This window comes from Zalophus californianus, chromosome 13, assembly GCF_009762305.2.
Source record: "Zalophus californianus isolate mZalCal1 chromosome 13, mZalCal1.pri.v2, whole genome shotgun sequence".
In the NCBI taxonomy this organism is placed as follows: Eukaryota; Metazoa; Chordata; class Mammalia; order Carnivora; family Otariidae; genus Zalophus; species Zalophus californianus.
In genome coordinates, this window is record NC_045607.1 from 85,315,461 (window position 1) to 85,387,101 (window position 71,641).

The following is a 71,641-nucleotide window of genomic DNA, read 5'->3' on the forward strand; positions in this document are numbered from 1 at the left end:
TCAAAGGCTCCTGGCCTGATGAAAAGCAGCTTCTAGGAGCCCTGAGTTTTCACTCCTATCATGTTCCTTCCACCTGTCTAAGGATTGTTCCCTGAAGTAGGGGCTGAAACCAGATCCCCACCTTGAGGTTACTGACACTTTGTTCCTCGAGCCAACGCGCCATCTTGTGGAAGTATGACGCTAACACACCGGTTTGCCACTGGTCCCGGGTTTTGCATCAACTCTGATTTACCATGTTCCCAAGAGCCTCTGGGTTTTTTTTTTTTTTTTTTTTTTAAATTTATCATTATTATTTTTACAGCATCCTCTTGTCTTTCACACTTAGTAGACAAAGTACAGATCTAGGTGCCTGGGCTTCATCAGCTTTGGAGATGTGACAACATTGTTCACCGTTTCTCTCTGGCTCTGCGGTATTCCCGTGCCTCTCACTGTGTAATGGGGCGGGGCGCTACACGGGTTATGCCGTTTCTATTCGTGTGGCCCTATTTATGCTTGGGAGAAGTGAGGCCAAATACCAGGCACCCAGTAAAAAACAGTGCAAGTCTGTTCTGAAGTAGGATTTGAGGAGATGCTTTTACCTCTTACATGTCCTTCAAACCCTAAGAATTTGTGAATTTCCAGGGTCTGTAATTGGGACTCACTGCCACACAAGTGTGGAGCACCTTCGAGGAAAGTACAGTCCACATCCATGCCCGTGTCCCGCTTCAGGCAGGGCGTCTGCCCCACTCAGGGGATGGCACGAGGCCACTGGGCCGGTCTGTGGACGTGAGAGATCGAGAGTACCCAGGCAAGAGTGTTAGCAAGATAATTCTGGAACCTTGCTACAAGGTGTGGTCTAGGATCCAGAGCAATTGCAGAAGCCACACTGGGAGCGAGTTAGTAATGCAGACTCTAGCGTGAACGCCCTGGACCTGCAGAGCCAGAATCTAAAGTTTAACTAGACCTTGGGGGGAAGGGGTGTCAGGATGCACATTAACATTTGAAAAGCACTGAGCTACAGCGCTGCTTCTTGACTTTCACTGCACATTAGAATAACCTGGGGAGCTTTTAAAGCTCCTGATACCCACGCCTCAGCCCAGACTGGTTCCAATGGGATCTCTGGGGGTGGGCCACACATTTAGAAAGAGGTTTGATCATTTAGGACAGAACCATACAGTTACCCAGAGCTAGACTTCACCATGATGATGGTTTAGGGAAACTGGACCACAGACCCTTCCTTCCTGAAGACCTCACAAAAGGAACAAAAACAAAGGGTCGAAGCCAGGAAAAAAACAAAGAGGTACAAATTCTTGCTAGAATTTTTAAAACGTGGTGGCCAAGAAAATAAACAGAAGGGTCTCCTGTGGAACTGAGAAGTACCTACCTACTCCAACTTACCCACCAGAAGATGTTTCAAAGAAAGAAAGTTGGTGACAAAATCTTGAGAATTCTCACTATTATCTACCATTATGGGGGGGGGGGCGACTCCTAGAGAGTAAATAGGCAGGGTAAAGGAAAAGTTGTGTGTGTTGTGAGTTCTTGAGACCTGAGCAGAGGCAAGAAAGAAAAACAACAAATCTGGCTGGCTGTTTCCCGGTGATGCATCAGAATTGGGTGAATGTCCCTGAGAAAATCCTCTCATGGCCATGCGATTCCTCTCCCTGTACAGCACATGTATAAAACCTTGTGTTGACCAGGGAGCCCAGGACCTTCTGCAAGGATCTGCACTGTCCCAGCAGAGCCTCTATGCCTGTAGCCTGGGAAAAGTGGGTCACACTGCACTGTGCAGCCTTCCAATAGAAGTTTGGACTGTGGACAACCAGGTCTCAGGTGGTCAAGGAAAATTCAGATCAAATAGATCACAGGTTTTATCACCATAACTACCTACAAGGACCAGGCAGGTGCTGTAAGTAAGTGAATGCGGGTTAGGTATGAGACAACAGGGAGTGGTGTAGTAACTAGAAGGCAAAAGCGTCATCTCAAGCAATGGTTCTTAAAATGTGGTCCTCAGATCAGCAGCAGTATCACCTGGGAACTCATTAGAAACGCATATTTGTTAAAGACACTGTGGAGGTGGAGCCTAGGAAAAATGATTTTAACGTCCCCGACCCCAGATGGTCCCGATACTCACTGAAGTTTAAGAACTGCCAGTGCAAAAAGTCTTTAGCTGATTGTTGCTATCAGAGAATGTTGTCATGTTTTCTGATGGTTTTCAAGAGAATATGTAAGTGCAATTTCATGTGGAACCTCCCAATTTTTAAATGTTGGTAACAAATCTGCATTTTTCAGAAAATGCTGGGTGGACCAAACAAAATACATGTTTGTTTCACGGGATGCAGGTTTGTTTGCTATGGAATGTCTGGATGAATTGCCCAAGTTAAACATGAAAAAGATGAAATGACACAGCAAATGTACAAAATATTACAGAAAAGAAAAGGAATAAAAGAGACAGAGCATGCAAAGACAGATGAACAATACAGTCTAAAAGGAAAAAAATACCCGTAAGTACCCAAAAGAAAAATACTCAAAAATGGGTTGACAAAATGGCGAGAAAATGGTGCCACTACACTTTAAAGAGCCTGGAGACATACAGGTTTGCTCTGCTTTCAGAAAGTAACTTTACTTACCTCTATTAGGACCTGTTTTCCTCAACGTAAGAAATTTGAGGATTTTCACTAATATAAAGAAAGCTCTGATCATATTAATGAAGGTCTTCCACGAAAGCAAAGTGGTGGAAGGTGAACTTTTGGAGAGCAAGGTACACCTGCATCCCTGGTTTAAAACCCTGCCAACACTGAATATAATAAAATAATAATAATAAAACAAACAACAACAAAAAAAGCCCCTGCCAACAAATCAACAGCACTGGAATTCAGAGAACATACTTTTGCAAGCCAACCAATCAGGGCCAGCCTCCTCGCTCTGAACGTCAGCCAATCAGGAAGGGACTCACTGCATTAAACACGCCTCTGACTGCCAACCAATCAACAACAGCCTCATCAGATGACGTCATGTTAGTTCTCTCTTCCCCTAAGCTGCCGCTGATGTTAGTAGTTTCCTCTGATGGAGAGACGCTAAGGAAGCCGTTAACTCCAGGTTTGTCTTTTTATTTCAGATACTGAATGGTGGTCGCATCGTTTGACGAATGCAGTAATGAAAAAGGTGCCGTAAAATAAAGAGATTGTGGTAAGTGACCAATACAAACCAGAACTAAGAATAAAATAACCATGAGGTTGTGATGATTGAACAGGATGTTCCAAGATGACAAAGTAAAGTAAAACTAATGAGAACAAAACAACAACAACAAGCAAGGTTGGGGAAGGGGATTGGGAAGAAGTTTAAGAGGTTTGATTTCCTGATTTTTTTTTTTACCTGGCATCATTTAGCAATATCTAAAATTCAGTACGTTAAAAATGATTCTAATACATGAGTACTCGCCTAATATTTTCTTAAATTATTTTTATTGTAATATAATTATGTACCAACATGACCAGATATCATCCTCAAATCCTTGTAGTTCTGATACAAAGTAAATATGCACAAAACTAGTAAAAATCAGCTTAGTGACAACAATTTATTTTAAGTGAGTTGTATGCCTGACCTGAGGCTTGAGCTCATGAACCGGATATCAAGAATCACATGCTCTACTGACTGAGCCAGTCAGACCCCCTCAGCAACAGTTTAAAAATAAATTTTGAGTATCACATAGGTATGGAAAAGAGCACAAATCATTACATAGCAAGGTGAATTTTCACAAGATGACCTCACATGCATGCAGTCAGCACCTGGATCAAGATTTAAAATATTACCAGTATCCCAGAGCCACCTCTTGTTCTTTCTGCCACTCATCTTCTCCCCCAACAAAGGTAACCCCAAGTCTGATTCCTGACACTAGATTCATGTTGCCTTTTTTTGAACTTTATAAAAATGGAATCATACAGGTGCACCTGGGTGGCTCAGTCAGCTGAGTGACCAACTCCTGGTTTCGGCTCAGGTCATGATCTCCGGGGTCATTGGACTTAGCCCCCGGACGCGCTCCACACTCAGTGGGGAGCCTGCTTGGGATTCTTTCTCTCCTTCTCCCTCCGCCCCTCCCCCCCAATTAAATAAATAAATAGATAGATCTTTAAAAAAATGGGATCCTACAATGCGCTCTCTTTTGTGACTGGCCGCTTTCACTCAGCTTCCACCTGTGACATTGATCCACATTGTTGCATGTGGTTGTTGTTCATTTTCACTTTGCATTGCATACTATTGTGTGAATACACCACAATTATCCATTCTACCGATAATGGGCATTTGAACTATTTCTGGGTTTCGGCTCCTACTCATAGTGCTTCCGTGAACATTCTTACCCATCTGTGTCTTTTGGTGAACATATATACATATATCTATTATGTCTATTGGTAGGAGTGGAGTTGCTCAGGCAGAGTATACATATGTTCAGCTTAAGCAGATGCTGCCAAACAGTTACTCAAAAGAGTTGTAGCAATTTCTATTTCCACCAGCACTGCGTGAAAGTTGCAGATGTTCCATATTCTTGCCAACAGTTGGTACTGTCAGTCTTTTTAATTTTAGCCATTCTGGTGAGTGTTCAGTGATTATCTCATTGTAATATTATGTGCATTTCCCTGACAACTAATGATGTTGAGCATTTTTTTTCAAATGTTTATTAACCATTTGGGTATTCTCTTTTATGTAGTGTCCACTCACATTTTTAAAATTAAAAATAGGATTATCTGTCTTTTTAAGTTGATTTGGAGAAGTTTTTATATGTTATGAGTCTAAGCCTATTATTTGATGTAGTTATAACAGAAGTTCTTAATTTTAATGAAGGCCAGGGTTATAAAGGTATCCTGTGTTTTCATCTAGGAGCTTGGTTGTTTTACATTTAATATTTAGATTTGCAATCCATCTGGAATTGATTTTTGTGTATAGGGTGAGGTAGGGGTCAAGATTCATTTTTTTCCCCATAGAGATTTCCAGTTGACCCAACACCACTTACTGAAAAGACCATCCTTCCTCCCCTGCCTTGCAATTCCATCATAAATCAAATGACTACCTAAAAAGTTTGTTTCTGGACTATTTTTAGGTCCATTGGTTGATCTGTCTATCCCTTTGCCAATAAGATTGTCTTAATTACTGTAGCTTTGTAATCAGTCTTGATACCTTACCATGTAAGTCCTTTAGTTTTGTTCTTTAAGATTTTAGTGACGTTTCTTGGTCATTTTATTTCCATATAAATTTTAGATTTAGATTGTCAATTTCTTCAGGGGGAAAAAAGCCTGTTGGGGTTTTGACTGGGAATAATTTGAATCTATATATAAGTTGGGGAGAACTAATATCTTTCCGACTCAGGAGGTATCCCCCTGTTTTTTTAAGTTTTCTCTAATTATACTGAATAATATTTTGTAGTTTTCTGAATGGAGGTCTTGCCTATCCTTTGATGGATTTATTCCCAGACATTTGATTTTTTATGCTATTATAAATGGTAGTTATAAATATTTTGTACCTTGTTAAATTCAATTATTGATTCTAATAGTTGATCTGTTGTTTCATCTTTTTTTTCAACTTTTAAAATCATATCATCTGATTCTGGTGGACTAGGGGCAGACTACTTTATCCAATCTAGATTTGAGGTCATTCGAGGCTCCACTTCTGTATTTATGAGAGTTGGCTTATTTCCATTGTCCTAAATCCTAGAGTGGAGGATTTTAGGGGTCCTAACAAAGCCTGAGGTGTTTCACAGGGCCTTTCCTCCTAAACCCCGATTTTGTCTCCCTAGATTTAAAAACTCTGTTTAGCTTCTAGCTTCTTGGTCCCTAGTTATGTATTGGAAAATGCTGGAGGAGAAAAGTAGAGCTGAATGTCAGGCCCTCCTCCATGCCGCTCTTCCTTCTGGAATCTTGGCTCCAGAAATCTCTACTTGCTTTCCGTTGTTATTTAAAAAATTATAGCCGCCTGAGTGGATGTGAAGTTGTGCCTCCTTGTAACTTTGATTTCCATTTATTTAAATGGTTATCAATATTGAACATCTTTTCATGTGCTTATTTGGCCATTTGTATATCTTTTTTGGAGAAAAGTCTTTTCAGATCCTTTGTCTATTTTAAAATTGTGTTATTTGCCTGTTTTTATTGTTGAGCTGTGTGAGTTCTTTATATATTTTGGATACCAGTCTTTTATCAGACATAATTTGCAAATATCTTCTCCCATTCTGTGAACTGTCTTTTTACTTTCTTGACGGTATTGAGTGCAGCCAAAAGTTTTAAATTTTGATGAAGTCCAATTTCTTTCTTTTTCCCTTTGTTGCTTGTGCTTTTGGTGTTGTACCTAAGAAGGCTTTGCCTGATGTCAGGTCACATAACTTTCCTCCTGTGTTTTCTCAGGAGCTTCATGGTTTAAGCTCTTACATTGAGCTGTACATTTAGGTCTGTACTCTGTTGTGAGTTAACTTTTGTGTATGGTGTGAGGACGGGGCCCTTCATTCTTTTGCACGCAGGTATCCCGTTGTCTGAGGGCTCTTTGCCCCACATCTTTTGAATAATCCCTTCGTCGGGTGCCTGGGTGGCTCAGTTGGTTAAGCGACTGCCTTTGGCTCAGGTAATGATCCCGGGGTCCTGGGATCGAGTCCCACATCAGGCTCCCTGCTCAGCAGGGAGTCTGTTTCTCCCTCTGACTCTACCCCCTCTTGGGCTCTCTCACTCTCTCTCTCAAATAAGTAAATACAGTCTTAAAAAAAAAAGGATAATCCCTTCATCACATTCCCCACAATGACTCTGGGACCCGTACTCCTACATGGCCTCATGCTTGCCCACAGACTGGTGATTCCTGGGACATTTCCCTCTTGATGCAATTAGTTCTTATGCATTTCTTCCCCAGGACCTAGAGTAAATTCTAGATTGGTTCAGTCAAGAATTTTAGCTTTGCCATCTTCATGACTTAGTACAGAGCAAGGAATATATGTAATTTCATGGGAGAGTCTTGGTCAGACTACTAGGTTATAAAAGAGACCCATCCCACAGGCCCCCCCAGTTTCCTTTGGTGGAAGAAAACACATGGTCTGGCAGTCAGAGCCTGCTCTGCTCCAACACCTGCCACTCTGCTCTTTCTACCAAACTGGCATCCAAGCCCATTTCCTCATTGTAGGTTCTGATGGGGTGCTAACTCTTCCCACTAAGGGCATTAAAGCAAAATGACTTGTTCTTTTCCCCAAAGGAACCCCATGAATACAACCAAGTGCCTGAAGATTTCCTGGGTGTCTAAAGCCCATCCACCAAGAGGTCTGCTTTTTGATACTCTTCAGAAATTTCCACATAACTTTGAGCATGCCACTTCTTTTTTTTTTTAAGATTTTATTTATTTATTTGACAGAGAGAGACAGCGAGAGAGGGAACACAAGCAGGGGGAGTGGGAGAGGGAGAAGCAGGCTTCCTGCCTAGCAGGGAGCCCGATGCAGGGCTCGATCCCAGGACCCTGGGATCATGACCTGAGCCGAAGGCAGACACTCAACGACTGAGCCACCCAGGTGCCCCGAGCATGCCACTTCTATTTCTGTTTCTGAAAAGTGGGAGTTTAAAGTCTCTGCCTTTAAACATAAAGACAAAAATAATGCTACCCTCCTCAAATTTGGGATAGAATCTTTGAATCTGAATACTGTTCATGAAATATATAGAGACATCTGGATGATAGCTTGATGCAGATGAAGTACTGCGTTCCTGCAGTTTCTTTCCTGGCCCCATGTTCAACTGTCACTTACCATTTGTAAATAGCTTTTCCTCTGGAAGATTTAGAGACTCCTCATGATTAGGAAGGACCTCATCTTCCTTCCTACTATAATGTCCCTGTGTTAAAAAAAAAAAAAAAAAAAAAAAAGCAGAAAGCAGAATCAGCGCTAGGAGGGAGTGTTTAGCCACCAGAGGGAAGACTTACCCTCTGGGCCAGGGTCTTTGATATTCTGAAGGCTCCAAGCCTCAGCAGACAGGGAGGGGAGCAGTGGGGTCTCTGTCCCTTGCTGCTATGTCTCGGGGGTATACAAAAGGAAAAACGACAAACTGAGATAAATCTTGTGTATCAAGTTGAGGAAATGTGGATGAACTGAACCATTCACTGAGTTATTGTGTACCTAGCCCCGTACCTTGTGGTGAAGTTCCAGTAAAGTTTCATTTTCATTAGGTTCTTAATTCAATCAACAAATATTTATTGCGCACCCACTGCATGCCAGGCTTGGTGCTTGAGATAGCAAGGGCCAAAGAGCTCAGCTGCCATGGGGCTTATGGTCCAGTGGGGAAATCTGGAAATAGATATCAATCTGGAAACAAATATAACCCTAAATACAGATAAACTACAAACATAACTATGAAGAAAAAATTAAAGGGGTTCAATAAGATACACGAGCAAAGAGCCTAATTAATTCGGGGAAGGCTTTCTGAGTGTGTTGGCTACTTGTTTTAATCAGTTGTTTTATTGGGGTGTAGTTGATGCACCATGTTACATTAGTTTCAGGCGCTCAGCATAGTGATCCAACAAGCCGTGATGGTTAATTTTATGCGTTTGTGTAACTGGGCTAAGGGATGCCAAGAGAAAGCTGGTAGAGTGTTATTTCCGGGTGTGTTGGGAGGGTGTTTCTGGAAGGAGTTAACATTTGAATTGGTGAGTTGAGGAAAGCAGAGGGCCCTCCCCAACGTGGGTGAGCATCACCCAACCCCCTGAGGGCCTGAATAGATCAAAAAGGCAGAGGAAGGGTGAATGCGTGCTCTCTCTGATTCATCTGAAAAATGTGTCTTCTCCTGCCCTTCTGCCCTCAGACTGGGGTGCTTGTGGTTCTCAGGCTTACACCATCAGTCCTTTGAACTCAAAACTGAATAATACCACTGGCTCACCTGGGTCTCTAGCTTGCAGATGGCAGATTGTGGGACTTCTCAGCCTGTAGATGCATAAGCCAATTCCTATAATCGATCTCTTCTTATGTATGTATGTATCCGATTGATTGTTATTCTAGAGAATTCTGATTAATATACAGAGCACACAACAGACTAGAAATAAAGGAGGCACACTGGGAGGAAGAAGGTTCTAGGGAGAGGGAACGGCGGGTGCCAAGGGCCTGGGGTCAGAATGAGCTTGGTTCCTGTGAGGAATTGAGGAAGCCAGTGTGCCTGGGTGAACCTGCAGAGAGCAAGGAGATGAGACCAAAAGACAGCAGGGATGTGCTACATGTTTTGACTTTCTATCCTAAGTACAGCGGGAAATAATTCTAGGGTTTTCAGTAGGGAAGTGATATGGTCAGATTTTATATGCACATCTTGCAGGTCTCCATGAGGACAGTAAACTCTTTAAAGCAGGGCCAGAGTCTTATGTTTCTTTATATGCTTCGCAGAGCCAGCATCGTGCTGTGGGCATCCCAGGGGCCTGGCGGGGTGTGTTGTGATGATGATTCATGTAGGAATTCTCTTCACTTTAGGTTCAAAAGTTGTTTTTTTTTTTTTTTTTGCACTTGATAAAAATAGAATATCCGTGTTCCCTTTAACACAATTTAGGAAAACTAGGGTTATTTTAGTGTACCGCAAGGATAAATGGCTTTCTCTTCACGTACACAGAGGTATGTCTGTATGCACACACATCACACACTATGCGTGTGCACACACTTCAAGTGAGACCATTTCTTACCACTGGCAATCCATACATGATTTATGACTTTTCCTAACCCCTCTCTGTATCTAGCTGAAGACTCTTTCTTTTTTCAATTCGCCTAAAATATTGTCCAGCTAATAAATAGGTTCAAAGACAGACAAAAGGAGCTTCCACAAGTTATGAGAAAATGTCGGGCTCTTGAAAGACCTCCACAGATACAAAAACATAAATCTCACAAAGCTCTTTTGAAATGTCATTCACCTTCCTTTCTCATAGGAAATCAGGGCCCGGAGAGAAATTAACTAACGTTACAGTTCATCTGGACCTTGTTACTCAACCCAGGATAAGGATGGTCGAGGAGGACGGACCCAGTAGAAGCAGACCCGTTCGGAGTTTTATAGTTTCCCATTAAGAAAAAAAAAAAAAAAAAACCCTCCTGAGCTTTCTAGTAAGACAAATGTATTTATCCAACATTCGGCACCTGGAAGATATTATTCACTGATGACAATCCAAAGAGTTATCTGTTCGCTAGGGTTGGGATTGCAAACTAGCAATGCAGAAACAGGAGTCATCACTTGGTTCTGAAGCAATGGGGCTTCTTTCTAGAAGCCACATAAAGCCATCAGGGATGTTTTAAGGTCCTGAAGCCTGAGGCCTTAGCCGGCTGGGGAAGTGTGCTTTTTTTTTTTTTTTTCCTTTAAGTTTTTTTATTGTTGTGTTAATCACCATAGATTAGGAAGTGTGCTTCTTAATATCACTTCTGGTTACTAGCATTCATGTTTTAGGAAAATACAGCTTCGTTCACTTATTCACACATTCCCCCCTCTTACCTCTCTTCCTCCCTCTTCCTTTCTGTGCATCAGATATAGTTCCATTGCTCATGTATAATAGATGCAGAAGCGGATGCACAGAACTTTAGGCACGGTCCCTGGCTTCCTAGAATTTTCATTCTAGTGGGAAATAAAAGATATGCAATGCGCGCAAGAGGGAACCTGAAAAGTACTCTGAGATTGTAAAAACGTGTCCCGAGCAGGGATGCCGGCTCGGGCTGGTGAGGAGGCTGTTAAGGATGATGAGGTAGTCGGGAGTCAGGATTTAGGAAACAGAGGCTCCAAGGAGGTCCTCCTCTTATCAGTTTGCTCTGGGAAGGAGCTGATTCATCCTCACGCGGGGCTTGAGTGGCAAAATTTCCACTGTCAGGTGATGTTTTTGGATATAGTGCTGCTGATGCCTGGCGCCAAGGCTGGCCTCCCCTTATCCCTGCCCCGAGGGATTAGCCTGAGCAAAGCTTTGTATGCTCCTGTAGAAGTGGGCGTTGAGAATTTATTTTCTCTTCTTCCCTCTTAGTCCCCTCTGCTCCTGAAGGAGAGGAGCTGTCAGATGCCACCTCCCTGTGTTTTCTTCATCGTGGGGACCTGGTGGACGCTTCCTTTCTCACTGTTTTCCCTCGAGTGTGTTTTTATACCCCTTCTTGGATTAACCACCTTGGGACTCCGTATGTTGGCCTCGGTGCGTGTCTACTTTACCCAGCACACAAATACATCGTCTTATACCCTCCAGCAGAGGCAAGGGATGGGGAGGGACTTTCAGATGTCGTTCGAATCCAGTCTGCTGCCTCCAGAAAAAAATGGCCTGTGTTCCGAGATGCCCATGCCCTCTCAGAAAATAGGAAAACCTATTTATCCCTGGTGGGATGTGCCCCCTGTGCCATCTGGGGCTATTCTTAGTGATGCTTCAAGGAGATCCTTTTTGAAGTCTTTGGGGCCAAAATAGTACCCGCTCCAAGAGGCAGTATTAGCAATGTGGCTAAGGAAGCCGATTCCTGCAGACGTGCTGTCTGCATCCAAATCCTGGTTCAGCCATTTACCAGCGGAGACACCTGCTACCCGAGGCATCTGCTTTCTACCTCCACCGGGAGGTGCCTGCCGGTACGTACCTCCCACGCTCCCGGGAGGATTTTATCCCTGCAGTGTCTAGGAGGGGCCCTGGCACAGAATAACTATCATACATGTTTTCTCTATGACCATGCCACCTTGGATCATAGGGAAAATCCATTCTTAGGCTAAATTCTCATTAGCAGCTTCTTTCTGTGTCTTACCTGGTAAGAGGTGTTTTGCTAAGGAAGACTGGTAACTTGTTCCTGCGGCTAAAGAGAGACCTAGATTGGGGATCACTGACTTTCTTCCGTCCCTTCCCAGGCAGTGTCCCCAGCCCCAGCCCCAGGTAACTGCTGTCCTGCTTTCTGTCTCCACGCATTAGGTTCGTCTTTCCTAGAGTGTCATGTAAATGGAAACCTACGGTGTGTAGTCTTCTGTGTCTGACTTGGTTTGCTCAGCATGATGTTTTCCAGGTTCACCTGTCTTGGTGTGGATATCAGTTCCTTTCGTTTTCTTGCTGAGTACTCTTGGATAGGGCAGGGACATGGTCACATCACAATTGTGTATCCATTCGCCTGCTGGTGGACATTTGTTTTATTTCCAGTTTGGAATATTCGAAATAAGGGTGCTCTGAGCATTCTTGCACATATCTTTATATAGACATATGTTTTCCTTTTTCTCGAGTGAATACTGAGGTGTGGGATTTGGGGGTCATGTGGGGCCAGTGCCTGTTTTACTGTTCAAGCAATTTCCAGAACGTTTTCCAAAATAGTGGCACTGGTTTCATTCTCACCAGTAAGTATGAGAGTTCCGGTTGCTTCATATCACTAACACTTGGCATTGTCCAAATTTAAACATTTTCTAGCTATCCTAATAGTGCTGTTCCCCTATGGTTTTAATTTGCATTTCACTGGTGACTAATCATGTTAAGCATCTTTTCGTGCGCTTATTAAGAGTGGGCTTGTCTTCATTGGCAAAGCGTCTGTTGAAATCTTTTACCCATGTTTCTTTAGGTTGCATTGTTTGCCTTTTGTTTATAAGAGTTCTTTATATAATGTAGTTACAACTCCCTTGTCAACTAGATGTATTATGGCTATTTTCTTCCAATCTAGTTTTAAAAGCTTTTGCCCCTCCCATGCAATATTGGGTGTTGATCAGGAGTTAACTCACCCACAAGTAGCTCTGAACCAGGGGATCCTTAAAGAAACACCAAGTCATTGCTCACCCCTGCAACCTGCTATTTCTTCTACTCTTGGAGCTAAATGTTTACGTTTAGAGTTGAAAAGACACCCTGTGTGAGCATAGAAACAGTATTCCATCTAGTGCTGTCAGAAAGAAACAGCTCTTAGACCCAGCATCCCCAAATCTGCAAGATGGAACAAACAGATGTTTTGTCCATCACAGAAGGGGGTCTATCACATTTCTGAAAAGTTGTCTCTTTCTCTGCAGCGTCCTGGCTTTTATTAGTGGCAGTCTGACCAGATGGGCCGTCCCTGGCCTCTTTGATTCTCTTCCAGCAAAGAGTGAAGTTATCCAAGACCTGCAAGGTAGGTCCTGTCTACTCCTGTAGGCTTAGAGGATGGGCAGTGGAGGCCACTCTAGCCTTACGGAGTAGAACCCAGAAGGCATTTATCAGATCAGGAGAGTAAACCTCTTGACCAGAAGCAGCTAAAGGAGAAAGTGGTGGTGGAGGCAGTCAGGAAATTTCTACTTTCCATTCTTGTCTAACACATAGTAAAGTAATAAACATACTGTTGAATGTTCCTCGAGCACGTACTAGTTGCCAGGCACTGTGATGAACAGCTAACACAGATCTCGTTGAATCTTCATAAGAACCCAAATAGGAAGGCACTTTTATTATTGTCATCTCAGAGAAGGGAATGGAATCTTAGAGCAATTATATAACCGCTGATGGCCGAGCTGGGACATTGACTCATGTCTGACACCAAACCTGTGTTTGAGATATTTCCGAAACCTTCCCCCTTACGGAGACGGACTGAGCCTTTGTTGTCAGCTTACACTTTCTTTTGTCTTTCTCACTCCCTTTTCTCTGCTAATCCTACAACTTCCCAGAGGAAACGATGGGGCCCAATTCTTTTCTGACTCCTTTGCTTAGAACAGAATTCCTGATTCCCCGGGCAGGAGGGGAAGAGGTGCTGTCTCTGCATCATTGACGCGCTGATTTACTGACTGATCAATGCAGATTGTACTGTGAACACAGCTCACGGAACCAAATCCTTATCCTCACTCATGCTAAGGATGTATTTCCTGATTTCTTTATGACCGTGAGAGAGAAGGCTGACCCAGGACATTCTGCAGACACATTCCAGGACCTTCACAAGAGCCCCATTTCTATCAGTATCTTTCCTTCTTCCATAAAATGCATTCTAGGTTTTGAGAAGAGAGCCACACAGCTGAGCTGAGATGTACTCACCGGGTGCTCAGTGAGGCTCACTTACTATGATGAAGGAGCTCACTTCCACATGAGCCAGGCGCTGAGACCGATTCAACGTTTTGCCCCAGAGAGATCGCTCGTGTCCACATGTCCTGATCTTCAAGTTTGCTTGCGTTGGAACGGTGAGTGTTGAAACTAGGAATGCCAAGTGTCCACACTACTTAATCCAAGATGGCCCTTGATTTCTCTGTGAGGTAACTTTGTCTGTATCCTGGGATAGTAAATGAAAGAAGGAATTAGGAAGTGTCCTTTCAGAAGTAAAAGAGGGAAATGAATACCCAAGTCCATAATGGAAACTGAGGCTTAGGAAGGCCTTACCTGCGTCACTAGGTCCCTCTCAGCAGAACCCCGGGGAGGATGTGCTGCTCAGCGGTGGGAGTCATGGAGGAGGCAGGAGGGAGATAAACCGGAGAAGGAAAGAGCACGTGTCGTGCTCGCAGGTTCCTGCAGGAGCTTGTTTGGTGGGTAGAAGGTGGAGTGTGTTTCTACACACTCATGAGCGCGGGGAGGGAGGCGGCCTGTGTGTGTGTGTGTGTGTGTGTGTGGCCCCTGAAGATGACACACATCAGTCCTAGCTATGCTCTGTGCCCTGGCCTGGTCCCTGGCATGACTGAAGGGCTTTTAAATGTGAGGAAACCCACTTCGGGAGCCCTCCTCGGTAGCCTGCACTTGTGGGAATCTGCCGGGCCCTCGGGTAACTCAGCTTGAGGCTTTTGATCAGTGCCCACACCAAGAGCTGTTAACACGGTCCTTTACTGGCCTGAAGCAATGCAGAGAAGTTTTGTTTTGGTTTAGGTTAGCTTGGTGGTTATAAGGCTTTTTTTTTTTTTTTTTTTTTTTTTTTGGGCGGTGGGGGGGGTGACGGGGAGAATAAAAGCACATTTATTTCCTTTTTTATTTTATTTTTGAATTTTTATTTTATTATTTTTTATTTATTTTATTTTTTTATTAGTTTCATAGGGAGAGTTTAGTGATTCATCAGTTGCATTACAACACCCAGTGCTCATTCTAGCACATGTCCTCCTTAATGCCCATCACCCAGTTACCACATCCCCCCCACCGACCTCCTGTCCAGCAACCCTCAGTTTGTTCCCTAGAGTTTAGTGTTTCTTATGGTTTGCCTCCCTCTCAGTTTTCATCTTATTTTATTTTCCCTTAGAATGAAATCTGGCCATTTGCAATGACGTGGATGGAACTAGAGGGTATTACACTAAGTGAAATAAGTCAGAGGAAGACAAATACCATAGGATGTCACTCGTATGTGCAATTTAAGAAACAAAACAGATGACATTTATTTCCCCCCCCTTTTTTTTTGAATCAGTGAGTACTTAGATTAGTGCCTGCTCTTTTTTTATTTTGAAGAAGAAGAGGAGGGGGAATTTGGAGTTTGATTCTGGGAAAGAATAGCCCAGACCTAGTTTAGGTAGAACCGAGAGGTGAGTAAAATGTATTGCCTGAGCCTGGATCCTCATCACCACCCCCACATCCTCATCTGTCAGGCATTACTTTCTCCTCCAGCTTTTGGGAAGGCCTCTGCCTATCAGCCATTTACCCGTAGTATAAATTTTGGTAATCAGTCTCTTTCTAAGGGGGCAGGGTGGTATAGTGGTCCATGGAGCCAGCCTGCCTGAGTCTCTTAATAAATGAATGCCTTTACTTAGCTGTTCTCTGCTTGTTACTCTCTTTAGATTGCTTCCAACATTTCCGCATGTTACCTAATAGCACCGCAAATGTATTTATATAGAGAGATTTCATTCCTGTGGGCTGATTTACTCCCAGCAGTGGGATTGCTGGGTTTAAAGGCATCCCGCTTGTGTGTGAACCTGGCAAGTTACTCTAAGCTCACCTTTCCTCATGTGTAAAGTGGGATCGGAAGTAATAGTACTTTCCTCACGGGCTTGTTATAAGTAGTAAGTGAATCACGCATGCAAAACACTTAGAATAGCTGGCACATAGTAGTTATTACACTCGATGCTTTATTTGTTAATTATTATGATGTCAGTTTTAAGCCTTGTCTCCAATTGTGAAATGAAGGATTAGCCTTTATTGGAAAACATCTTTGGTGTTAGGGAGTGGTGGGAAAGTTGTTCCTTTATTTTATTTTTTTAAAGGACTTTTTATTTATTCATTTGAAAGAGAAGAGCAAGAGCACAAGCAAGGGGGAGCATCAGAGGGAGAGGGAGAAGTGGACTCCCCGCTGAGCAGGGAGCCCAACGAGGGGCTCGACCCCAGGACTCCGGGATCACAACCTGAGCCGAATGCAGACACTTAACTGACTGAGCCACCCAGAAAAGTGGTTCCTTTAGAGGGAGGCATTTTAGCTGATGCTTGGAGGCAGGTGTCTAATGGTAGTGTCAGGGACATGGGTCTGCCGTCAGAGGCAAGTGGCAACTGGGGCAGCCCGAGGAGCTCTCTTTGCTCTGGCCAACCCCAGCAGCCCAGGGTCTGAAGCAAGTCAGCTCCCTTGACTACAAGCTTGCTCCCCTCCTACCATGCTCCACAGAGCTGGAGGGACAGTGAAGAGCACATCAGAAGGGCTGAGAGATTACGTTTGAGAAAAGGAGCCCCATTGAGGAACAATGCCGTTTCATCACCTGCTTCTGCCTGTCACCTCTGCTGCCCCCAGAACCCAGGCATCGCGTAAATGTTTACAGGGCTCTTTGAAGGCCAGTGGTTGCTGAGGCCCTGGGGCTCCAGTGCCTTTAAGTTCAAGCCCTTAAAGCAGTGGACTGTGAATTCTGGGCCCCTGGGAGCCTGGCACCGCTGTCTCACGTGATTTCCCCAAAGCTCACATCAAATGCTTTTAAATAGTCAGGTGAGCCTCAAGACAAGTGCCATCATGACTTCCTCGATATTAATACTGAGCATTTTTTTTTAAATTTATTTTCCCCAGATTTATTGAGATATAATTGACATATAACTTGTACATTTAAAGTGTACAACCTGTTGATTTGATATACTTACATATTGCAAGATGATTACTGCCATAGGGTTAGCTCACACCTCTGTCGCATCACACAATTACCGTTTCTCTTCTGTAGTGAGAACATTGAAGATCTACTCTCTTGGCAACTTTCAAGCATGTAATACAGTATTATTACGTATAATCACCATGCTGTACATTGCATCATCAGAACTTATTCATCTTATAACTGAAACTTTATGCCCTTTGACCAGGATCTCCCCATTCCCCCCACCCCCCAGCCCATGGCAACCACCATTCTAGTCTCACTTTCTGTGAGTTTGGCTTTTTTAGATTCCACATATAAGTGATCTCATAAGGTACTCATCTTTGTCTGACTTATCTCACCTAGCATAATGCCCTCAGGGTTGCTCCATGTTGTAGCAAATGGCAGGATTTCCTTCTTTCTCATGGCCGAGTAATATTTCATTGGATGTACATGCCCCAATTTCTTGATTTGTTCATTCACTGATGGAGCTTTAGGTTCTTTCCATATCCTGGCTGTTGTGAATAATGCCGCAACGAACACGAGAGTGCAGATATCTTTTCCAGGTCCTGCTTTCATTTCCTTGGGATAAATATCCAGAAGTGGGATTACTGGATCATATGGGAGTTTCTATTTTTAATTTTTTGAGGAACCTCCATATTGTTTTCCACAGTGGCTGCACCAATTTACATTCCCACCAACAGCGCCCAAGAGTTCCTTTTTCTCCTATACTTATTATCTCTTATCTTTTTGATGATAACCATTCTTACAGTATACTGGCCATTTTATGCCCTGATGATTTGGATGTACTATACATACCAATGGTCTATTGAAGGCTGACATTTCTTGATTTAAAGGGAAATCATCTCAATGTATTTTTTTTATCTTCCTTATCTGTTATTTATTTTTTTAAAGATTTTACTTATTTATTTGACAGAGAGAGAGAGAGACACAGCCAGAGAGGGAACATAAGCATGGAGAATGGGAGAGGGAGAAGCAGGCTTCCCGCTGAACAGGGAGCCCAATGCGGGGCTCGATCCCAGGACCCCGGGATCATGACCTGAGCTGAAGGCAGATGCTTAACAACTGAGCCACCCAGGAGCCCTTCTTCCTTATCTGTTATTGATTACTCTTAGACTTCGACAGTGAGGAAGGAGGGACTAGTACATGGGGGATGACTAATAAATGTTTGTTGAATAAAGGGGGCGCCTGGGTGGCTCAGTCATTTAAGTGTCCAACTCTTGATTTCAGCTCAGGTCATGATCTCAGGGTTCTGGGATCAAGCCCCGAGTTGGGCTCCATGCTCAGCAGGGAGTCTGCTTGAGGATTCGCTCTCCTTCCCTCCCTCTGCCTCCCCCTCCACTCACACAGAGGCTCTCTATCCAAGATAAAAATAAATAAATCTTTTTGAAAAATTAAAAAGATGTTTGTTGAATAAATGAATGGATGGATGTACCATAGTTTACTTAGTTGTTCTATATTGCTGGGTTTTTGGGTTTCTTCCATTTAAAAAAATTATAAATAATGTTACCTTCAATATATTTGTGTATGTAGCTTTTTCTTTTATGTTATTTCCTTTCAGAAGTTGGATTTCTGGGTCAAAGTGTATGAACAATGTTATGGCATTTGATAGGTTTCTAAGCTTCTTTGCTCAAGGGTTGTACCAATTTTGGATGCTCCCAGCAATGTTTTGGGGCCAGTTCACACCATGGCTTTGGGAGTTAACATCACATTTTTTGCTACTTTATTAGGTAAATACTGGTATCTTGATATTTAAAATTTTGCATTTCTTTGATTTCCAATGAGACTATTTTTCTGTATTCATTACTTATTGTATTTATTATTTTGTGACTTCTGTTCATTTCTCTTTTCTATTATCAATTAAATAACATTTTTATCTACTTAAGATATTAACCCTTTATCCTATTTGCTGCAAATGTTTTCCCTAGTCTATTTTTCCCTTTCCTTTTTCTTTCTCTTCCCTCCCTCCCTCCCTCCTTCCCTCCCTCCTCCCTCCCTCCCTCCTCCCTCCCTCCCTTCCTTCCCTCCCTCCTCCCTCCCTCCCTCCTTCCCTCCCTCCTCCCTCCCTCCCTCCTTCCCTCCCTCCTCCCTCCCTCCCTCCCTCCCTCCCTCCCTCCTTCCCTCCCTCCCTTCCTTCCTTCCTTCCATCCATCCATCCATCCATTATTTTAATGTTCAGGTAGTCAAATCTGTTGATCTTTTCCTTTGCCTCCTTTTTTATAAGCGCTAGGAATGCAAATACAAGCAATAGGGGAAAGGTAGGCACCTAATTCATGAGCTGGGAAAATTTCTCTAGTTTTATGTTTCTGGCTAGTTTACACCTCACTCCGTATTTACTTTAGGAAGTTTTGGGTCATATGATTATTACTAGTGTGAAGGGTATGATAGAGTTCTAATACCTTTGGCATTGTGCTTTTGTTCAATGGGATTTAGGAGCAGGTAGGCAGGAGGCTCACTTTCTTCTTCCTCCTTCCACATTCCCTTTGTGGAAACTCAAGATGGCAAGAGGGGAGAAAAGCAGCTGGCTTGAGTGTTGGGGGAAGGAAGAGGATTATCATAGTGAAATGCCTTTGGAGGGACCAACTACCTTCTAAATAAAACATGGGAAAAAGAGGAAGGATAGAGTCTGTGTTTCTTGGCTCGGGCAAAGCTGACTTTTAGGGTTGAGTTAGGGGGTCTGTGTGCAGTGGGAGTGTTGTGCCCACACTGGAGTTCAACTGCTCTGTGAAAGGGAAGCAAATGAGCCATATTAAAATCAGGTAGAAATGTTGGGTCAGGCACCTTCTGGGAATATCCAAAAATCAGAACACTGAGACTCCAAAAGGCTAGGTCCACAGAAAACCTGAAACACGTGCCTCCCCAGGGATTCCCATCTGGGTTTTCTATTCTGTGTTTCTTGTGGTCTCCATGCGCAGAGCAGGGAAGTTGCTAGTTGTTACATAATCAAAGAGAGCATGTGTGCCAACTCCCCAGCCGCCGGGAATCACTGTCCAGACAGTTCACGTGGGAATGAGAGGGGCATAAACATTCTCTTTCTCAGTTGGTGAGTCCTACTTTCCCTTGTGTTCTTGTAAGCACTGGGCTACCATTGCCCTATGGCCTGACCCCAGGATGTGGCTTATGTGACATCTATTAGTAAAGAACAATTATTTGATCTACTGGCATCATTGACCTAAAAAACCATGAAGGGCTAACCATTTGTTCCTTGCCTCTCAGTTATACAGAGAACGCAGTGGGTTTAGAGCAATTAGTAATTGTAGTGAGAGATGAATATAAGATGTTACATAATTTTAAGCTGTTGAAGTGAAGCCTAAGACTCACAATGTTAGACTGATGAAGAATGAGTGACACAGAATATAAATTCTGTGCTTTACTCAAGAATTGGTCATGTCTGGTGCTAAGTGTGCTAAGAGCTATGAGCCATCAGCCCCTGTGCTCACCAATTAATGTAAGTGCTGTCCAGGCGTATAGTATATGTACTCAGCTACTGCAAAAGAAACATACCAACTTGAATGCCTGACGGAAGACAGCTGCCCTTTGGGGATTTCTCCTTTTGGCCGGTGTCCTCAAGAAATAATCCAAGTTTTGATTCCTGCTTCTTTAATACATGTGCCTTTTAGCCCTACCTGATCTTTCCCTCCTGGTGCTGGCCTGTTGTGAAGACTCAGGTGGGGATGATTTTGTTGACCGACTGATGCAAAGAAAGGGAAAAGTGAATGCTCTCCCCACTATTCCTTGTTTGAGGGGAGCTGAGGTTTCTCTTAGATCCTAAGAAGCCATTCTGGGATAGTTTGCTTGTTTAGGAAAGGCCTGGGGTCTTTTGCCTTATTTATAGGCAAAGGCTCTGACCTCTTCAAATTGACAATAATAACAGCCAATCTGTAATGGATTCTAGGCACCGTACTGAAACCTATAGGATGGTTCTCCAGGTGTGGGCTCTGGCCCAACCATGTCGTCATCACCTGGGAATTTGTTACAAATGCAAACTCAGGCCCCACCTGGAAACTTGTTAGAAATGTACATCCTCAGGCCCTAACTGAGATCCACTGAATTAGGAAATTTGGGGGTGTGGCTCAGCCATCCGTGTTTTAGCACTCGGTCTACATGGTCCTGATGCATACTGAAGTTTGAATATCACTATGTTAGAGTGTGCTAAGTAAGTTATTTCATCCACACAGCATCCCTGTGGAGAAGATCCCATTTTTTATAAAATCTCAATTGGGGGGCGCCTGGGTGGCACAGTCGGTTGAGCATCGGACTCTTGGTTTTGGCTCAGGTCATGATCTCATGAATCATGGGATTGAGCCCCCCGTGGGGTTCTGTGCTCAGCAGGAAGACTGCTTGAAAGATTCTCTCCCTCTGCCCCTCCTCCCGCTGTCTAAATGAATGAATAAATCTATAAAAAGTCTCAATTTGGTAGACAAGGAAAGATACAAAGGAATACACAGTCGGTTCACAGCAGCTGAGCTGACTTGGGTCCCAAACCCTTAACTACCGTGCTGAGATGTGTGAACAGAAACAGAGGGGGGGAGAGGACCAGCATTTCAAGGCATGAGGACCAGGGATGGTTTTTATTCAAATGTATTTATGCAGCTTATAACCATGTACTGGAGCCTGTTCCTATTCGCTTGTGAGGAACACCTGCGAACATCTCTCCCTGGCTCTGCATTCAGCGATGTCGGGTTGGTAGCTCGAAATTGGCTGCGGTGGGAATGTGTACACTACGGAAGCTACCAGGCCCTGCACATCAGGGCTTCCCCGCCACCCTCAGCCAGTTGTTCAACATTTCCCAGCACACCACTGCCCAAATGTGTCTACACGTATTCCATATTCTCAGGCGATATTACATGCCAGTTATACTGCCTAATTGAAAGCAAGCACCATTCACAGATCCATTCATATTTTAGTCGCTTCTAAAAAAATGTCTTGGCCACTTCTGTATTTTCTCACGTGGACACAATTGCTTTGACAACACTGAAACTCTGGAACCTTACCATGGGAAGGGAACTTGGAATTTGTCTTCTCAAAGTCCTCTGAGTTTACAAGAACAGGCCTGTAATAGTCACCTGGCTCAGAGGAGTGCCAGGTTTTTGGACATCCTTTCTGAGGCCTTTTGGTACCTGTCAGGCTGAGGTAGGGGTACATAGAGCTGGTCCAGGCCTGAGAGTCAGCAGCCGGCATAAAACCTGGTGAGAAGGAAGAGAATTCCCCTCCCTGTGGCCTGGCAAGGGTGTGGGAGTGATCGGGTCCAGGGTTCCCTGCCTCTGGAACGGGGTAATGAATTGAAATGTCAACACAGAGCTTTCTCTGAACTTCTGTCTCAGAGGGATTCATGTAGGAACAACTGAGGATTTGAGATTTCAGGGTTCCCAGGCCAGGGGGCCGGGGGCTTTCTGTATTTTCCCGCCAGCCTCTCATTCCATCTCTGTCTTGGATGACAGGTTATACCACTCACAGGCCGATGGGGTGTCCCTCTCCCCAGACGGTATCAGGAATGAATTAGCATGTTTCCCTCTTGTAAGTGATCCTCTTTTTGAGTAAACATCCCCTGGGTTTCTGTGATGTGTAACTAATGGAGTGCTAAACTCTCAGGGCTGGTTTCAGACTCAGAGCGCACACGTGTTGCCAATCCATCATGCTTCTAGTACTAATTAACATAGCAGGGACACAATAAAGCCACAGATCCTACACACATTACCCGGCTCGGGTTACCCTCTATAACAATCTTGCTATTGACCCAGCGAGAGGCTGCGTTGGGAAGTGGAGCTCCAGCCTCTTCTCCCCGGCCAGACCTGCCCCATCGAATAAAAAAATGCCGTTGTGCATCATTATAACCATAGTGCCCACTGGCCACTTGGTGCTTTGGATTCAGAGACAGTGCCTGAGTTTCTAGAGTAGTGGTGTGGGGCTCTCCAGCTGTACTTGACCAGGAATACTCCTCCAACGTCCTGGGCTACTGTTCTGACTGGGACTTCTGGCCACTGCCCGGTCTTCAGCTCCTAAGCCTCTCAGGAAGACTTTCTGTCTGAGAAGGGCGCACCTGCACATGGCACAAAGCATTTATGCGTCACCTCGAAGGCAGTCAAACAGAAGTGCGCCTACATCTCAGTTGGGGTGTTGGTTACATGGGTATATACACGTTTATCATTGAGTTGTACGCTTAATAGCTATACTTTTCACTGGACATCATTCTCCATCAATTAAAAAGTTTAAAAAATTACCCCTTGCTTATACCTTATCCCTTTGCTTAAACCTATCAGAATGTCTTACAACTGAAATAAGATACAGAAACAGGGGGCCCTGGGGTGGCTCAGTCAGTTAAGCGTCTGCCTTTGGCTCAGGTCATGATCTCAGGGCCCTGGGATCGAGCCCCAGATCGGGCTCTCTTGTTAGCGGGGAGTCTGCTTCTCCCTTTGCCTCTGCCCCTCCCCTCCACCCCGCTGGCCCTCTCTCTCTCTCTCTCGCAAATAATCGGATAAAATCTTTAAAAAAAATTTAAAAAAGATACAGAAACAGAGGCTGAGGTTAATATGACAATAGGACCCATAACTTGTCTGTTGAATTGTCTGATTGTTGTGCCCCGATAATATTCTCATTAATATGATTATGGATGTACACTTATAAATTATTAAAAAAAAAGAGGAATGGTATATTCAAAGCCCATTCATGGTGGAACCTCATGTTCTAGCAGTGGTTGGTATATAAAACATGGCAAATTCCTGCTTTCGGGGCCTCTCCTAAAGGGGCGATCCAAAGGAAACCTGATAAAGCGTTTGCTGTCTGGTGTTGAAATGCTCAGCAAACAAATCGTGCATAAGATAGTATCTGACTAAGCCCCCCTTTCCTCAGTTTCCATGATTTAGGGACCACCAGGCTGGACTGGGCTGTGGAAGTGGAGAAGCACAGGGTGCTTCAATCAGGGTGGCTCCAGATTTAGGCGTTTCACCCTGGGGCCTTCTAGGATGCTCTCTTTGGTGGAAAGGGGTCTTAAGCTAAAATATGTTTGAAAGCCACTGGAGTAAATGATTTCTAAGGTGTCTCCCAGTTCTTAATTTAATGTCTCCATCACTCCATAGCCCAATTAGGAGATGTTTGCCTGAGCACACATCTCGTGTGAGCTTTACTTTATTATCTTCCCACAATCAACAAATCTTTTCATGTTGAAGCATGCCTAACATGTAATGCAGGAAAAATGATAGTTATGCAGAATATAAGGTGTTCAATGGTTTTTTTAAAAATCCATATATTCTTAATAGTTACATGGAAGAAAATAACTATGCATCATATAGAATATTATAATATTTTAAGTATTACACATGACAAATTGGTACAAATAGGAAAAAAATCAAAATAGTTTTGAGACTGGTATTGTGTAGAGAAAGAAAGGTGACCTGAAAATGGCTTGTTTGTGTCCTCCCTGCCTAAATATTTTTAAAGATCAGGTTGTTGGTAAACAGTGGCATGTTTCTCACGTATCCTCAGCTGAGGGATTTATTTGACTGTCCAACAAGTTGGCCCAACAAGAGAATATTAAAACAAACCAATAATAAACCTTGGGGAAAAAGACAAAAACAAACAATGTCACACTGTCAGGCTCAGAAAACATCAGAGGAAGAAGCTAAAAGCTCTTAAGAGAGACAGTAGCCAGCAGTTAAATAAACAAGCCATTAAATGAAGAATAGCGGTGTCCGCACATTGACAATTTGATAATTGGTCATTGTTGATGGCTTTGATCCAGCCATGGGACTACAATAAATACAGCTTCATTAACCATAGTATGTTTTATAAACCACCTGATAATTCAATTTACCCTTCCTCTTAAACATGAACCTTATTAGCTAAGTTAATAAATAATATTAAAGACTGAGCTTTCTCTTGAGATCTCAGTCAGGATACCCATATGATTAAGTAGAGAATAGATGGATTTTTACCTGCTAAATATCAGTGCTGATGTTTCTTGCAACTTCATTTCTTTTTTTGGGTCAGGTCAGATGCCTTTCTCTGCTGCAATATTCTCCCACTTGGCTCTCATCTAAACCATGCTGTTGCATGTGCACATTCATGACAGATGTTGTTAATCCATCACTCTGCTCTGTCCTGCCCACCCTCTGAATCCCTGTCACGGTGCAGTGATCCTGGCAGCCGCAAACTGGCCATGTGACCTGGCGCGGGGATGGAAACCCATTTGGCATCCTGCCTGTGACCGCCGCTGTTTCCTTTTTTTTTTTTTTAAATTAATTTAAATTCAATTAGCCAACATATAGTACATCATTAGTTTCAGATGTAGAGTTCAGTAATTCATCAGTTGCATATAACACCCAGTGCTCATCACATCACGTGACCTCCTTAATGCCCATCACCAGTTACCCCAACCCCCCACCCACCTCCCCTCCAGCAACCCTCAGTTTGTTCCCTGGAGTTAAGAGCATTACTAGGTATTTACCCCAAAGATACAGATGTAGTGAAAGGAAGGGACACCTGCACCCCAATGTTTATAGCAGCAATGTCCACAATAGCCAAACTGTAGAAAGAGCCCAGATGTCCATCGACAGATGACTGGATAAAGAAGATGTGGTACATATACAATGGAATATTACTTAGCCACCAGAAAGGACGAATACTTAACATTTCCATCAACGTGGATGAAACTGGAGGCTATTATGCTAAGTGAAATAAGTCAATTGGAGAAAGACAATTATTGGATGGTTTCACCACTGCTTCCTGATGATTCCAGGATCCAGTTGGCCAGTGGGTACCTCTCTTTGCAGTGACAACACTACCTACTCACTTTTTGCTTACTAGACTCCCTGTCAGTAGCTCCTCCTTTCACGTATTCAGGTCCAAAAACTACGTCTCGAAGTTCATCTGACTGACACAATGTTTTATGATTCTAAAAGAGAAAAGAAAAAAAAAAAAGAGAATTTGTTGGATCGATATTTGCTAAGTAGCCTTTCAATTACAAAGTCAGATCTGGACAAATTCCCTGAATATCAAGGCTCTAAGAGACCACTTGTGCCCCTAGGTCAGTGACTCTTCATCCTCAGTGTGCATCAGAGTAGCTGGTTTTCCCTTCAGACCTGTCGATTCAGTGCCTGCAGGAGTGCTGGCCTGAGCACTCTTTCTGGAGGGGGAAAGAAGAACCAGGATTTCGCGGGTGGTTCCCATGTGTTCTGGAAGTTGAGAACCTCTGCCCTTGGGGAAAGGTGCGGTCAGTATTTGCCTCTGTGGGTTCTGTCCAGACTAGCGGAGAGGCTGTGGTCACAGGATGCAGAGGGGTTCTTAATACAGAGCTCTCACTCTCAGGCCCTTCATGCAACTTTATTCCACAAGAGAACTACTAGTAACACATTAATAGCAGATAACTTATCACTTACCTGTGTAGTGCCCCTTGCCAACAATCTGCATCCAGATTCTCAAATGTTAGGCTTAGGAAAAGGGGACGCCCACACAGCTGACATTGGCTATCTTATACAGAGGTCATCTGTACTCAAGAGCATGTGCACAAATGTAATGGATGTTGGGGATTTCTGCCATTCCCACAGGCAGTGGTGAAGGGATTGGGCTCTGGAGTTAGATCTACCTGGGTTTGAATGCCAGCCACCCCTCCCGCCCCCCTAATTTATCATATGTGTGACCTTGGGTAAGTTTCTTAAACTCTTATAAGTCTAAAAAAATTGACATAGTGCTTGACTCACAGCATTGTTTTGAGAAATGAATTAGGTAATCTATTCATGCATCTGGTCCAGGTGGATGCTCTATAAATGTAGTGGTGTTTCTGTTTTACACAAATTGCTTGAGTGCTGGTCCGATCATAGATGTTCATGCTGAATGATACAAACTGGCGTTCATGTTGAATGATAAAAACTGAGTTAATATTTTACATTTCTGTTTATTTAGATCCCCCATCTCTCTCAGAGTGAGGGCCCAGGTCCTCTAGACTCTGTATGATCTGTCCTTCCCCACCTCTCAAACACTTATGCACCACCACTGTCTCCCTTACTTGCTCTGATACAGCTGCGTTTGCCACTTCTTGTTCATTAAACATGCCAAACACATTCCTACCTCAGGGCCTTTGCACTTGTCATTTTCTCCAGCTGGAATGTTATTCCACAGATATCATCAACACTTCCTTTAGGTCTCTGCTCAAATGCCCCTTGTTTGTGAGGCTCTGTATATAATGACAGCACCCCTGCAGTCATTCCTATCCTTCTCACTCAGGGTTTTTTCTTCCCTATGTAACTTATCACCATCTGACATATTACATACTTACTGGATTATTTGGGTTTTTTTCTTTTTTCTTTTTAAGATTTTATTTATTTGAGAGAGAGAGAACATGAGCAGGGGAGGATTGGTGAGCGGGGGTGGGTGGGAGGGGCAGAGGGAGAAGCAGACTCCCCTCCGAGCAGGGAGCTCAATGTGGGACTCTATCCCAGGACCCTGAGATCATGACCTGAGCCGAAGGCAGACTCTTAACCAACTGAGCCACCCAGGTGCCTCTCTGGTTTATTTATTATTGTCCATCTTTCTCCCATGACGCTGGGAGACTTTGTTTTGTTCATTGCGGTGTCCCCAGAGTTTAGAATTGGGCTCAACCCATGGTAAGTACTCAATAAATATCTGTTAAATTAATGAATGAAAGACTTTTATTTGCCACTCACAAATTAACAGCTTAATCACTTAATCCAAAAATATCCACTGACCACGCATTTTTTTAAGGTATTGTTCTAGGTGCTATTGGGAACATGAGGAGTTTTAAGATATGAACCCTACTCCTAAGAAGCTTACAGGCTAGATTTGGAAAAATGACTTAGACCAAAATGATAAAAACTAAATAAAACGATATAAACATTACTAAAAAGGCATGATGGTGGATTATAAAGAGCATAGACATTGAGATAAATCTGAGGTCAAAGGAGAAAAGTATTTCTTGGATAGGGTGGGCAGGGAAGATTTTTCGTCAAACAGGGATCTGAACAAATCCATAAGATATGGTAGTTTGGTGCCAGTGGAAGGATATAGCGAAGGCATCCGTAAAGACCTGCAGGTGTGTGAGAGGGCATTGGCTAGCCCAGTGTGGGGGGATTCTTCTAGGCAAAAGTGGGGATTGAGGTTGTGGATGGCTTCGCAAGCTGGACAAGACTCAGGGCTGGTGGCGTTGTCCTGGGGCACGGAGGAGGGAGTGATGGCTTCGGAGAGCGGACCATGGCAATGTCATCAGATGACTCACCTGCAGACGTGTGCGGGAGGGCTGAGTGGGGAGAGGCTTGCCAGCAGAGGAGGCTTTGGAGACGGGCCAGGCTAAGGGCATGGGAGACTGAGCCAAGCACCAGGGAAGAAGGCTGGCTTTGAAAATAAACTCTTGAGCCCACAAGAGGCTGGTTAGAGAGCTTGGCCATTATCTAGGCTCTAGTATCGCTTTTCATCTTCCTTATATTAACATTTAGCTTTTTGGTCATTTCATGGCTCGTGGCCCCTTTAACTAGATAAGAAGTCTTTTAAAACCTTTCTTAGCCCCCATTTTAAATTTGGTTTTCAGAGGGAGACAGACTTGGGTCCCAGGCTTTGATAAACATCAAAAAAATAAACATTGTGAGCATTAATTTTAATGTTTTATAATGTCTAATAAACATTAATTACATCAGGTTGCATGTTTAGCAAGATGAGTTCACATCACCTGTCTGTCCCTGGTCCCAAGTGCCCAGAAGTGGAGATGGACCCCCCCCCCCCGTAAACGGTTTCAGCTGTCTTTATGCAGCGCTCACAAGTGGGTTTAGCTTAGACCCTTTTCCGATGGGAAGGAACAACGTGTTAAATAAATGTTGTGCTGGTCGCTGAGACCCTATCAGGTTAATGGGCTTTGCTTATGCCTGTAAGAATTGTCTGTTCCTGTCTGTTTGGAGACATGGCCTGCTCCCCGACTCTCCAAACATAGAGGCAGAGTAGTTTGAGTTTCTGAATTACTTAGCTTGTGGCCTCAACTGTCCTCTGGCTGTTCTTTTAGTAAGTGATGGACATAATTTTATCTCTCAAACACATTAGAGTGATCTAGCTTTAACTTGGAATCTTGGAGAGCCATCCCATATGGCCCAAATATTCTTTTAATTTCATTGACAGATGAATAAAAAAGAAGTCATTGCATACAAAGGAAGGAGGCGCTTTCATTTTTTTTCCGTATTAAGTAGATTGGGTGATAGGAATGTAAGTAGAGGGGAAAAAATGGATTCACACAAATGCCTTTTAAAGCCCATTAAGATCTGCTTTCATGGAGGCAATGAATGGTAGAAGATGATGGGTGGCTTTTCCCTCTGTTCTGGTTTTTTTTATAAGCAGCTGCCCAAAATTTCACCATGACTCCACTGAAGCTTAGTAGGGCTGACTTGGGTTGAGATTAATTACTTCTGGGCTGGATGAGACTCAAAACCAAGGTAGGACTGGGGCCAGGGGCCCTGAGGAGGGCTATCATGTAACATAGTAGCATAAAGCAAGCGACATCACATGAAAAATCTCTTGCCTGTCACTCCTGAATAAGTCCAGCACACATGATAAATTGCATTCCCGACTTCCTTTGTGAGAATACCGTAATTATTGAATAATGGAAAAGTAGCCTCTGTTGTCTGTTTCATGTACAATTTTGTAAACAATGAGAAATAGAAATGAAATGGTTAGCGCCTCTGAGGTAAGTCTCCTTCCCCAAACCATGCACCACAGGTATCTTTCATATCAGTTTAAGTTGTTTTATAGTTTTTAGAGCCTAAAAGTACAATGGAAGCAAAAGCAAATTGTACTTTTAGAAAGCTTGTAAATGCTATTTCTAATTTATAACAAGTTATCAAAAATTTGGTTAATAAAACTTTAATGCTTTACAAACTTACAAACAAAAAAGGTGGGGTTAATGTCATTATGATGTTGATTTCTCAAAATTTCTAGGTAAAATTCCACACTTAAATATTAATGTCTTTCTAGAAATTGTCATTTATACACAATGTGGATTTTTAAGGGAATATTCTAAAATGTCCTGATACTTATTTTCTGTGTACCATACAGGATGATCAGAGTTTCTTTTATTTCCCTTTGCTTTTTTTTTTTAACAGAAGAGTTGTTAAAAAAAAAATCAACAAAAACCTTTCTTGTAGCAGCGATAACAAAATTATAGTTATTTATCTGAGCCTACCAATACCTATACCCCCATGGCAAAGAATGTTTACAATTATGGAACGTGAGAAAAATGGAAATCCTTCTGTCGTGTTGCAGGGTCTGTAATCTAAAACAATTTTTAAACCACTTTTTGCTCTTACGAAGTTATTTGGTAAGCTCCAAAGGACTCAAGAGTCTTTCTCAGGGCAGGCTAAATGCATGGATTCTTCTCCTCTTTCAATTTTTAATTATCAACATCCACAAATTTAGGTTTAAAAACCAGTGTATACATTACCTCCCTCATATAACTAAGAATTGGTGTTCTCAGGCTTGTCTTTAAACAAAATCATTGGTTAAGCTGAATTTATGCGTGAAAAATTTCTCCCCAGAAGGATAATATTTTTGGAAAGGAGTGAAAACAGGGCTTTGAATGAAGGCATGTGTGTAACTGAACGTGGATGGGGAAAAGGTTGTAATTGACAGGTCCCTTCTGTGGTGCGAAAGTCACCATTCCAGTAACTTCAAGCTACACTCAATTAGGCAGTTACTCAACTTGTGTCTTGACTTGAAAAAATGTTTGAATTTCAGGAACCGTGGTCCTGTAGTCAGAAAGGACAATGAAAACATGTTAAGCAAGGAAGTTCATTGATACAAAAAAAAATGTTTTATCTTCACTCAGGAACAGGCATGTTAGGAAGGCTCAAAAATATGTTTTCAAACACCAATAATCCACAGAGACAAATAAAAACAAAAGGAAACTATGACAGTGAAACTCAGCATCTGGTTGACATTTACATAAAGCTGCGAGAGTACAAACAACTTTCAGGATGACAACTCTAGTGATATTTTTTAAAGAGTGCAGAAAAGAAATATTTGGCTGAGCAAATCTTAACACCACATGTAAGGAAGCCATCAATATTTATTACATTATAGATTTGCCAAATGACGTGGAGCATCTGGGAATACTACACAGAGTGCCATAACTGGAACTTGATTATGTGCTTTCATATATTGTACTGTGGACAGAGGCCAGATCCGATTCTTTTGGAAAAGATAAGCGGGGGTCTACTGACTTTGTAACTCTTTAGTAGATGAAAGTTAAGCGGACAGATGTCTGCGTGCACTGCGTAAGTGGGAAGAAAAACAGTAGAGAAGAAAACATCAACAAACCCCTGTTCTTGGAGGCCCTGGGAGGTTGTCTGTTTATGTAAAGGCAGGGCAGGCAAAGATGTCTTTGGGCTCAAGACATGTTTTCATTAGTGGGCAGAGTAAAATTCCCCAAGTGGGGAGGAACCCAACAGGTGCATAGTTCCAAAACCAAGGCTGAGGTAAGCTCTCTGTGAAATAGCTACTTACAGGCCCTTACAGGGTAACAATCCTGAACCTTTGAAGGAGTAATTAATTACTGTGTGTTTGAGAAGAACTCCTGCAAGTTGATTAGAAAATCAGGCTGCGTGGAATTCATTTTCTAGACTCTAGAATCTAGCGCCATGATTCACTTCTGCCACTTGTGTTTCTGTCCCCAGTCCACTGGCGTCAAGGCAGGTGCTCGAATAGTGAGCATTTGGCTAGGATGAGTTGTCCCACGGTTGTGAATTCTAGAAAGTATCAGATCTGAGGCCCAAGAAATTCCATCCACTTGGTATACCAATTCAGCCAATAGGGCTGCAACTTTAAGGGACAAAAATGCAGTAGACTTTCTCAAGCATCTTCTGAGCAGGGAGGGGCAGAAAGAATGGCCCGACAACTGCTAAATCGGGCTAATGGATATATAGATATTATATATCCAAATAGATAAATGGATAGCATGGATATTCTACATTTGGATTATACTAATGGACATTTCACTGTTTGGCCTGCTTTTGTATATTGTTTAAAATTTTCATTATTACAAGTGTAAGCAAGAGAAAGGGAAAGAAACAGCTCAGTGTATAGTTCCAGCTAGAAACCAGCTTTAGCAGATTGAGATAAGAGAGAGGAGGGTGAGGGGTGCCTCGGTGGCTCAGTCGGTTAAGCGGCTGCCTTCGGCTCAGGTCATGATCCCAGGGTCCTGGGATCAAGCCCCATGTCCGGCTCCCTGCTCAGCAGAGAGCCTGCTTCTCCCTCCCCCTCTGCCTGCCACTCTGCCTACTTGTGCTCTCTATCTCTCTGTCAAATAAATAAATAAAATCTTAAAAAAAAAAAAGAGGAGGGTGAACTTGTTCTTTCCCACACAACAGCACAACGTTTCTTTGGAAGAGAAATGAAAAGTATTTGGGCCAGCCTGGTTATTTAGCAAGCGTTTATTAGCTTTCTGCTTCCCTCCTGCTTTTCAAACTGGGGGTAATATTTCCTTCTCAGTGCTTCTGCAGGGATAAAGAAATCTATGTAAACATTCCATAGCTTAGTTCTCTGTTGGCTGCAAGAGAGGTAAGGCATTGGATTTTTTAATTTGGTGGATGAAGGAACATAATGGCAGCTTAATTTGAGAGAAGGGCATTGCTTCAACAATCATTAATGAAACAGAACCTGTTATTTCCCTCTGTAACCTGTCACAGACAGCATCTTATTTGATCTTATCAACTTGCTACCCAGGCTATGATGTTCCTGATTTGAAAGTGAGCAAAATAAGACAAGGGGAACCTCATTAATGCTCAAAATGTTTTATGATTTTCAAAGAATTCCAAATATTTTTTGAACTTATTTCCAGAAACCATTGCTATAGGCAAGGAAAAGTATCTCTTGTCCCCATTTTACAAATGAGCCACAGAGGCTTAGACAGGTTAAATGACTTGTCCGAAACTTTTTAGGGGTTCCAGAGATGAACCCCTATGAATGTCTTCTATGGTTTCAGAGCCCAGGCTGGTCTACACAGCTTCCTGTACTGTTTGCATTATGTGGATGTCTTGGGTCATTTCCTACCACCAAACTTCAGTCTTCCTCACTGGCTATAAAGCAAATTCTGGAAATCTGTTCCTCACTGCAAATGTTCTTTGTTCTTCAGAGCGGTGTCTTCAGGGAGAGATCTGCAAGGTCGAAGCAGGGGAGTATGGGAGGGGAGACGGACCGAGAACAAGGATGTGGTATGGGCTGGGGCAGTTCTGCGAAGAGAGCTTGCCAAATTCCTGTCTGTGGAGATCAAATTGGCTTCTCCTGGAAGAAAAACCTGGGGGCGTGGGTGCGTGGAGGAGGGGGCGGATTTCCTGCAGAAGCAGCTGGGACCTAGGTCCCTTTTCATTAGGGCCCCTTTGGCTAACTCCTGTTGGGGAAAGTGCTAGAATGGGGGGCTTCAAATTCAGACGTGGCTTCTGTTGTCCTAACTTTGTGCTCTGGACAGGACAGCTCTTCGGAACTGGCTCCCATTAAGTGTAAAATGAAGAGCTGTGGACAAGTCAGTAATGCCATGTTGGAAGGGTCCGGCCACGACAAAGCCTGACCTGGACCCTCACTCAGTGAGATTCTTTCTTCTCCTTCCTTCCTTCCTGGCAAAATCCTCCCAAGAATCTGTTCTTCCGAGTAGATGCTTAAAGTCTGGAAGGAGAGGAATCAGAACCCCCAGGGAAGCAAATGACCCCCACCATCTTCCTTTCCTCTGCCAGTGACCCTCCAAATTTCTGAACCGATCACGGTGTGCTAGGACGGCAGACTACCCTGGAAAAGCGGTTGGGCGGGGTGGGGAGGATGTAACGGCGCCGGTGCGCGGGTGCTGCTCTTTTCTGAGGACCCTGGCCCTGCCGGGTCCGCCGGGTCTCAGGTCTGTGTGCCCGCTCTACAGCGCCCCCGCGTGGCCTCTTGCGCAGGGAGGACGAACCTGTCACTGGTTTCCCCATACTGGGTCCCGGAGCAGCGACCCCGCCCCGGGGGGTCGCTGGCATTTGGCAATGCAATCGCCTGGGGACCACTAGACACAGGGAGAGGATCAAAGCATTCTTGTGGAGCCCAAAGCGCCCAGGGATGCACTTTTGTTAGCCTGGCCTCACCTCGCCAATAAATTTTTCTGCGAAAGAAGGGGCAGGGGTGGAGGGCCAAGGGGGGCCTGGTGGCTGGGAGGAGGGGAGTGTCATGCACCTGTGCTCCCGCCCCGTTAAATCAGTAAAAAGCAAGGGACATCTCCCCCTTTCTTGCCCCTTTGGAACCGCTCATCTCCCTCCTTTAGAACACTGCCTGTTTGTGGGGTCAGCGTTTTCAAAGAGAATATTTCCTCCGGCTCTTAAAAGTTTATGTCTCACTTTGTTATAAGGGGCGCGCCCTCAGGCAGGGCTTTCGTCTCCTCCCTGTTCCCCCCTCTCCTCCCCACACACAGACCTTTTCCATTTTCTCACCCCACCTAGAAGTATAAAAAAGTATATGGGACATAACTTTAAAGGTGATTTGTATCAACTTCAGGTCTTTCATTTTGCAGAGTAACAGATGGAAGCCTCAAGGACGGAGGGTGAGGAAAGTGGCCCAAGGTCAAGGGTGACTTTAGTTGGCAAAACCGAAGGTAGAACAGGAAAATCCTTAGAGAGTCTTATTACTTCCCCCTCCCCCACTACTTATTTCACAGATGGAAAGAATCCCTGAACTATCTTAGGCCAAGTCAAGTACTTTGCAGAGGTGTCAGTGTTCTCACCAACTGGCTTCAAGGCTCGGCACTCACACTTCAGTCACCACGGGGATATATGGACAGTCGCTTGCTAGCCACAGGAAAGCAAAGACAGAACCAAGTGCTGTTTGATCCTCTCTTCCTAAGTGAGGTTTACTTACCCCCTCCCCGCCCCCAATCCTTAGCAGACACTATGGTACATCTGAGCTGTGCAGGTTACCCTGTCAGGGTCTTCTACCAAGCTTCTCTCTCTCAAATAAATAAAATCTTAAAAAAAAAATAAAAAGCTTCAGCCAAGGGATGTTTCTGGTAGAAATTAGGAGGATCCCCCCTGCCAGGAGAGACCCTTCTCAGAGAGACTTCCTGGGGCTAACAGCCATGGAAATAGTTTGGCTTTCCCCAAAGCCCAAACTCAGACTCCTGAGCCAGCATATCACACAGAACAAGGCTAGGAAGGCCTGTTTAAATGGCCTGGTTAGTTTTTGCTTAAAATCCTAGTTTGGAACCTTTGTGAGTTGTGAGAACCCTCTTTGTCACCAGAATGAATCCTCATTGGATCTGGGCTCTAGAGAACTCTTTTGTGATATGACTCTATGTTCCCCTCTTTCACTAGGTGACAGTTTTTTTGTTTTTGTTTTGTTTTGTTTTGATTTTGCTTTCACATTTTTGACTAGCATTTTGACTAGACAGGATCAATCTTAGAAGTATGGTAGAGCCGAAATACCACCAAGATGTCAGAACCAACACTGAAGTTTGTTCCTAATTCTTTTCCTCTTCCTCTTTTCCTCCTTGGACTTTTCTCATGTCCTTCATCTTATTACCATGAGCCACGAGTCCATCAACAGACGTTAAAGTTTGTTAGAGACTTTAAGGTTTGGGAGAGAATCTGGAAACCACTGAATCTTACTCCTTCACTTTTTAGTCAAAGAATCTGAGGCCCAGCAAGGTGAAAAAAATTTACCCACTGCCTGCTACACATGGATGAAATTAAATTTTCACCATAGTGCCTGAGGACCCCTCCCTGCTTTGCTTCCTCCTCTCTCTCTCTTGATTTCTCTCTACTTGGTATAGTTGGACTGTCAGGAAAATATCGAGAGTGACTTGAGCGTGGATAAAGTCTGCCCCTTCCAAATGTTAAACCCCAATGTGGGATGGGAGCGGCGGCGTAAGTTCTCAGGGTTAAGGGTTTACTGTTTCAGTTAGTCATGAGGCCCCCTAGGGGTAGTGGGAGGTCCAGAGCAGGAGCCCTGTGTGTGCGCACAGGGCTTCCGGACGAGGCAACAAGCCATATGTCCTCTCCTGACGACCTTCCATAGCATGGCACTGCCCCTGGGGTAGAACCCAGGTTCCACTACCATTCTTGAGTCTATACCTCCCCTGATGACCATTTGGAATGGGTACTGAGGAGTGAAGGAGTTCTGTGGTTGCCTCATCTCCTAGCTGCTACGTGACTCTCCAGTGAATTGAGCCACGTTTCCCAGCAAGGAGGATGGATACTGCCTGAGGTTTGGGACCCGAAGGCTGGCAGATCCTTCAGAAATGCAAGGGAGGCAAGATTGCTTCACAGTTCCACCATCAGACTCCGTATCCCGCTGCAAAGGGCACTTTATTTTTTTAATTGTATGAAGGCATCCTGGAGCCTGAGAAGTTACTGTGGCCCCGTGGGTCCCGCGCGGCCACTGTGTTGCTGTATGCCTCCCTAGCAAATCCCATGAGCTTCTCAGCCTCAGTTTTCCTTTGCATTTGTAAAACCGGGGGGGGGGCATGGACTAATTATGACCCTCTTGGTTTCAAATGCCCGTGATTTAAACCCTGTCTCATACGGAGGAGGGAGGAAAACCCAGATCGCATTGTCCTTTTGTTCAGCTTTTTTGGGCACGCAGAACAAGGAAAGGGAGAACAGTTATCTCCCGAAAGCTGCCCCCCGCCCGCCCCCTTGCTTGTGACAGGTCGTATATTTGATTACGCAAAGCAAATTGGGAAATCATATCTCTGCAATCCCATCTGGGATTATTTATTTCGCCGCGTCCACAGCCGGTCAAAGTTGTGAGAGGATACAATGTTAAAAGTAGCTTCCCGCGAGAGGAGGTGGATTCGAGTTCATCTCCAGAGAAACCAGAGCCATAACCGGCCACAGCAAAGCACTTCTGCGAGACCCAGAAATTTCCAAGTGTCATTCACCACCCCAGGCGCTCGCAGCAGGTTGATCTAGCTGGCGCCTCAAGCTGGTGATGCCGGGCAGGGGTCCTCCAGGGTCCAGCTTCGTCTCCAGGCCTGGGAAGCTGGAAAGTCGGGCCGGCTGGGGAGGAGATCAGGCTTGGAATTTCCCCCCGGCCTCGGGCTTTCTGTAGGCTAGTTAGCGGAGTTAAAATGACAACCATAAGCTAATACAAGTAACAACTTCCAGGTACTCCAGGGTCAGTATGGCCGGGTCACCGAGCCAGGGAACCTACAGTGGTCTGTCCTTTAAGGTTGACCCCTCTTCGCAGTTGGGGGAGAGTGAGGCGCAGAGGGAGGTGAAGGATCTTCTTCGCTACCACCCAGCCGAGGAGGAGCGGCAGACCCCGCATTTGAAGCCATGTCTGCCAGTTCCGAAACCCGGGCGCTCGGCCTCCAAGCCGGATCGCCTACCCCGAGCCACCGCCCGGAAACCGGCCCATGGCCCGCTACAGTCCGGAGGCCGGGGGCTCAAGGAACCCGGCGAGAGGTGGCCGGCCAAGCCGGGGGGGGGGGGGGGGGGGGAAGCCAAACGCCCTCGAGTCGCACCGAAGCCGGCGTGGCCACGCGGGCGGGAGGCACTGCGTGCAGCGGGCGGGGCGCGGGCAGGCCAGCGGGGTGCGCCGCAGTGAATGCACGCGTGAGCGGGAGCTGATCCGAAACATGCTGCCCTCTTTTTCTTTCTTTCTTTCTTCTTTTTCTTTTTGGAGGGGTATTTGAAGAAAAAAAGAAAGACACCTTTATCAAGAAAAAGAAGAAAAAGACCCCTTCCCCCTTCCGCGTTGTTGTTCAAGTTCCCCTGCTGGACTTGGAAAAGGGGGTCTTCGAAGCGGGTAGGTACGAGCTGTACGGGAACGGGGGACGGCGGCTAGGGTGAGAGAGATTTGGAGGTAGGAGGAGAAGGAAGCAGAGATAGGCGCTGAGCAGCTAAGAGAGGAGATTCCACGGGCCTCCCCCACCAAGCCAGACCCGCAGAGTCGAGGCGGCCCCGCTGCTTTGTCATTTACAAGAGGGACTCGGACTAGCACTTGGTAATTTGGTGTCGGTTTACCAGGCAAAGGACTTCTGTTTCCTCACCTAACAGGTCCTCAACTCATGGCCTGACGCCTTTTTAGAGAAGAACCCGGAGAAAGGACCTGGACTCTCTGTGCCCTCGCCTTTTGGTCGAGCTTTCGAGGCTTGCGGGGGACGGGCCGTTGGCCGATCAACCAACAAACGTTCGTTGAACAGTTCCTACTAAGTGAAGACTACACGGAGGAAGGCCACTCTCCCCATCGGGCAGATGAGACAACTGAGGCGCAGAAATAGAATTGACCGAGATCACGTGGTCAGTGGAACAAGACGTCTACAGCCCAGGCTCTCTGACTCCTTTTGCTTCTGCAAGTTTAAATAAGTTTGTGTAACCTTAGATTCATTCCTTTTTCATTTCCCCAGAAAAATGGAGATAATTTCTTGTTTAATATCGGAGTTCCTCAGACTTCCTGAAGTTCACCCCAAGATAAAGACAGCCCTTTCCCCACTCCCTTCCCACATACCTCACTTCTGAGCGATTGTTGGAATTGTGATACTCAGGGGGGCATTCGGGGCCAGGGAATGCAGTGTAATTCAACTGGATCGGGATTACAGCTGCAGGCCTCCCAGTGGCAGATGGTGTGCCGGGAAGGTGGTAGGACAGGTGGGGGGTGGGGTAGAGGGGGAGCAGCGGAGTTGGGCTGGGAAGTACGGAGGAAGCAGTGGGGCTGTCTTGTCGGTTTCTGCTAGGGGTGGGGGCGTGCTGAGAAGGGAGCGGCTCTGGGCCCACCCACCTGAAATCTGCGGGCCCAATCCCCTTGGCAAGCGGGAGAACGCCGCCTTCCCCGCGTCCGGGCAGGAGAGGCCGGTCCAGCCGACGACCCACGTTCTCAGGACCTTGCTCTCTCGGTTTGCTCTGAGTCCCAGGAGCCGGCACCACTGTCCTTGGGTTCTACTACCTCCCACACCCCCAGCCCCCATCTCCTGCCCTAGTTTTGACCGCATGGTTTACTGTACACAAATCCCTCTTGTTTCCTCCTTTGTAGCAGCTTTTACAACTCCAACTAGTTCAAGGGCTGGCTGTCTGGTTTATTTTCTGTTTAGGAAATTGCCACTCAGTGCCCCTTTGCCCTCCCGTTCCTTCCCGGTTCCCCTTCCCCTCAATCTATTACCCCACATTAGCCAACCTACTTTCTTGATTTTGTTTCTTAATATTCAGAATAACTAGTGAAGGGCTAATGATTTCATATCTTCCCCCGCAAAAGCAATAAATGAAATAAAAGCCCAGGGTGACAACCGTGCGCACACGCGGCCAGCCCTGGTAGAGGTTTGTCGTTCACTTTCACGTCGCAGGGGAGAAGCACTGAAATGCGTGTTTGCAAAAGCAGAAATGTAGCTGGAAGAATAGACGCAGAAGAGTTGATACAAACGTGTTGTGTCCTGTTACAGGAGGGTTGCTCATAACGCCAGGTACAAAAATCAGACGGGGAGCCTGGGAATAAAATTAAAAAAAAATGGGGACCCATTGTGAGTCTTTGTGGTTGGGAGCGAAGTTTCTGAGACTTCAGAGAAGAGGCCGACCAGTCCATTGCTCTCCCAGCGACCACTGCGTGACCCAGGGCTCCTCTTTGAACCTCAGTGTCGTCTTTGGGAAAAAATGGGGAAAATAATACATTTCTGCTGTGGTTGAGAATCCAAACGCTCTAACGTAGGTGAACAAATGCACCTCGACGAGTATAAGAAACTACGAAAAAGGTAAGAAAAATCACTGGTGTTATTAGTGGGGCCAAGCGAGAGGCACGAAGGGTCTGCGTGACGCTTTGTCCCGTGTCTGAGCGTGCACAGCTTCCAATTTACCCTCTGAGACGCCCAGAGCAACTGAGCAGCCGCTTACTGCAATAATTAGGACTGTTTCTGTGCTTCCTCCGCTGGACATTGCGAGAGGCTCCGGGGAGAAGCACCCGCACGAAGGGAAATCCCAGTGTCTGGTTACCAGGAAAGAGCTTTGCAACTCTGCCAAAGGCTTGAGAATACCTGCGCGTCCCGCCGGCCGATCTCGTTACTTTCACAGTAATCCCTACACTGCCCCCTTTCCACTGCTCAGAACTTGGTTAACTTCCTTCCATGGGCTCCGAGAAAAGAGACGTAAGAACCAGTTCAGCAATTTCCTTCTTTTAACACATATTTATCGCAGGCCTACTATGTGCTCAGTGCAGTGGCACTCAATTTCCCAATCTCTCCTAAACCGATCCTGAGAGGCACCGATTATTTAAAGGTGTTACTAGAAATGCGTCTAAGTGATTTTCAAGAAATAAAATGTAACGTTGAAATAGGGGACTAATTCAACCTGTTGAAAACTTAACTGTTATTAAACATCTGCGTAAGGGATTTTTGATGCAGACGGTAGAAAGTCTTTCTCTTTATAAATACGTCCATGCACACTAAAAAAGTCATCCTTAAAAAAAAAAGCTTCGTTTAAAAACATGCTTAGAGTGAATATATTGCACCTAAATCTCTTAATGGCATGTATTTCCGTCCCCCCCCCATCAACTAACAGTAATTGACATCGGAGAGAAACGTAAGTGACGTGGGTGACTTGGCGACCTGCCTGCCTCGCGGGTTTGATGAAAGTTAATGAGGAACTACTTTGCATTTCAAGGATGAGGGGCGCTAGGCACAAAAATATCTACAGATCATTTGTCCGTCAACCTGGCGCTCTGGTGGTGCCAGGTAACCACTGATTTAGTCTTGCAGGAGAAAGTAGGATGCCGCTGTGCCCCCGATCAGAGAGGCCCCACTTCCGCGCCCAAGTTTGGGTTATTGAGTCGCGGAAATACTGGAGATGCTGATAACGTAGAGACCAACACCAGTCTTTCTGACAGCTGCCTTGACCATTACCTTCTCTTGTGAACAGCGCGATTCGTTAAGAGTATGTTTCTGCTTGTTTCCTATAGTCCGCGAGATAAATGGCGACTTCACCCCAGCAGACGCTGTCACACTTCGGGTTTAACGTTGGGACAGACGACCCCGCTGCACCGAACGCTGCGCGGGAGGATTTTCGGAAGCAGCGCGGAAGGGAGGGGCGCGACGGCCGCGAGGGGGCGGAGAGCACCAGGCCGGCGCGCCTCGGCCAATCAGCGTGCACACCGCCTGACAACCGTCCAATTAGAGGGCGCGGAGCTCGGGGCCCAGAGCCGATAATACTAGGAAAGGGAGCAGAGGCTGGCTATTGCAGCCAGGGGCGCTGCGCCGCACGCTACTGCGTGCACCCGCCCGCCCCGAGAGCCCGAGATCTGAGCCAGGCCAGGGCGGCCCAACCTTCCCGCCCAGACTGGGTCCGAGGAAGCCGAAAGCAGCTTCAGCGAGGTGAAGCGCCCGGGGCAAAGGATCGATTAGAACTTTGCAGAGTCCGGGATGTGCGGGGCGAGGCCGCTGAGGACTTGATTCATCTTCTCCACCCTTCTCCCCTACTCCCCATCCACTGGGCTCCAGGCCTCCAGCTATCAGCCCCAGATTTCGTGGCAGGGTGTGGCGACCCCGATTTCTTTTTGCAAGCAAGCACAGCCAGCAGCCCAAGAGCCAGGTCCCAAGGCTGGATATCTTTTTGCCTCGGCCGCTAGCCTGGGCCTCAGAGTCTTGGTGAGTGCTGTGATGTTGTTCCGGGTGTCAGGGAGGGCAAAATCACCTTTTCTTATCTTTTCTATTTTACTTGCATGTCTTGCCTGTAAGTGCAAACCCTGCCCGATGTATACGGAGACCGTGCAGCTCAGCCCTGCGCGGCTCAAGCACTACTGAGGCTGGAAGGACATCTGCAGCTCCATGCCCAGTGTCCTTATGGGGCTCTGACAGGAGAAAAATTTTGGTTTTCAGTTGATTATTTGCTGGGGTTGGGGGGCATGAAAGGAGCTTTCCAAGCTCAAAAAGGGGTCCTCGTGGTGGTGTAAGAGGATGAAAGGCGCTTGGGAGGCGTAGGATGGTACTTCGCTGGATCTGAAAGGCCCCTGTGATCTAAAGGAAAATGACTCTCCCATCGACGTTTTCCTATTCATCATGGCCTTGCTAGTTGGGTGTGGGGAAGCCTGACAAGTAGCCTAGGCCGGTCTAGTTGGACACAATACTTTTGTGTGTGTGAGCCGTGCGTTACCTAGGGACTTGTCCCAGAAGCGGGTGTAAAGCCAGAGAGGTCTGTGGTTAAAGGTCAGGTGCTCATAGAGCACTTAGAATCAATAGATAAAACCCTTGTTGGGTTGGGGATTTCTGGGGACCCTAAAGATACAAGAAAGGCACTGTGGTGCAGATGTGAGGGACGTGTAGAGACAGGGCTCCTCAAGGGGCCAGGGGCGACAGACCAGGAGCTTGGGGCCCAAGGCCGGGGGTCGGTGCCTGACGGCGGTGGGTGCGTCCTGGGGTCTTTGGTGTCTCCGCAGAGCGCAGGAGACTGAGCGTAGGCCGGAGCGAGAAGCAGTGCGCCATGGCAGGCCGGCCGGCAGCGGGCCCGGCGGCCGGAGACTGGGAGATCGACGTGGAGAGCCTGGAGCTGGAGGAGGACGGCCGCGGGCCGCCGCCGCCTACGCCGCCCGGGCCCAGCCCGCCGTCGGCCGACGGGGACGGCGAAGACGAGGAGGACGAGGACGACGACGACGACGCGGAGGACGAGGGCGACGGCCTGGACGCGGGCGCGTCCCCCGGGGCGCCGGGCCGGCCGGGGCAGCAGCGGGGACCACCGCCTGGGCCAACCCCCGCGCCGCGGGCCTCGCCGCCGCAGGCCGGGCCGCCGGAGCGCTGCGCGAACGCGGGCGGCGGCGCGGAGCCGCGCAAGCTCAGCCGCACCCCGAAGTGCGCGCGCTGCCGCAACCACGGCGTGGTGTCCTGCCTCAAGGGCCACAAGCGCTTCTGCCGCTGGCGCGACTGCCAGTGCGCCAACTGCCTGCTGGTGGTGGAGCGCCAGCGCGTCATGGCCGCCCAGGTGGCGCTCCGGAGGCAGCAGGCCACCGAGGTGCGTACCCGCCGGCCCCGGGTCGCGCCTCGCCGGGAGACCCGGGCCGCCGTGGGGGTCGGGCGCGGGGAGGGACGCGGCCGCTCCCGGGCCCCGGGCCCAGGGCCGCGGCGCCAGGCGCTTGCAGGGAAGGGTGGTGAGGACGCTTCTCTCCTCACCGTGGCCTGCGGAGTCGGGGCGGGGGTGGAGTGGAGGCCGCGGGCATCGCCGGGGGAGCTTGGCCGAAAAGAAAAGCAGGCGGAGAGGCCCTGAAAGTGGCTCGGAACTTTGTGGGAAAGACATTTTTTCTTTTAATCTTTTATATGTTAAAGTTTATTTTGGTGGTGCTGGGGGCAGGAGGAGAACAGCGGTTGCCGCAGTGCACCACTTCTGTCGTCCATCGCTGTGTTCTAGTGCGGGATCTCGGGAAAAGAACCACGCAGCGGGGTGTGCGCTCCGCGCTTCGGCTGTCGCGGCCCACTTAAGAGAGGCAGAACGTGCTGCCCATTTTACAGATGAGACCAAAACGGCCTGGGACGTTAGGTGCCCGCAGCCCAAGGTCATGAAGCCAGAAGCTTCTGACCTTTGAGCCGGTGGAAGGCTCCCTGCTGCCTCGCACCGTGGGGCTCCAGCTGTGAGAGCCAGGGTTTTCTTTAAGGGTGAGGCTCTTCTTGAATTTAGGATTTCGCGTTTCCTTGTGTTCCTGCGCACGGAGAGCTCAGAGCGAGGGAGGCTGCGCGGGGTCCCTTCTCCCAGATTCAGGGCATGGGAAGGTTTTTGCTTTTACTTTTTGGCGAGGCGGGAGTGGGGAGGGGATCACCATACACACAGAAGGCAGGGACCCTACTGGAAAATTTCCCAAGGCCCGGGAGAGTGTGCGCTAGATGCCCCAGGTGGCCTTGGCCCTGGGCTGGGCCTGCTCCCGCCTGCGGTGCGTTTCGCCGCGGTCTCCTGGGTCCCTCGCGGGCGTGGAAGGGCCCAGAATACCACGGACCTGGCGGTGAGGGAGGGAGCCAAGTCGGGTTTCCCCTTGTTTCTCCGTCCCAGGAGACCTCTGAGGGTTTTGCTAGCCTGCCTGTATCCCAGTCTCCCAGTGTTTTGGGCCAGGCTCGGGAGAGTCTGTGAGACCGGTACCCTCATACTTCTCCTTCAACCCCCTGCGCCCCATCGCACCTGCCCTACTGCGAGAAGAAACCAGCTCCACTTCACTGCTCAGTGGCAGGCCATGGGCACCTTTGGCCCTACGTCTGGGTGCCTGGGACACAGTTATCCTCCACGGCTCTCCTTCGGGGCCTGGCTCCTATGGTCTCCGCTGTGGATTTTGCCTTCCTGTGGGATGTCCCCTAACTTCTGGCTGCGGGATGAATCTGGGGTGACTCTAGCAAAGTGGCCCTAGAGAAAATCTGCCCCACTCCCCATCAACTGAAGTTGGCGGCTTCAGACAGAGCTTCCAGCTTGTTGCCCAGGAATTAAGGGGTGCTGGTGTAAATTTGTTTAGAGTCATTTTTTGACATGGGTTGGGAAAATAAATACATTTGGGGGGGTTGCTGATAACCCTTCCTACTCCTTCCTGTCCCACAATTTCTTTTAGAGCATTGTTGATTTTGTTTCTTGTATTTACAGGACAAGAAGGGGCTTTCTGGGAAGCAGAATAATTTCGAGCGCAAAGCTGTGTATCAGAGGCAAGTCAGGGCACCCAGTTTGCTGGCCAAAAGCATTTTAGAAGGTAAAGCAATGCAGAATTATCCTTCAGCCTTTTAAACCAAGTTCTGAGGGATTCCCATTATTCACACATATGGCATTTTTATTAACCTGTGAAGGAGCAGTCTGAGGGGAGGGTGCTTTTTATTAGGAAGTTTTGCTCTAGGGAAGAAATCAGGATGTGGGAAAATGGATCTCACATACCTCCTGAGGTTTTCGTCACCGATAATTCTGCTGTCTGCTTAATAGTTGTTGTCTGCTTAATAGTTAAGGGGTTAACATGGAGTGCATTTGAAATTTGCCCTGGCATGAGGGATGTGCAAAGATCCACTGCCACCTGATCGTGAAGAGGGAAATATATATTTTTTTAAAAGATTTTGTTTATTTATTGACAGAGACAGACATAGTGAGAGAGGGAACACAGGCAGGGGGAGTGTGAGAGGGAGAAGCAGGCTTCCCCCTGAGCAGGGAGCCCGAGGAGGGGCTTGGCTCGATCCCAGGACCCTGGGATCAGGACCTGAGCCCAAGGCAGACGCTTAAGGCCTGAGCCACCCAGGCGCCCCAGGAAATAAATTAAAAAAAAAATTCTTTGGTTGTCCTTGGATCTAGAATAAGTCAAATAAGGAGGTGAACAGCTACCCACACTGATAAAGACCTCTAGTCTGGCTGATCCAACCTCTAATACCACTCTTTTTCATGGTACTGTATTCCTCCGTGGATTAGCTACATAACTGTGGTTATTCACATCTCAGTTTACCATTTCTGACAGTCAAGATTGTAGAATCTGGAAGAGGTTTTGAATCACAGGAGAGAAGTGGAGGTTGAAGTTGAATTTGAACAGCGTGAATTCTGTCTCTCTACCATGTTTTGATTTTCTCTAAAGCCTGGAGATACGTGAATTTTTCTTAAAATATTGCTGATTTTTAAAAGCAACACTGGTGATGGGATTTATCTATTGGTCTGATAAATAATACATTGGTCACCTTTCACCATGTAAATAAAGGAAAATTTATATTTGTTCTAATCACTGTCCCTTCATAAGATTCAGGTTGAACAGCAGGTTTTTTTGTTTTTTTGTTTTAAGTAGATATTTGAATTCCGTTTTTTTTTTTTTTTTTTTATGTGGCTTCTGAATTGCGTTGGTTCTACACAGGTTTTAAAGCTTGTTCATAGTCTCGCCCTGTCCTGTATACTTCTGACCTTAGAATGGTTTCTCATGTTAATGAATTTGGTTGCAAACTGGGTAAACAGATTTATAGCCATAGGGACCACACGGATAGATTGAAACGGTGCCAAAGCAACCCTGAGGAGTGGGAGGGCTAAATGGAAGAGTAAATTCAAGTAAATAACATCCTGGCAAAACCTACCATAGACCTGGAAACATTAATTTTCAAATTTTATTTTATTTGCAAATGAGGACGATGGGTTTGTCACTATGTAAACACAAACATCACAATGGATTCTTCAAACAAATTTGAGAGCAGCCAGTGCTTGGCATTAGTGAAATACTCAAAGTATTTTATGCTGCCAGGAATTCTATTTATGCCATGCTAATTGTCGTCGTTTTTTTTTTTTTTTTTAACTTTGTCCTTATTCATAAAATGTGCACTGACTTTATATTGTAATGTTTGCTTGTTCAACCATTTTGGTATCTGGCCAACATGATCAGAATTTGGGAAAAATGTTTTAGATCAGTTCTTTTCAATATAGCTGCTGGTCTCCTCTCCTCTGCCTTTACTGTTGTTTGCTTGTTCCCACCTCCAGCCTGGGGGAGGGCCTGGTTAAATCACGGCAGAGTCTGTTGGACTAGTTAACAGCTCTTTTCAATTTTCTGTGTTTCTCTGTTTCCTTAAGTCTCTCTTCTCTTTTTCTCCCCACTAATCTGTAACTTTCCCTTTTTCCCTAGTTCTTCTTGGATTTTTCTACACCTGTAACAATGTGTATATAAGGAACCATCTTTAGAAAATAGCCATGCCATCAGCTTTAGGAATAGAGATCTTTTTTAAAAATGAAAAAAGATGACACGGATAGTGAGAAAGCGTTGACTGAAGCAAGATGAGCAGATTTGTCTCTTAATGTGTAGGAGCCTGGGAAGTGTATTACATTTTCAACCAGTGAAGTTTGCCCGTAAAGGTAAACAAACACACCCCTAATGACGAAACAACAATAACAGAAAGTTACAATATGGCTCTCCTGCTCCCCAAAGAGACCCATTTTAAACCTAGCCTATACTTTTGCTTTCTGTATAAAAAATGAATGTTTTGGAACTGTGAATTGTTCTTGTTCTGCTGACTTGCAGTGTTTCTGTTGCCTTCTCAGTTTCCAGATTTGTCTTCCCTAGATGTTAATCTCTTTTCCTGTGCGATGCTTGCTTATTTTAGGCTACCGCCCCATTCCAGCCGAGACTTACGTGGGAGGGAGCTTACCCCTACCTCCCCCAGTAAGTGACCGGATGCGGAAAAGGCGGGCCTTTGCTGATAAAGAGTTGGAGAACATTATGCTGGAGAGAGAATATAAAGAGAGGGAGATGTTGGAAGCGTCCCAAGCTGCTGCCTTGTTCCTGCCCAACCGCATGGTGCACGGACCTGAATATAACTCCTACAAAAGCGCCTATAGCCCCACCCCAGTGGAACCGCCAAACAAAGACTTCTGCAATTTTCTCCCCACCTGCCTTGATCTAACCATGCAGTATTCAGGGTCTGGGAATATGGAACTCATTTCTTCCAATGTCAGTGTGGCCACGACTTACAGACAGTATCCCTTGTCCTCGAGATTTTTAGTTTGGCCCAAGTGTGGCCCCATCAGTGACACTCTTCTCTATCAGCAGTGCCTGCTAAACACCACCACTTCGGTTCAAGCCCTGAAGCCTGGGGCCAGCTGGGACTTGAAGGGGGTGCAAGTCCAGGATGGACTTGTGGCAGAACATGACGTGATGCCCCCCAAACTAGAAGGCTCGCTGCTTCTGCCTCACGCTCCGGAGGTCCCGACCGCAAGAGGTGACCTTCAGGGTCACCAGGCTGTCCCCGAGAGGTCTGCATTCTCCCCACCCAGACGGAATTTCTCTCCCATTGTTGACTCGGACTCCCTGGCAGCTCAAGGGCACATCTTAACCAAGATCAGCAAAGAAAGCACCAGGCACCCTCTGCCACTTAAACATAATCCATTCCACTCATTATTCCAGCAAACTCTGAATGACAAATCAGGTCCTGGGTTGAAAACACCATTTGTCAAAGAGGCCTTTGAAGAGGGCCCTAAGAAACACAGAGAGTGTTTAGTCAAGGAGAACCAGAAGTACACATTTACAATAGACAGATATGCCAAAGACCTTTTCGTAGCCAAACAAGTTGGAACAAAACTCTCTGTGAATGAACCGCTGTCATTTTCTGTTGAGTCTATTCTTAAGAGGCCTTCATCTGCCATCACTCACATCTCTCAGTGAAAGGCTGCTTACACAGAAAGCTGGATTTTCTGCCATCTCAGAGGGGTCTTACCAGTTGCTAATTTTTTTTTTTTTTAAGAAAAAAGCTAAGATGTTTGTATAAAGAAATTTCTAATGTAAATGGTGATGATTTAAAAAATTATATCTATTCATATGCATGTACTTTTTCTTCCATAAATATATTTAAACTTAAAGATGGAAATTGCTTATGTGCAAACTGTAAAGTTCTGTGCTTTACACAGCGTTTCAAAAAGCAATAAAGTTGACACTGTCTTCTAAAAGACCCAATATTTGCAGAAGCACCTAGTTATCTCTGTCTACAGGAAAAACCAGTGTCCATGAAATATATTCTGTATTTTTCTGTGATTCTGTGTAGTTTCAAGTGCTCTCAGTGGTCACTGGGGGCCACGGGAGATACCTTATAGTGCCTTAGTTTTGCATTTTAGAGGGCATGTAAATTTAGCTGTTCAAGACTGAGGCAAAAATAGCTTTAAGGAGAACATAGAACAGGTTTGCACGTCTCTAGAATCATAATTTTACGTGATTGGACAAAGGGGAATTAATTTGCGGGAAAATCAAGTTTAGGATCTTATTTAGATGATGACCTGAGTTCTCGGGACGGATGTGTTTTAGCTTTCTGAGTCCTGGTTTCCTTTCCTGACGAGATGTGTATTTGGGGCCTCAAGCTTCCTTCCTAGGTTGAACTTTCTATGATTTCTAGGCGGCATTGGGTCACAGAGCTGGTTCACTTGTCAGGTGCAGTCGGTTCAAACCATGAGAGTGTATGGTTGAACTCCTCTCAGCTCTGTTATTTCACTGTTCCCTAAGGACTGGTGACAGCAGACATTGAGAGGCGGGCACAGTCATGACCCGTTGGTGTGCGGGGATCAGCTTGACGCTCCCACATTGTCACCAGTGCCAAAGGCTTTCAGTGTAGCTTTAAACAAAAATCACTATTCAAATTGCTTCAGCTGACAGTTGCCTAAGCCTGCAGATATTTATCACAGCGTGAGGTTGACTTCTTGAGTCTTAACCCCACTCCCCCCATTTTTGAGTTCATTATTACCCTATAGTTTTACTCAATAAAATGTTAATAACTATTGTTCTATGTGATTGGTGAAGTGAGAGTAAGACATTTATGACAGTATTAAATTTATCTCTGAAGACCTCATCTGTGGACCCCAAGTGAAGTTCTAAGATGCCTTATGTCATTTCAACCCAGAAAATCAGGAGCCAAACATCCCACCTTTAGTTTTGCAATGGAGTGAGTTGTCGCTTCCAATTCTCCTCTCACTTGGGGAACAAGAACACTCGTTGGGGGGCGCCTGGGTGGCTCAGTCGTTAAGCGTCTGCCTTCGGCTCAGGTCGTGATCCTGGGGTCCTGGGATCGAGCCCCGCGTCGGGCTCCCTGCTCAGCAGGAGGACTGCTTCTTCCTCTCCCGCTCCCCCCGCTTGTGTTCCCTCTCTCGCTGTGTCTCTCTTTGTCAAATAAATAAATGAAATCTTAAAAAAAAAAAAAAAAAACAAAAACCACTCATTGGGGCATGTGGAGTGTGCCAAGAGGTTTGGCAGTTTAAAGAGTTTCTTTCTTGCTCTGGAAAACATTTAAAATTACTTAAAAATGATTTTGCTACTGATGAGCTCATGTAAACCTCCAGGGGTTCTCTGAATTGTTGCTTAAAATTAGAATTGATTTCAAAAACAACAAGCCAGGCCTTAGATTGATTTCCAGTTTGTTCTTGTAAAATAATATTTGGTTTGATTGAGTCAAATTTACTTATTCTTACTATTGCAAAAGCCAGAGCAAATGGAAGTTTGCCAGAGGGAAAGAAAATGAAAAAGGACCGAGCTCACAGTGACGGAGATTATCATCAAGTGGAAATATGTTTTCCAGCCACGAATGCCCTGGTGTCTGGGACAGAATCTAACTTCATTCACCCCTCCTGCTCCTCCAATCATCTTTGTTTTATCTATATAGTTGTTAATTTTTATCTTCTTATCAGGAATTTACGTTTTTGTGTCCAGTGTGAAGTGTAAACTTAGCATTCAACCTAAGAACCGCAGAGGTGATGTGGGAAACACATCAGAATAAGCCCATGGGAAAAAAATCCCAAGGGGAAAAAAAATCCCATGGAGAAGCCCTTCTTAATCCAAACATGGATTTCCTCTCTTTCTTACTCTATTTTAATAATTCAAATACTTATATGGGTCAGTTTTTTTCCCTTTTGTGTTCAGTGAACATTTTGGGACATCTTTTCTGTCCTCTATCATTTTAGTCCCGTTAAGTGAATCCAGTTGGTTGTGGGTATTAGTGGTTTTCCTCACATACCAGTGACCAGAATTTTTTTTAAAGATTTATTTATTTTTATTTGAGAGAGAGAGAGAGCCAGCATGTGAGTGGGGGAGGGCAGAGGGAAAGCAGCAGACTCCCCACTGAGCGTGGAGCCCTATGCACGCGTGACATGGGGCTCAAGGAGGGGCTCCACACAAGGCTCTTGTCTCAGAAACTTAAGATCATGACCCGAGCCCAAACCAAGAGTCAGATGCTTAACCGACTGAGCCACCCAGGTGCCCCACCAGTGACCAGAATTTTATTCTTCTTGAACATTTATAAGGATCAGCACTTAAAGTCATATAAATATTATTATATCCTGCATCCGTTCTGCTATAATGATGAGTTCTTGGGATTTCAAACCTACCATCAGCCACTCCAATATCGGTGCTTGGCTTGTTGTGTCTTCTCATCATTTCACTTTGATCAAAGCTATTTGATTCTGTAGAATCTTCCAAGAACACTGTCATCGACATATCAAATCAAACTTGTGGTTCAGTTTAAGCATTTTCTATGTTCAAGGCAATAAATGGATTGGCTTTCATTATTTTTAAGAATGCAGAGAAGAATAAAACATGGACCTTTTCCTCCATTTAACTCACAGTAAAATAATGCAGCTTTAATGACACATTTTCCTTCCATCTCAACCGGTCAAACATTATGATTTTTTGCTCAGTTTGTAGTCATGGATAGTTTACAACAGTGCTTCCCAAACTTGAAAGGACAGTCAGTCACCTGGGGATCTTGATAAATGCAGATTCTGATTTTCTGTAGGTCTGGGGAAGGGCCTGAGATTCTGCTTTTCTAAAAACCCCAGGGGATACTGGTGTTGCTGGTCTCCAGCCCACACTTTGAGTAGCAAATGTTTACATTTCTGTTATTTCAGTGCACATTTAATATACTCTTCTGTGGATTTTGAGTTCTAAGGCAATGGAGTTATCATAAATAATTTAATATATGTGAATAATTGAAAAAACATTTGCCTCCAAACCCGCAGACTATACAACATTCAGAGGGAATCATACTGTAAAATGGGCTTTGGTGATTATGAAGCATCTGTGGAGGTTCATCACTTGTAACTCATGTACCTCTCTGGTGGGAGATTTGTTACTGGGGGGACGCTGTGCGTGTGTTGGGATTGGGGAGGAATATGGGAAATCACTGTACCTTTCTCTTAATTTTGCCCTGAGCCTAAAACTATTCTAAAAAAATAAAGGCAATTGAAAGAAAATCCTTTTTTAACCCTTTGGTGGCAGAAAAAAGTAGGACAAGGCCTAGGCATAGTCCTAAAGAAGACAGATTGCTTCCCTCTCTCCTTTATTAAAACTAGAAGATCTTTTAGTTTGGTTAAAAAATGTTTTTTTTTTTTTTTTTTTAACTGTGGTAAAATACACATCACATAACATTTACCATTGTAACCATTTTTAAGGGTACAGTTCATTGATATTAAATATATTCACACTGTTGTGCAACCATCACCACCATCCATCTCCAGGACTCTTTATCTTGCAAAACTGACACTCTGAACTCCTTACACAATAACTCCCTCCTCCCCACTGCTCCTGGAAACCATCATTCTACTTTCTGTCTCCATGAATTTGACTACACTAGTTACCTCATATTAAGTGGAACGATTCTGTATTTTTCCTTTTGTGAAGGGCTTGTATCACTTCATGGTTCATTTATATTATGGCATACATCAGAATTTCCTTCCTTTTTAAGGTTGAATAATACTCCATTGTGTGCATACACCACACTCTGTTTATCCATCTGTCAATGACCACTTGGGTTGCTTCCATCTTTTGACTTTTGTGAATAATGTTGCTGTGAACATTACGTGTAAATATCTCTTCACTGAGTCCTCACGTTCTGATTTCACCTTCTTCCAATCTTCAGGAACTCAGTTTTTTTTCGAGTATACATCCATCCCGCCCTAACCCCCCACCCCCTCTGCCCCCAGTGTGTGGACCATCTCTACTCCTTCCCAGGGGAACACCACTCCGCCCTGAGGCTCCAATATCAGATGTGCACTGTTTGATGTGCTTTAAGTGTGTGTGTTATCACATCATCTGCATTTAAAAACTTAATTCCAATTGTGAAATGAAGGACTTGTATTAGCTTGTATTAAGAAACTTTCTGGAATTCCTTCTCCCAAGTCTCAGGAGTACTAAAGACCAAAGAAATGGCTGAGGGTCAAGATAAAGAAGAAAAGAGAATCCACAATTCCCTGTAGAATAATGACATTGCTTAGTATCAAGGCTGGGTTTTCATTTGGGAGTAGAATTCTTACTGGCCTACCTGATTTTATTTATTTTTGGATTACCTTTTTTTATTCCTCTTCTAGGTCTGTAAATTCAGGCTTCCTTCTAGAATCCAATTTGTAGGGCTGATAGTTTCTTTAGAGGGCTGGATCCTGAAATAATAAACTTTGGTCCACTTGTATTTATTTTAATGATTGTACCAAGCTTTTATCATGCTCTATCACCCTTAGTTATTTTGGTTTATAACTTACTATATCTAAACACATTTAGAGATAGAGATAGCTGGAAATAGGTTAGCATTTGGTGTGATGGTAACTGTGCATAATAATAATTAGCATGTGTATAGTGCCTGCTAAGTTACAGAGCACATTCACATTTATTAACTCTTTTGTTCCTCATAAAAATTCTGTGTAAGATTGGCAAGTGGCCATATAAAGAGCTTAATTTCATCTCTGTGTGTGTGGACAGAAATTTGGGGAATTTTTTTCCCCAGTATATAACATGACTTGATGGGTGGTCTAATCTATTTTTAAGATTTTTTATGTAAATGTTAAGTGCATTTAATTTTTATATATAAATATACCTATGTAATGTGTATATTATATAATATCTATTATATGTACATTATATATGCATTAAATGTGTATATGTAATATATACATATGTAATTATAATTACATATAATTATATATGTAACATATATAATATATAATATATATATTTGTATATATAAAAATGTTACTTGTATGACTGGCTGTATCTCTATGTAGAAATATTTGGAAATCTGTCCATAAAGTAACACACACACACACACACACACACACACACACACACACACACACACACACAGGGTTTCTTGGAGTTGTGAGAACAATTGAGATAAAGAATGAGAAAGGGAGTCTCCTGGGCAAGCATAACTGACTGACAGCCCCAGCTGTCAGACCTTTTGGTCCACTGCAGTGTTCGGCCAAGGCCACACTTTCCTTGGCTGCTTCCAGCAAGTGACAGTAGAGCAGAGTTGCTAGAACAGAACAGTTTCTGCCCTGATATGGAACCCCTCTAACAGGCATCCTTGGCTGGGGGACTCCCTATCCAAGTATTTACTTATGGATGTTTGAGGAGCCTAAAAACTAGCACCTCTATTATATGCCTGGAGTTTGATCAAGAAATAAGACAAAAGGGTTGGCATTTGAGATTAGAATATACCTTACCTACCTTTATTACTGATTATGATTATAATAAGAAGGACTTATATCCAGGAGCAAGGAGACTTCTTGAGTTGATCTCTAAAACTAACATCTGGGTTGGATCCCTAAGACTAAGCTCCAGGATTAGGTCGATTTACCCACCTAGAAACAGTCGGCAGTGGTCCCCACACCTCTCCTGCATGCAGAGAGTGATTGACTGTCTCTATTCCCTGCACACAGGTTGGCTCTTAAAAGGAAGGGGACAGGAATAGGCAGAGCTACCCATACCCCTTTCCTAATCCCAAACTCACCAATCAGGTAAGTTACTCTCCCTCCACCTTTTGGGTTCACATACATTTTATTATTATCTTCTTTGTTTTGGATTGATGTCGATCCAAAGGCCACATACCCTTGAGTTTGATGACTGCAATCAGAGTGTAAGTCATTGTTGAAGGTACAAGCTAGGGGATAGGAAATCGTAGGATTACTTCATATGTGCAACTAGGCTAAAAGCTATATGCATTTTCTTAGAACAAAAAAGAAAACAGGAGAAGTGACTTAATTTACCCCAGATGAGACCTAGAGCAGTAAGTATAACATGCTGGCAAGCACTGAAGTATCATTTCACTAATGAGAACATTATTTGATATTGTTAAGTAGCATGGCCCAAAGGGTTTCTCCTTCTATCAGCCACCACCACATTGCTTTCATGGCACATCATCATAAAAAGTTATAGGAAGGTATCTGAGATGTTGTGAAGTTATCAAGCTGAACTAATAGCATTTCCTTTTTTGAGAGGGTTGCTAGAGAGGTATCAAGGGAATGCTGTAGACCAAATGTATCTCATTTTAGCAAGGCATTTAACAAAATCTTTCATGATAGGGAATTGTGGGTGGGAAACAGTGAAGTCAAATGGATTTGTAGCTGTTTGAATAGCTACTTTCAAAAGGGATTGAGTAACAAATCAATGCCAATTTTGAGGAAGGCTTTTAGTCTTATGACTCATGGGTCCTCTTGTTTTGGATCCTGGTTAGCAAATGAAAACATAAAAGGTGTATTATCAACATGTAGAAAATATTTAAGTTGTGAGGTCTGACCTCTGTGTTGATGGCAGAATTGGATTTATACCGGGACTATACATTGGATGGAAAATCTTATATTTGACTTTTGAAAACAACTGTCATCCAATTATGAAACTATATGTTGAGGGAGATTTGACTTGACATTAGTTTATGTGAAAATGATTTGGGAGTCATAGGGGATCACAAAGCTCAAAAGGAACCAAGAATGAGTCATGGCTTAAGAAATTACTAATGAAAACTTGGATTCCATTAATAGAGTCTCCAGATCAAGGGGAATGCTAACTATTATGTATTCTTCTCCACTCCTCCACTGCCTTTGGTCAGATCACATTGGGTATTTATGTCTAGTTCTGGACATTACATATTTTTATAAAATTTTTTTTTGAGAGAGAGAGAGAGCGAGTGAGCATGAGCAGGGGGAAAGGGGCAGTGGGAGAGGGAGAAGCAAACTCCCCACTAAGCATGGAACCCAACACAGGGCTCCATCCCAGGAACCTGAGATCATGACCTGAGCTGAAGTCAGACGCTCAACTGACTGAGCCACCTAGGCGCCCCTGGGCGTTATATTTTTAATAGGGACATCAGTGGACTTGGTTCCATAGAAGGAGTGGAACCAAGGATGAGGAAGGCAAAAGACCTTCACATCTTGTCTAATTATAGACAGTAAGGACATTGGGGATGATGACCTGGAGAAGAGATGTCTTAAGGAAAAACACTTGATTTGTATCTTCATATTAATGTATTCATTAATTAAGGTCCACTGGGAGTCTCTAGAAGAAGCAAGCAGAGCTAAGAGTATGTTACAGGGAGTGAAATACAGCTCAATAAAAGGGAGACCATCTTTTAGTTTGAGTTGTCCATGAACGAACTGGTCTGCCTTGTATTGAATGCCCTTGGAGGCCTTCATGTGGGACACAGGAAGAAGGCTTGCATTGAGCATGACACTGAATTAGCTAGCAGAGACTCTGCTTCATTTATCTTTGTGTCCCACATCCTACCACACAATTGAGTCAAGAAGTGTTTACTGAATGAGGAGAGTATTTTTCAACTCCAATAATTCCTGATTTTATAACACACTACCTGTGGGAAGGATTAGATGAAGTATTTTTCCTCTCCCAGCCAAACTCTTAAGAATATCCCACCACCAATTTGTTCTTTTAATTTAAAAGATGGCATAAAGAAACAACTCACTGAATATTTTAAATCAGACATCATTGTGAATAAGAACATTGCACCTTTATTCTGTATAATTCCAACTTGAGTAATGAAATTTTCAAAAATGATTAGATTGGATAAATGCCCTAACCTAGTTGATTTTTTCCCTTTTGATATGTTTGAGTCTTTTTTTTTTCATTCCAAAAAACATTTATTGAGTGTTTTTTGAGGTTTTATGACGTGGAAAGTCTTATTACAAATATAAGCAATTGGTTTGCTTTGAATGAAATTAAATTTATATACGAATTCTCAGGAATAATTGGATTAAGATTATTGTCTATATGATAACAAATAATGAATTTCAAAAGTGTCTTCTCTGTTTTAGCTACTTTAATAGCTGGTCAATTTTGATGGAAAATTATGTTCAATATGGTTAAAGAAACCAAAAGGGGTTTGAGATTATTGATTTAGATAAAGTCTGAGTCTGTTCAAGCATGGTAAAGTAGAAGTTCAGTTCTACTTGCTATGGTATGGATAGATCCATAAATCTGATTCTTTAGACTTGAGTATCTTTTTATTTAATTCAGCAAACATTTACTGAGCCCCTACGTTTGGCTGGGTAATATTGAGCTCTGAGAGATGAGACAACTAAGATCTGGCCTTTCAAAAAATTGGTGATCTTGAGATTAATTTAGATTACATTCACTAATTCTCTGTCCACTGTATTTTTGTGAATGCAGGCAGCCCTTCTGTTTCCCCGCTTCCTCTATCCCCTGCTTGGAGAGAGTCCATGGTTATTTCCTGTCATTTCAGGCATGGCTTGTTTGAATGTGACTCAGCTCTGTTATATTCTCCCTCTATTTTTTATTTTGGTCAGAGCTTTTTATTTTTTATTTTTTTTTACTTTTAATTGTTTTTATTCATTCATGGTCAGAGAGAGAGAGAGAGAGCACAAGCAGGCAGAGGGAGAGGCAGGCTCCCCGCTGAGCAAGGATCCCAGGACTCTGGGATCATGACCTGAGCCGAAGGCAGATGTTTAACTAACTGAGCCACCAGGCATCCCTCAATCAGAGCTTTTAAAATGAAACTTGTGGACTCAGGAGTTCCCTGTAGGAAAATAGTGGGTTTGGTCTCAGTTGCTCCAATTTGCTAAAAAACTCAAGCTCAGTGACAGCCCTAAAATCAACAAAGGACCCTCATTCATCAATGTACACGCTAACTTGTGATCCAAAAGCCGGAAATCAGCCAAATGCTTGCTAGTAATGATGACTATGCATAAAACATGGGCAAAATCCCAGTGAGAAATAAACACAAAAGGCCCAGCACTGTCTTCTGAGATAATACATCTGAAGCCTCAGAATGGGCAGATAGCAGGTGGGTAAATGATAGAGCTCTGTGATTGTATGATTGTTCATGGAATTTAGTTCAGTGTAGTGAACATTTACTGAGCATTTTCTGCATGCCAGATATATGCCAGATGCTGGGCTCATGTGTTACTTAGGTTCTTTTAAGCAGAAAAAAAAAATCCTCAAAACTCAAGAGGCCTACTTATTTTTAAAAATAACAGTTTATTTTAAGGAGAGATAAAGAAATAGGAAGATGGGAATCTTGATACTTAGCAAGTCTCACAAAGACTGGATCATGGTTTGGGCACTGGAAGGTGGTTCAGCTTGGTGGAGCAGATTTACTTCCTTGTTATTCCCTTGGTGGATAAAGGCATGACCTATGGAGAGTACCAGAAACTGCAGTTGTTCAATATCCACTCTCATCTTTAATAACAGAGCCCTGGTTTTATTCAGACTGGTGACATGCCCAGCTAAAAGGCAGCATTTTCCAGCCTCATTTGCATCTTGGTATGGCCCTCAAGATACAGGTGCACAGCCTTGAGTGACCTCAGGAAATCTCTACCCAGGGGACTACAACAACAGGGAAGAGCCCCTTTGGATTTTTTCTCTTTTGCCCTCTTTATTCCTGGAATTTGAAATTCTAGTAGCATCTTTTGACCTTAAGGTTGGCAGCCATGTTCAAAGGAGGTTGGAGCAGAGAAATCAAACGAGCCAGGATGCCTGTTCCCACGAGGGTCTGCTATGCCAGCTCTGAATTGCTTTCCTCTGTTCGATCACCTTTTATGGGAGATGATAACTCTTTATGAGCATCAGCTATTGTCACTGGCTCTTTGTTAACGAACAGCTGAGTGTAATTCCTCCTGATAAGGGAGGGCTCTTCCGTTCTGATGAAGCGTCTGTTTGCATCTGCTTTTCCTCTGGTTCTCACTGTATTTTCTCTATTTTCCTTCACGTCATGGCTGCTCTCTCCCTTTTTAAGATTTATTTATTTATTAGAGAGAGAGAGAGAGAGAGAGAGAGAGAGCATGTGTGCTTTAAAGTGGGGGGGGGTTGGGGAGGGATAGAGGGAGAGGAAGAGGGAGAGAAGTGGACTCCCCACTGAGTATGGAGCCGGATGTGGGGCTCTATCTCATGACCTAAGCCAAAATCAAGAGTCCGCTCTTAACCAACTGAGCCACTCAGGTGCCTCTTTTTTTTTTTTTTAATTTTTTTTATTGTTATGTTCATCACCATACATTACATCATTAGTTCCTGATGTAGTGTTCCATGATTCATTGTTTGTGCATAACACCCAGTGCTCCACACAGAATGTGCCCTCTTTAATACCCATCACCAGACTAACCCATCCCCCCACCCTCCTCCCCTCTGGAACCCTCAGTTTGTTTTTCAGAGTCCATCGTCTCTCATGGTTCGTCTCCCCCTCCGACTTACTCCCCTTCATTCTTCCCCTCCTGCTATCTTCTTCTTTTTCTTTTTTCTTAACATATGTTGCATTATTTGTTTCAGAAGTACAGATCTGTGATTCAACAGTCTTGCACAATTCACAGTGCTCACCATAGCACATACCCTCCCCAATGTCTATCACCCAGCCACCCCATCCCTCCCACCCCCCACCACTCCAGCAACACTCAGTTTGTTTCCTGAGATTAAGAATTCCTCATATCAGTGAGATCATATGATACATGTCTTTCTCTGATTGACTTATTTCACTCAGCATAACACCCTCCAGTTCCATCCACGTCGTTGCAAATGGCAAGATCTCATTCCTTTTGATGGCTGCATAATATTCCATTGTGTATATATACCACCTCTTCTTTATCCATTCATCTGTTGATGGACATCTTGGCTCTTTCCACAGTTTGGCTATTGTGGACATTGCTGCTATAAACATCGGGGTGCATGTACCCCTTCGGATCCCTACATTTGTATCTTTGTGGTAAATACCCAGTAGTGCAATTGCTGGATTGTATGGTAGCTCTATTTTCAACTGTTTGAGGGACCTCCATACTGTTTTCCAGAGTGACTGCACCAGCTTGCATTCCCACCAACAGTGTAGGAGGGTTCCCCTTTCTCCACATCCCTGCCAACATCTGTCGTTTCCTGACTTGTTAATTTTAGCCATTCTGACGGGTGTGAGGTGGTATCTCATGGAGGTTTTGATTTGGATTTCCCTGATGCCGAGCGATGTTGAGCACTTTTTCATGTGTCTGTTGGCCATTTGGATGTCTTCTTTGGAAAAATGTCTGTTCATGTCTTCTGCCCATTTCTTGATTGGATTACTTGTTCTTTGGGTGTTGAGTTTGATAAGTTCTTTATAGATTTTGGATACTAGCCCTTTATCTGATATGTCATTTGCAAATATCTTCTCCCATTCTGTCAGTTGTCTTTTGGTTTTGTGGACTGTTTCTTTTGCTGTGCAAAAGCTTTTTATCTTGATGAGGTCCCAATAGTTCATTTTTGCCCTTGCTTCCCTTGCCTTTGGTGATGTTTCTAGGAAGAAGCTGCGGCTGAGGTCGAAGAGGTTGCTGCCTGTGTTCTCCTTTAGGATTTTGATGGACTCCTGTCTCATGTTTAGGTCTTTCAACCATTTGGAGTCTATTTTTGCATGTGGTGTAAGGAAATTGTCCAGTTTCATTCTTCTGCATGTGGCTGTCCAATTTTCCCAACACCATTTGTTGAAGAGACTATCTTTTTTCCATTGGACATTCATTCCTGCTTTGTCGAAGATTAGTTGACCATAGAGTTGAGGGTCCATTTCTGGGCTCTCGATTCTGTTCCATTGATCTATGTGTCTGTTTTTGTGCCAGTACCATACTGTCTTGATGATGACAGCTTTGTAATAGAGCTGGAAGTCTGGAATTGTGATGCCGCCAGCTTTGCTTTGCTTTTTCAATATTCCTCTGGCTATTCGGGGTCTCTTCTGGTTCCATACAAATTTTAGGATTATTTGTTCCATTTCTTTGAAAAAAGTGGATGATATTTTGATGGGGATTGCATTGAATGTGTAGATTGCTCTAGGTAGCATTGACATCTTCACAATGTTGGTTCTCCCAATCCGTGAGCATGGAACGTTTTTCCATTTCTTTGTGTCTTCTTCAATTTCTTTCATGAGTATTTTATAGTTTTCTGAGTGCAGATCCTTTGCCTCTTTGGTTAAATTTATTCCTAGGTATCTTATGGTTTTGGGTGCAATTGTAAAGGGGATCGACTCCTTGATTTGTCTCTCTTCTGTCTTGTTGTTGGTGTATAGGAATGCCACTGATTTCTGTGCCTTGATTTTATATCCTGCTACTTTACTGAATTCCTATATGAGTTCTAGCAGTCTTGGGGTGGAGTCTTTTGGGTTTTCCACATACAGTATCATATCATCTGCAAAGAGTGAGAGTTTGACTTCCTCTTTGCCGATTTGGATGCCTTTGATTTCTTTTTGTTGTCTGATTGCTGAGGCTAGGACTTCTAATACTATGTTGAATAGCAGTGGTGAGAGTGGACATCCCTGCCGCGTTCCTGACCTTAGGGGAAAAGCTCTCAGCTTTTTTCGCTGTAGGTTTTTCATAGATGGCTTTCATGATGTTGAGGTATGTATCCTCTATCCCTATACTCTGAAGAGTTTTGATCAAGAAAGGATGCTGTACTTTGTCAAATGCTTTTTCTGCATCTATTGAGAGGATCATAGGATTCTTGTTCTTTCTTTTGTTAATGTATTGTATCACGTTGATTGATTTGCGGATGTTGAACCAGCCTTGCAGCCCAGGGATAAATCCCACTTGGTTGTTGTGAATAATCCTTTTAATGTACTGTTGGATCCTGTTGGCTAGTATTTTGGTGAGAATTTTTGCCTTCTTGTTCATCAAGGATATTGGTCTGTAATTCTCCTTTTTGATGGGGTCTTTGTCTGGTTTTGGGATCAAGGTAATGGTTACCTCACAAAATGAGTTTGGAAGTTTTCCTTCCATTTCTATGTTTTGGAAGAGTTTCAGGAGAATAGGTATTAATTCTTCTTGAAATGTCTGATAGAATTCCCCTGGGAAGCCATCTGGCCCTGGGCTTTTGTTTGTTGGGAGATTTTTGATGACTGCTTCAATTTCCTTAGTGGTTATAGGCCTGTTCAGGTTTTCTATTTCTTCCTGGTTCAATTTTGGTAGTTGATACATCTCTAGGAATGCACCCATTTCTTCCAGGTTATCTAATTTGCTGGCACAGAGTTGCTCATAATATGTTCTTATAATTGTTTGTATGTCTTTGGTGTTGGTTGTGATCTCTCCTCTTTCATTCATGATTTTGTTGATTTGGGTCATTTCTCTTTTCTTTTTGATAAGTTGGGCCAGGGGTTTATCAATCTTGTTAATTCTTTCAAAGAACCAGCTCCTAGTTTCGTTGATCTGTTCTACTGTTCTTTTGGTTTCTAGTTCATTGATTTCTGCTCTGATCTTTATGATTTCTCTTCTCCTGCTGGGTTTAGGCTTTCTTTGCTGTTCTTTCTCTAGCTCCTTTAGGTGTAGGGTTAGGTTGTGTATTTGAGACCTTTCTTGTTTCTTGAGAAAGGCTTGTATTGCTATATACTTTCCTCTCAGGACTGCCTTTGCTGTAGCCCAAAGATTTTGAACAGTTGTGTTTTCATTTTCATTGGTTTCCATGAATTTTTAAAATTCTTCTTTAATTTCCTGGTTGACCCATTCATTCTTTAGTAGGATGCTCTTTAGCCTCCATGTATTTGAGTTCTTTCCGACTTTCCTCTTGTGATTGAGTTCTAGTTTCAAAGCATTGTGGTCTGAAAATATGCAGGGAATGATCCCAATCTTTTGGTACCGGTTGAGACCTGATTTGTGACCTAGGATGTGATCAATTCTGGAGAATGTTCCATGGGCACTAGAGAAGAATGTGTATTCTGTTGCTTTGGGATGGAATGTTCTGAATATGTCTGTGAAGTCCATTTGGTCCCGTGTTTCATTTAAAGTGTTTATTTCCTTGTTGATCTTTTGCTTAGGTGATCTGTCCATTTCAGTCAGGGGGGTGTTAAAGTCCCCCACTATTATTGTATTGTTGTCAATGTGTTTCTTCACTTTTGTTATTAATTGCCTTATATAATTGGCTGCTCCCACGTTAGGGGCATAGATATTTACAATTGTTAGATCTTCTTGTTGGATAGACCCTTTAAGTAGGATATAGTGTCCTTCCTCATCTCTTATTACAGTCTTTGTTTTAAAATTTAATTTGTCTGATATAAGGTTTGCCACCCCAGCTTTCTTTTGGTGTCCATTAGCATGGTAAATGCTTTTCCACCCCCTCACTTTCAATCTGGGGGTGTCTTTGGGTCTAAAATGAGTCTCTTGCAGACAGCACATTGATGGATCTTGTTTTTTAATCCAATCTGATAGCCTGTGTCTTTTGATTGGGGCATCGAGTCCATTTACATTCAGGGTAACTATTGAAAGGTATGAATTTAGTGCCATTGTATTGCCTGTAAGGTGACTGTTACTGTATATTTTCTGTGTTCCTTTCTGATCTATGCTGCTTTTAGGCTCTCTCTTTGCTTAGAGGACCCCTTTCAATATTTCTTGGAGGACTGGTTTTGTGTTTGCAAATTCCTTTAGTTTTTGTTTGTCCTGGAAGCTTTTTATCTCTCCTTCAATTTTCAATGAGAGCCTAGCTGGATATAGTATTCTTGGCTGCATATTTTTCTCGTTTAGTGGTCTGAAGATATCATGCCAGTCCTTTCTGGCCTGCCAGGTCTCTGTGGATAGGTCTGTTGCCAATCTAATATTTCTACCATTGTAGGTTACATATGTCTTCTCCCGAGCTGCTTTCAGGATTTTCTCTTTGTCTCTGAGACTCGTAAGTTTTACTATTGATGTCGGGGTGTTGAGCTATTTGTATTGATTTTGAGAGGGGTTCTCTGTGCCTCCTGGATTTTGATGCCTGTTTCCTTCCTCACATTAGGGAAGTTCTCTGCTATTATTTGCTCCAATGTACCTTCTGCCCCTCTCTCTCTTTCTTCTTCTTCTGGGATCCCAATTATTCTAATGTTGTTTCGTCTTATCGTATCGCTTATCTCTCGAATTCTGCCCTCGTGATCCAGTAGTTGTTTCTCTCTCTTTTTCTCAGCCTCTTTATTTTCCCTCATTTGGTCTTCTATATCGCTGATTCTCTCTTCTGCCTCATTTATCCTAGCAGTTAATGCCCCCATTTTTGATCGCACCTCATCAATAGCCTTTTTGATTTCGACTTGGTTAGATTTTAGTTCTTTTATTTCTCCAGAAAGGGTTTCTCTAATAACTTCCACGCTTTTTTCAAGCCCAGCTAGTATCTTTAAAGTCATGATTCTGAACTCTAGGTCCGACATCGTACTAATGTCCGTATTGAGTAGGTCCCTGGCTGACGGTACTACCTCTTGTTCTTTTTGCTGAGGTGATATTTTTTGTCTTGTCATTTTGTCCAGAGGAGAATAGATGAATGAGAGAACAAAATGCTAACAGGTTAAAAACGTCCCCAGCAAATATAGTCTATACAAATGAGAAAAGACCTGAAACCAGGGGAAAAGAAAGGGAAAGAAAGAAAAAAGAAAGAGCAAAAAGAAAAAGATAAAAACAAAAACAGGACAATACAAAAAAAACCCCAGAATATGATCAAATATGATCAGGCTAGTGCATAGATCAGTGCCACACACAAGATTTTGGGCGTATTTTGGTCTGTTAGAAAAAAGTGCTTCCTAAAGTTTTAAAGGGGGAAAGACTTACATATGTACAAAATAAGGGTTGATACAATGAAGGGATGGAAGATGACTGTAAAGATGAAAATTATAAAAGATTTTTTAAAAGGAATTGATATGATAAGAAGTTGTTTGAAAAAAGAAAGAATAATATTTAAAAAAAAAAGAAGAAAAAAAAGGGAGAGAATGTGATCAGGCAGGAGACTAGAACAAAGCCATACACTAGTGATTTAGGGTATATTTTGATCTGTTAGAAGAAACTGTATCTCAAAATTTTAAAGAGAGACCAACTTATATATGCCAAAAATAAGGGTAACTACTATGAAGGGATAAAATATGACTCTAAACATGAAAAATAAAAATGTTTTTTTTTTAAAAGGGATTGATAAAATGTTAGTTGAAAAAGAAAAATTTAAAAAAAACATTAAAAAAAATTAACTTTGAAAAACTAATGAATCATGGTAAAAAAAGCCATGAATTCTATGTGCAGTATTCCCCTAGCGCTGGAGTTCTCCCGTTCTCCTTGATCGGTAAACTTGGTCTTGGCTTGCTGGCTGTTCGTGCTGATCTTCTGGGGGAGGGGCCTGCTGCCGTGGTTCCCGAATGTCTTTGCTGGAGGCGGAATTGCCCCACCCTTGTCGGTCCGGGCTAAGCAAGCTGCTCGGGTTTGCTCTCAGGAGCTTTTGTTCCCTGCAAGCTCTCGGTACAGCTTTGGAGGACCAGGGTGAAAATGGTGGCCTCCCAATCTCTACTTGGAGGAGCTGAGAACTCGGGGCCCCGCTCCTCAGTGCGCCCCCAGAGAAAAGCAGTCACTCCCTTGTCCCCGGTCTCCGGCCGCACTCCGTGCTCACCCGGCCTGTGACCGAGCGTTTCTATCTCTGGCACCCGACCCCGTGTGGAGTCTCCAAACCCAGCAGATCCCTGCGGTGCGCTCCCGCGCCGCTCCTCCCCGGGGGAGGAAGGGGAGTCTCCCCGGCTCTGCTGCTTGTTGGGTCCCTGCTGGAGGAGCAGTGGTCCGCCTGGGCCGCGGATCACAGTTTATGGCCACCCCGAGCTGAGAGCCCGCGCCTCGGCTCCGTCTCTGCAGCCGGCTTCCCCGCTCCGATACCTGGGAGCTCTGCCGCACTCAGGCACCCCCGGTCTTTCTGTGACCCCGAGGGTCCTGAGACCCCACTGTCCCGCGAGGGTTCCAGCCCCCGCTTAGCCACTGCAGCGATGTCCCTCCGCGGAGCCGACTTCTAAAAGGTCCGATTTTGTGCTCCGCGGCTCTAGCACTTACCAGAAGCGGCCGACGGAGGCCCCCTCCCCCGCCATCTATCCTCCCGAATATCGCCTCGGATTCACTTCTCCGTTCGTCCTACCTTCCAGAGAGTGGTCGCTTCTCTGTTCAGGGAGTTGTTGCTACTCTCTTCTTCGATCTCCTGTTGAGTTCGTAGGTGTTCAGAATGGTTTGACACCTGTTCAGCTGAATTCCGGAGACCAGATGAAATCCGGGTCTCCTACTCCTCCTCCCTCTTGTTCCGCCCCCTCCTCTTTTTTTTTTTTTTAAGATTTATTTATCTGAGAGAGAGAGCGAGTACGAGTGGGGGAAGGGGCAGAGGGAGAGAGAGAGAGAACATCCAAGCCGACTCTGAGTGGGACTCATGGCTTGATCCCATGAGCCATGAGATCAGGACCCGAGCTGAAACCAAGAGTCAGATGCTCAACTGAGCCACCCAGGTGCCTCCCTGTCATGGCTTCTCTTTACTCATATCTCCATGTGCATCTTTTGGCTTTTTTCCTCACCATCTGTTGTCGCCTCATACTGTAAGCCTTTCATTCAAACCTAAGAACGGGAGCTGATGAATTCAGCTAATTCCTGCTGTCTTCTTTCAGCCAAGCCTTACAGGTAAGTTGCCCGCTCCTAGCTTCTGTGGGGAGTCCCATGGTATAAACCATGGCAAGCTCTCCTATGAAACCCCTCAGTGGAATCTTGGAAGTAGATGGCTCTTAGAATATAATAAATCCTTCTCCCACATTAATTTCATAGAAGAGTAAGACATACTCCCTACAATCCAAGAGCTCAGAACCTACTTCAGGAGAAGCATCTATATGCTTCATGTTTTTTTTGCAAAATCTTTTTCCAACTCTAATTTAGACAATAGCAGCTGTAAAGATAGCTAACATTTACTCTTTTCTTTGGTTTTTGCCTGACATTTTGCATGCATTGTTTCACTTGTGAATCCTTCCCATGCTCCCTAGGAAAGTGCTCCATTCATTTTTTCCATATTTAATCCACACAAAGTTTAACTTGTAAAGTAGGTAAAATTTTCCCCCTCACTTTCCATGTAAGGATATAGGCTTAGAGAAGTGAAGCACCTAGCCAGGTACCATGCATCTGGGAAGTGACTGATTAGAGAAGAACACCGGATCATTGGAATGAGTATCTTATGGCATCTCCCATATATGAAAAAATGGCAGTTTCATGGCAACATCTTGGTGTAGGAGGAAGGATATAGGACGGAGAGGTGGGAAGGCTCAGTTCTGACCCAGTTCTTCCTCTCTCTGTCTTTTTGCTTCTCTGGACCTCAGATCTTTTTCCATCTGTCAGAGAAGGGGAGCAGATGAAATAGGCCATAAGGACTTGGTTTAAATCCTGGTTGGGCCCGCATGCTTGTCCCGTGGCAGCAAGACCCTCTAGAACCAACATAGTTGTGGTGGCTCGGGCCGTTCTCTTCAGCTTGGGCTCCATATGTAGCATTATTCCTCTGGAAAGAGACTCTTTAAAAAAATCTACTTCAGGTAGAATAGATACAAATTGTCCAGGGGACATCAGAGGCATGAACCAGAGGATGTGTTTTAAGAAGTTTATCCTGGTGCTGAGAAGCCTATACCAGGAAACAGACAAGGTTCATAGCAACGTCAGCTCTAGTCCATCCTCTCTATGACATTTCCCCTCCTTTCCCTACTCACGTAAATGACCGGTGTTCTCAATGTGAACCCGATTCCCACATTGCTTCCAGGAGGCAGCCTGGCAAATTGGAATGCATACGGGCACTGAGTCAAGTTAAACCTGGGTTTAAAACTCAGCTCTTCCAGGCAAGTTGTCTCCTCTCTGTGAGCTTTCTTTGCTTCTTCTGTGTGGTGGAGAAATTACAGCACAGAGAACTGCCATGAGGATTAAGTGAGATAGTGTATGTAAAGTCCCTGGTCCATAATTAAGTTACTCTCCCCACCTTTGACCCATGGCATTCCCTGGAAGGTATGGTGGTGAGAAGGATCTCACCAGGAGCCCATAACTTCAACCAACCTACAAGGAGAATTGGATGGTTTTAAGGACTAATCATTAAGGTGGAAAAATTTCGTCTTAAGATTCCATAGAACTGCAGCCTGTATCATTTAATTTTTTAATATAATAATAAATATGAAATTATTATAATAGCAAGCTACAGGTTTGTGGAAATACCCTATAATAAAAAGTAGCAATTTTGTATCCACTTGTAATTGGGCCTCTTTTCTAGATTTTAAATTATTAAAAAAATAGGTAAAGAAGGCACATGGCCCAAGACAACAAAGGGTATACAGAGCAAAGTTTAGTGCCCTTCCTGCCTTCTGTATCCCCTCTCTAGAGGGAACTACTGCTGCCAGTTCCTTATCTATCTTGCAGAGATAGTCAGTGACCACACAGCATAGATGGGAGATGACATGAGCATAGCTCGGCATCTTGTCCTCTTCACTCAGTGCTGTGTTGTGGAGCACATTCCATGCCAGTTCAGAGAAAGATGAACCTTGAAGTCGACTCAGACTATTGGGCTCTACGGACAGGTTCTTAGAGATGACCTGGTACAACATTTCACTGTGCAAAAGAGGACACTGTGGCCCACAGATGGGGTAGGAATCGTTCCAGTTTGCAGATCCCTTGATTTTTTATTTCAGTGAGCTCTCTGCGTCATCAGGTTGTGTAGGAATGTAAGTACGTGCAGACACGTGTGTGAGCACATGGGCCAGTGAGTTAGCTAATATTTATTTACCGCTTATGATGTGCTAAGTCATTTAAAAGTCCTAACAAGAGCTGTAAATACAAATGAGGAGAGTGCGGCTTGAGTAGTTCAAGAATTTGCCCAAGGATTTTGGTTTTCTTTGACTCTAAAATCCATACCCTCAGGCACTGCACACTACTTTCTCTCTCCCTCTTGGCTGGGTCATTGGGAAAGGGGGCACAAGGACGATAAATTGTGGAAAGTGAATAGGTTTTGATTAGACATAGTACTCTCAATTAAAGAAATGACTTTGTTGAGTCTTGATGGAAAGGCACATTATGTTGTGTTGGTAGATGCAAGAGTGGCTGGGAAATTAGTCACTAGCAGATATGGTTCAAAGTCACAGGTGTGGTGAGACTATATTGGCTTCGTGGTGCAAGCCCAGGCACATAGGTGTTCTCAAGGTGACACTGCTAACTGACTTCATGTCCATAAGAACCAAACCTGCCAACCAACCTGGCCAGCCTCCCACTTCCTTCTTATAAACCATAGAATGTTCCACCTGGTTTCATTGTGGCTTCTCAGCCTATTGTGAATCCTTCCCATGCTCCCTAGGAAAGTGCTCCATTCATCGGAGTTGGAGGACAAAGTCATCTGAGCCATCCTTACACTGGGGCAGCCCTGATCAGGGGAAAATATCATTGCATTTCACATTTGTATTATAAGGGTCAGGCTGGTTGTTCTTAATTTACTGCCACAAATATCTTGCTTCTTGGATGGAAGACGTTGTCAAACAGCTTTACAAATCCCAGAGTGATTGGTGGCCTCTCTTTTAAGAGGGTGTTTGGGCATTACAATAAGCATGAAGTTGCCTTAGGCCATTGAATTGGGGACATGATATCTGCTTTGAAGGGACAGAAGGTAAGGCTTTTAGGACTGAAGTCATGCCTTTCATGACCCCAGGATCTTGCTGTTTTCCTCCTGCTTCTCTGTTTAGGAATGAGTATATCTTGGCAGGCTCCCCCATCTCTTATGATTTGTGAATTATGGAGATGCATGTCTCTCTAGGTGTTCTGGAGGCAGCGTGAAGGTCCTCTACGGAGTTGCCTCTTTTCATCTTGTGTAATGAAAACAGAGAAGAGCTGAGGCAGGCTCCCAAGATAGGGAATAATTACTCTAAATCATATCTTGGCACCAGCAGATTATTACCAGCCAAGACTGTAGGATTTGGAGGAGCACTGACAAGGTCAAACTCATCCTCCGGTTTTCCTTCTTTGCTGGAGAATTCCCAAATCTCTACCTCTAGCAATGATACAAAGTAAGTATCCCCAGGAAGGGTAATACTTGAAAGTCAACTCTTACATTTTTACATTTGTCAGAAGAATATTTTTGTGGGGCACAACATTCTAAGGGGGACACTGGTCAACTGGGCATATCCAGAGGACAAGTACAGTTATGATCAAGATCTGGAAATCTCATTGCAAGAGAGTAAGAGCATAACAATTATCTTCTCATATCTGAAGACTTTCTCTGGAAGCAGAGTTAGGCTTTCTCTATATAGCTTCACAGAAAGGAATTCATAGGGGCAGGTAGAAGTGCCAGGTAATTTCAGTTTTAGGATGAGCTTTCGGACCTTGACATTGTCCAGAAGTGGAATGGACTGGCCAAATGAGTTGTCAGAGGCACATGCTGGGCTGGGGTTTCTGCTCTGGGAGGGAACTTAGTCCTTAAACCTTGCCAACCATCAGAATAGCTTAAAAGGCTTTTCAAAACTTGCATTCCTGGGGCTCATCCTTGAAGATTCTGGTGCAGTAGATTAGGGACCTGGGACAGGGTGTTTCTGAAAAGACCCCTAGAGGATTCTGACAAGTCTCCAATTCACTGATGCCTCAGACTGAATGAAGGTGCTAGAGCAGAGTACCAATAGAAGGTGAGGGAAGGAGGCTGGGATCCAGGACATCTGGGAGTTGGAGATGTTGCCACCAAGCTGAGGAAAGAGGTGCTGTCCCAAATATTGGCCCTGAGTTTGCCTCTGAGCTGAGGGAAGAGCTGTTCTGTACTGTGGCTCAGAGAGCACTCTTTGATCAAGTTGTAGGGGAACATGGGGCTCCTTATGAAAGAATTTAAGAGCCAAGATCACCTGGTGGCAGATCAAAGTTTATCTGTGTTGTCCTTCATACTACATCCAGGTCAGGTCTCATGTTCTGGTGATGATGCTATTCTCTCTTCCAATGGGAAGTTCTCCCCTATGATGTCATGTGCATTACATTACATAGGTTCATACATCAGAACTGGAAGGGACCTTAGCTGTGTCATGTGGTTCAACCCATACCCTCAAGGTCAAAATCTGGTTAGTAACAGAGTTAGAATTAAAACCCAAGTTCCTTATTTTCCAAACAGATTTCTTTTCCACTGGTGATATTAAGAGCTATTTGGATATGTATAATAACATTGTATTGTCCAGAGAAAGTCTCTTGGCCAAATCTAAAGTTGTATGTGGGGATAACCCTCCACTGGAGGTGGGCAAGGGAGAGGGGAGGAAGTAAATAGTGGGTAAACAATGATCTACTCTACCCCTAGTGGTTATAGCCAATTAATGAAAGATGTTTGATGTTGTGAGTTAAGTTGCTTCTTGTTCCCTATACTATGCTTAACTGCCCTGCTCCATCTTCATCATTCCTAGGTCTTTATAAGAAGTAAATACATGGGCACCTGGGTGGCTCAGTCAGTTAAGCATCTGTCTTCCGCTTGGTCATGTCCTGGGATCGAGTCCCACATCAGGCTCCCTGCTCAGCAGGGAGTCTGCTTCTCTCTCTGCCTCTGCCCTCCCCACTGCTTGTGCTCTCTCTCTTATGCTCTCTCTCTCAAATAAATATATAACATCTTAAAAAAAAGAAGTAAATACACAATAGTCTGTGCAAATAATGCTCGGGTTGGAATGAAAAAGAGGGTGGTTTTCCATCCTCTGGTTATATAGACTTGAAGAAATGAGTCAAGAGCAATGATTATCAGGCAAAAATCAGTGGAAAGGCAAGCAGAGTTGGAAAGTATAACCTTCTACCCCACACTTAAAGCCTCCTGGAGTCCTTAGAGTAGAGGTATTCAGACTTTTAGGTATATGAAAATCACTTGGTGTTTGTGTCAATAATGCAATCTCTAAGATGCTGCTCCAGAAATTCTGATTCCGGGGATGGGGCCAGGAATCTGTATTTTGGACAAGTACTTTTGATGATTCTTTAAAAAAATTTTTTTTATTTAAATTCAATTTAGTTAACATATAGTGTCTTATTAGTTTCAGGGGTAGAATTTAGAGATTCATCAGTTGCATATAACACCCAGTGCTCATCACATCCCATGCCCTCCTTAATGCCCATCACCCACCTACCCCACCCACCACCCACCTCTCCTCCAGCAACTCTCAGTTTGTTTCCTAGAGTTAAAAGTCTCTTATGGTTTGCCTCCCTCTCTGTTTTTATCTTATTTTATTTTTTCTTCCCTTCCCCTATGTTTATCTGTTTTGTTTCTTAAATTCTACACATGAGTGAATGGTATTTGTCTTTCTCTGAGTGACTTATTTTGCTTAGCATAATACCCTCTAGTTCCATCCATGTTGTTGCAAATGGCAAGATTTCCTTCTTTTTGATGGCTAAGTAATATTCCAC

General features: G+C 44.2%; 1 protein-coding gene and 1 long non-coding RNA gene across 3 annotated transcripts; both read left to right on the forward strand.

Moving 5' to 3' along the window:
- The first annotated feature begins 3,032 nt into the window (after nt 1-3,032).
- Nucleotides 3,033-38,333, forward strand: LOC113934055. 2 transcript variants are annotated; one of them, XR_003523588.2, is made up of 5 exons: nt 3,033-3,165; nt 12,933-13,030; nt 13,875-14,060; nt 37,533-37,655; nt 37,907-38,333. It is a non-coding gene; the product is annotated as an uncharacterized LOC113934055 (long non-coding RNA). The 2 variants fall into 2 exon arrangements; XR_004819546.1 differs by having other exon boundaries at nt 37,545-37,655.
- Nucleotides 38,334-41,076: 2,743 nt separating this feature from the next.
- Nucleotides 41,077-49,289, forward strand: DMRT2 (doublesex and mab-3 related transcription factor 2). The gene is made up of 4 exons (XM_027614419.1): nt 41,077-41,472; nt 42,261-42,829; nt 44,432-44,534; nt 46,891-49,289. The coding sequence occupies exons 2-4, from the start codon at nt 42,305-42,307 to the stop codon at nt 47,946-47,948; spliced, it is 1,686 nt and encodes a 561-aa protein (XP_027470220.1). The 5' UTR covers nt 41,077-41,472; nt 42,261-42,304; the 3' UTR covers nt 47,949-49,289.
- Nucleotides 49,290-71,641: the final 22,352 nt, after the last annotated feature.

Bases quoted from the DNA above. Each gene is read 5' to 3' on its own strand.
- DMRT2 (XM_027614419.1), top strand. From the start codon at position 42,305: ATGGCAGGCCGGCCGGCAGCGGGCCCGGCGGCCGGAGACTGGGAGATC. The intron at 42,830-44,431 runs GTGCGTACCCGC...TTGTATTTACAG, and splicing joins GGAGGCAGCAGGCCACCGAG to GACAAGAAGGGGCTTTCTGG. The intron at 44,535-46,890 runs GTAAAGCAATGC...TGCTTATTTTAG, and splicing joins GGCCAAAAGCATTTTAGAAG to GCTACCGCCCCATTCCAGCC.